At 39.8% G+C, this 71742-nt stretch overlaps 1 protein-coding gene and 8 non-coding genes across 11 annotated transcripts; 2 read left to right on the top strand and 7 right to left on the bottom strand.

The window, feature by feature from the left end:
• Positions 1-9024: 9024 nt before the first annotated feature.
• On the top strand, positions 9025-9098 carry TRNAI-AAU (transfer RNA isoleucine (anticodon AAU)). Its single transcript has one exon. It is a non-coding gene; the product is annotated as a tRNA-Ile (tRNA).
• Positions 9099-15213: 6115 nt separating this feature from the next.
• On the bottom strand, positions 15214-15286 carry TRNAA-AGC (transfer RNA alanine (anticodon AGC)). Its single transcript has one exon. It is a non-coding gene; the product is annotated as a tRNA-Ala (tRNA).
• Positions 15287-18690: 3404 nt separating this feature from the next.
• On the bottom strand, positions 18691-18763 carry TRNAA-AGC (transfer RNA alanine (anticodon AGC)). Its single transcript has one exon. It is a non-coding gene; the product is annotated as a tRNA-Ala (tRNA).
• Positions 18764-25782: 7019 nt separating this feature from the next.
• Positions 25783-25855, bottom strand: TRNAM-CAU (transfer RNA methionine (anticodon CAU)). Its single transcript has one exon. It is a non-coding gene; the product is annotated as a tRNA-Met (tRNA).
• Positions 25856-29911: 4056 nt separating this feature from the next.
• Positions 29912-29984, bottom strand: TRNAA-AGC (transfer RNA alanine (anticodon AGC)). Its single transcript has one exon. It is a non-coding gene; the product is annotated as a tRNA-Ala (tRNA).
• Positions 29985-38391: 8407 nt separating this feature from the next.
• TRNAV-AAC (transfer RNA valine (anticodon AAC)) lies at positions 38392-38464 on the bottom strand. The gene has a single exon. It is a non-coding gene; the product is annotated as a tRNA-Val (tRNA).
• A 1535-nt stretch (positions 38465-39999) lies between these two features.
• Positions 40000-40072, bottom strand: TRNAR-ACG (transfer RNA arginine (anticodon ACG)). The gene has a single exon. It is a non-coding gene; the product is annotated as a tRNA-Arg (tRNA).
• A 4094-nt stretch (positions 40073-44166) lies between these two features.
• LOC106782246 (transmembrane protein 225B) lies at positions 44167-46988 on the bottom strand. Of its 3 annotated transcripts, none has more exons than XR_001379182.3 (5): positions 46835-46988; positions 46042-46255; positions 45534-45759; positions 45146-45283; positions 44167-44703 (listed from the first exon to the last, which is right to left on the bottom strand). XR_001379182.3 is itself a non-coding variant. In XM_014734282.3 (5 exons), the coding sequence occupies exons 1-5, from the start codon at positions 46874-46876 to the stop codon at positions 44573-44575; spliced, it is 669 nt and encodes a 222-aa protein (XP_014589768.1). In that variant the 5' UTR covers positions 46877-46970; the 3' UTR covers positions 44167-44572. The 3 variants fall into 3 exon arrangements, 2 of the variants coding, with proteins under 2 accessions (XP_014589768.1, XP_070101155.1); XM_014734282.3 differs by having other exon boundaries at positions 45534-45677; positions 46835-46970; XM_070245054.1 differs by lacking the exon at positions 45146-45283 and having other exon boundaries at positions 44431-44703; positions 45534-45677; positions 46835-46970.
• Positions 46989-59912: 12924 nt separating this feature from the next.
• On the top strand, positions 59913-60006 carry TRNAI-UAU (transfer RNA isoleucine (anticodon UAU)). Its single transcript has 2 exons — positions 59913-59950; positions 59971-60006. It is a non-coding gene; the product is annotated as a tRNA-Ile (tRNA).
• Positions 60007-71742: the final 11736 nt, after the last annotated feature.

Here is a 71742-nt window from a genome sequence, read left to right on the forward strand (position 1 = left end):
CATAGGTGTTGTACAAAATTTGGAAGGAATTGGTAGTAATGTGAATTGACCCTTGATGGTTGATGAGCAAAATATATCGCGTTTCTCAGAGACTGACATTCACCTACAGTAAAGACAATTCTCAAAAAAAGTGTCATATGTTAAAATGGCCCAACATTTTTACAGGTACATTTTGGAGTGGGGGAAGATGTATAGTTCCATGCAGGTGGGTAGAAGAAAGTTGAGTCTCAGAAAGATGTAGGTCCCCGGGATTACAGTAAGAAACAAAAAATGGTTCCCGTGCCCTCTGCCTGCAGACCCTCCCACCCTCACTCCTTCTGCACCTGGAAGGAGCCACTGTCTTTCTCTCTTCCTCCCAGGACTTATCCGGCTTTCCCTTTCACAGCCATCACTGGGTCTTCATGTCCACAGGAGCCTGGTAAGGCCAGGAGCTCAGGATGCCTCATCCTCCCCATGGCCCGTCCAGTTCCCAGTAGCACCTCAGGCCAGACCCAGCATCAGGTCCCTAGAGGAGAGAGGCCCAGGCAGGACCCCTGCCAAGCCCTGTCTGAGGTGAGCCCAGATCTGCCCAGTCAGACGAGGGGCAGTCTGGGGCACAGGGTGTGTGAGGAAAGGAGCTTCGCAGCCAAGAGTAGACAGAACCCTGGATACTGACTGAAGAAAGTAATCCCAGACACTTAAACCTCAAAACAAAAGAGAAATAAAAATCAAATTGAAGAAACATGAATAAAGTAGAACTGACTTACTGTGTTCTTGGTGGCATGCTGTGAACTCTGTGAACACACTCTGCCCTATGGCCTTGGCCACAAGCCCACTGAGTCTAAGCCATGTAGTTGGAGGCCTCGGGCTTTCTTTCCTATCCCTTTTCCCTTAGAAGCTGAATCTTTGGCAGTAATAACTTGAAGGTGCACTTTGTTTTAATAAGAAAATAGAAAATGTTTGCTCCATTCCACCTCTTTTCAAGTCTACTCCCGAAATTGCATTTTTTTGGATGAGGAGCCAAGCAGCTAACTACGAAAAGGATATTTTAGGCCCATGCAAGGTCCCAGAGGAATGAAATCATCCAGAATGAAGGAGAACTAACAAGTGGTTAATTGCATAGAAGGGGCGGGGGGATAAAATTTCAGAGGATGAGGGGCTCTGAACACTTTCCTGTAGGGAAAAGGTCACCATTAAATGATTTTTCACTGGACTGTAACATGACCAAATTTGTGTTTTCAAAAGACAGCAGTGGTGCCTATGCAAAAGATGGTGTAGAAAGAGAGGAAAGTGAAGTTTAAAGGTCGGGAGAAGAGTTAGTGCATTACCTTAATGGAACTGGCAGAGAAGCTGAATGGATTTACAGAGCACTGGCAGTCAAGTTAGATTCATTCACCCCTTCAGCACACATTTAATGAGGGCCTCCTTTAGCTGTCAGCCTCTGGGGCCCTACATTATTAGTCTTGGAGATTCAGCTGCAATCAAGACAGGCATAAGCCTTACATTCTTGTATGGGGAGACAAAAGTAAAAATAAAATAATAAGCTAAATTATTTCGGATATGATGGAAGTAAAAGACTTGATATGATTCAGGGAAAGGTGCTCTGAGGAGAAGATTGTGAGGTGAGCCTAAATAATGTGAAAAGTCGGGTATGTGAAGACTCCTGAGTCTTTTAAACAGAAGGAATAGTTATGCAAAGGCCCTGAGCCAAAATTAGCTTGGATTATTGAAAGGGAAAAATTAAAAGAAGCTAGTATTTCTAATTTAGACAGAGAAGTAGAACTGACAGAATTTAGTGAAAAACTGAAAGCAGATGATGATAAAGGAAATAAAAGTACATAAGTCTCTCGCTTGGGCAATTGCATCGATGGTGGTACTTTTCTCCAAGACTGGGTATTCTAACTAAAGCAGATTTGAGGAGAGAAATTATTGGGTTCTTGCTATGTCCTATTAGTCCTGAAATACTCATAGGATGTGCAAGTGGAGATATCAGTGAGAGGTTATGGATGAAGATTGGAACTCAGAGAGATGGCCCTCCAGAATATAGATAATGCTTGTAATTGAAGTTAGGACAAATGAACTGTATAGGGCTGTACTACTCAATTCAGTAGCCACTGGTGACATGTGGCTATAAAGTGTTTGAAATATGGCTAGTATGAAATGAGATGTGCTGTAAGTGTAAAATACACATCATATTTCAAAAACTTAAAATGAGAAAAAGAATGTAAAATATCTCATTAATAATTTTTATATTGGTTATTTGTTGAATTGACAATATTTTGGATATATTGTGTTAAATAAAATATGGCATTAATTTCAGTTGTTTTTGTTTGCTTTTTAATGTGACTATTAGAACATTTAAAATTATATATGTGATACATGTTTTTATTGAATAACCATGTCATAAAGTAATTATTCTGAACTTCCTTATGGGAAGGGAGTCACATTTACAGAAATATTTACATACAGTGTTCGAGTGGTCACAGATCTCCTCAAATTAGCTTGAGATAAGAAATGACCTATGTATAGAACCTCAAAGAACATTCATACTCTAGAGAAAGAGAAAAAGTGGAGAGATGAAGGAGATTGAAGAGTTCAAGAAGAATTAACTAGTGTCATACAATCCAATTCACATAGACGGAAAAAAGAATAATATTTCAAAAACTGTAGCATTTAAGTAAGGGAAAAAAAGTTCCCATTGGATTTTACAATTTTAAGGAGATTGTAGTGGCCTTGATGAAAGCAGTTTAATTGAAATGCCACATGCAAGCCTACTGTAGTAGATTGTAGACTGAAAGGAAGGTTGGAAAGGAGAGAGATCCATGCATATTTCTCTTTATGGAACTTGGAGTTAGAGATAAGGATGAAAATATGCCAATTTCTTGAGAGTGGATTTAGGGAATTTTAGGATTAAGGAGAATGTTACATTTGTGTGTATATAGTGTTTGTTGTTAAATAATTAACAATCATGAATATGATATAATATCCACGTATTTTTTTATTGAATTTCTGATTGTTGCACACACACACAAATCTCTTTTAGGTGATTAAGTTATAAACTAAATAAAATCCACACTTTTTTATGTCTTTTAAGTCTCTTTTCATCTATAGAAGGTCTTCTCCCTTTCTTCTTCTTATTAATTAATTAATACACTTTATTTTTTAGATCAGTTTTAGGTTTAAGGAAAAATTGAACAGCAAGCACATAGTTCCTGATAAACAACATCACCCTTCCACCTGCACAGTTTACCCTGTTATTAACAGCTTGCATTAGTGTGGTACATTTATTACAATTGGTCAACCAATATTGATACATTTTTATTGACTGAAGTCCATAGTTTACATTAGGGTTCACTCTTTGTGTTATGCATTCTATGGGTTTTGACTAAGGTATAATAACATGTATTCACCCATGATATCATACGGAGTAGTAGTGTGTGCCAATTAATTGTTGAAGGAGCTGAATCTTTTATCCTATAGAATTTCCCACATTTTGGATTTATTTGATTGCATCTTCTTGGTGTCCCTTGACATATTTCTTGGTCTGCTCTATTTCTTGTAAATTAGTAAGAAACAGAGGCTCATTTAGCTTCAGGTACAAATCTTTTCACAGTAAAATTTGACAGATATTGTATTCTATTTCTATTGCATCATTTTATGAGGTACATAATGTCTGGATTTCCCTCTTTTAGTCATCAATATTAACATTGATATATGGGCTCAAATGTCGTGTGTATAATATATATAATATATAATCATGTATTGACATAAGATTGATACACAATAAAAGAAAATTAGAAAATATCATTGAAAGAATAAAAATAAAGGCAAACAAGAAAATATTAATTCTCAAATGCACACTTTAGAAGAAATCAAATGTGTACTTTCAGACTCCTTAGAAATAATGAAAATGGGGATTTATGATGACATATTTCTTAGGATTCTGCAGAAACTGCTCTCTAATTTAAAATTCTACCCTTAAATATTCTTTAATTAAAAACATTAAGACAAATAATCTGAGCATTTAACATAAGAAGTAAGAAAAAGAAAAAGAATATAAATAAAGCAAAAAAAGAAAAGGATGGTAAAGGAAAGGCAGGGATTAACTAGAAAATAGCAAAATATGGCTGGTCATTTGAAAAAAAAGAATAGAAAATGGAGAAAGCACAAAAAAGAAGTAAAATGAATCAGTAGCTGTTATTAAAATTTTGGAACTGAGACAGGATAATTTTTTGACGTAGTTGTATTTGATCTTCCCACACTACTCGCTAATCCCCACACCACCCGCTCCAAATGTTCAAAGCAATGGCCGTATTTTATAAAACCTTAACTATAGACACTGCTGATGCAGTAAGATTAAACAGTCCACAGATATGTCTGAGTGCTCTGGAAGCTCCCATTCTAGGAAAGAGAAAAACAAACCAATAGCTTAAAAACATACTTCTGGAGGAGATAATATTTGTGAAGAAGGTAGACTAGAGAATGAGAGACTGTGTGGGCAGCACTTTAGCTGTAGTACTTGTCTGAAGAAGGAAAGTTTGAGTTGAGACCTGAGTACCTAGTAGTGCCAAGCCTAGGGCAGGAGTGGAAAGGAAGAGATTTTTGGAAGCTGGAGCAAGGGTCTCTGTGAGGAACAGTAAAAATGGTATGAAGGAGGCAAAGTTTCTTGGATCTTTTCCCAGGCAAAGAAGCTCCAGACTAGCGGTTGGGGGCACGGACGACAAATCGGAGAATGGAGTCTTTGATCGTTACGGGAGTACTCTACCGCTTGAGCTAATTCATCATTACCAACCCACTGCCAGACAGACCACACCCCACTCACTTTCCTGGCTACTGAGGGCTGCTGGGAACTTTGGGCCTTTAACCCCAGCCAGGACCAGATTGAAGGTGGAGATTATCGGACACTGCCTTGGGCAAAGCTCTGTGAACCTATAGTATCAGGAACGGCAATTTCCTAAGAAGGTCACAGGGGGATGCCTCACTCTCACTTCCCAACTACCACCACAATTAAGATATAGAACAGTTGCATTGTGTTAAATTCCTAGGGCTGCTGTAACAGAATACCAAAAACTGGGTGGCTTAAAGCAACAAAAATTTATGGTCTTAGTTCTGGATGCTAGAAGTTTGAAATCAAAGTTTTGTTAGAGCCATGCTCTCTCTACCGGCTCTTGGGCAGAATCTTTCTTTGCCTCTTCTAGCTTCTGGTGTTTGCCAGCAATCCTTGGAATTCCTTCGCTTGTAGATGCGTCACTCCAGTCACGTGGCAGTCTTCCACCTGTGTGTTTTCACATTGTCTTCCCTCTTGGTCTTGTCTCTCTCTGTGTCCAAATTTCCCCTTTTTATAAGGACATTAGTCATATTATACTAAGGCTTACTTCAATGGCCTCATTTTAACTTGATTACTTCTGTAAAGACCTTATTTCCAAATAAAGTCACATTGTGAGATACTAGGTGTTAGGACTTCAACATATCTTTTTTGGAGGAATACAATTCAACCACAATCCTGCATCATCTCAAAGCGTTCCCTCAGGGCTTTTTGCATCATCTCCCACGCACACCTTCACCAGGGTTCCATGCAACCACTGAGCTTATTTCTGTCAAAATAGACAGGTTTTGTCTGTTCTTGAATTTCATATAGTTTGTAGTATTCACTGTCTGGTTTTTTTCACTCTGCATGTTTTGGAGACTCACCTGTGTTGTTGCATGTATCAGTTGTTTATTCTTTTATTGCTGACCACTATTCAATTGTGTGAGTATGCCAGAAAATTATTCACTTACCTGCTGATAGACATTTGGCTGGTATGAATAATGTTGGTATAAAAATTCACATAGAAGATTTTTGTGGGCATATGATTTTATTTCACTTGGGTGAACACGTAGGAGGAGAATTGTGAAGTCACATGGTAAGCATGTGTTTAACTTTACAATAAACTGCCAGACTGGGGAACTCATTTATGCTAATTAACCATATAAGGATGGAGTGAGAATACCTATTTATTTATAAATCCCCATAGGCAGGATCAGAATCAACATTTTGTAGAATCCCCCCCCCCCCCCAAGAAAAAGACCACCAGGGAAACAAGTTGATCCTACTAAGCTGGGAGCAAAGAAGAGCCGCAGCTTGACAGAGTCTTAGTGGTGCCTCAAAAAGAGGCAAGGTGTCAGAGAAGAGGATTTAAAGGGTTTGGGGATTGGAGTTAGTTATAAGATAGCTTAGGGTGAAAGTTAGTAAGGTCCTTCTCAGCCAGGACTGGACAGAATTTCTAAACTAGATGAATCACTGGTTCTGTCAGTGGGACTTCATCACTGGGACAGGAAGATCTAAACAATGCTGTTAGATGAGTTTGCCTTTGGTTTTATCTTGGAACAATGGGTCTGAATGAGTTAGAGTTAACATAATTTGAGCTTCGTTTGTGTTGTACAACATGGTCTGTAGACTTCTTCCCTGTTGTGACTTCACTGGGCTTTGGGAAATTCTCATTTTGTCCTCTTTCCTCACCAATGGGGCCACCCAGGAGACCAAGCTGCGGTACAAGGTACGTGGGACCTTGGCTCTGAAATGGTATTTACCAAGTCTAGAACAACTGTCTGCTTTTACAAATAATAAATCTGAGGGAAAAAACGACTTCTCTAACATTACACAAGCTAAAGAGAGATGGTATCTGAAACCAGGTTTGCTTTGTCAGTAACAGAACTAGGACGAATGTGGCCCTTTTTGCAATCATAGGGATTTGATGTCGTGAGAAGCGTGGGACCCAGCTGACCTCGGTGTTAAGTTGTGCGCGATTTTGGATTTGCGCCTTGACCTCGGGGGTGAGCAGAATCCTGGAGTTAACACACGCCGATCGCGTTAAGCCTTTTGCCCCAGCGGTCAGAATAAGGAGAGTTGAGAGACCGCACACGAACGGGTCTGTTACACTGGCGGGAAAAACAAGGAGTCAGGTGTAAACCCGGGCGTTTGGGGCGCTGACAGGCCTCCCTCCTGGCTGCCCATCTGCTTCTCAGGCCAGGCCCCTGTCGCGTTCAAAACACCAGCTCTCGCCGTTTCACAATTCCACAAACCGTGAGCGCCGCCCAGCATTCTCCAGGTTGTAAAAGGCTCAGGATCTCTTCCCGGATCCCTGAAACCGTCTCCTCCAAGACCTCCATGGTGATCCGAGAGAACGTGGGTGTGTCCTCTGACCGCGCAAGAATTTCCTGGGCGCCCCAGGCGGGCGGCTTGAGAGAGGGGCCCCCCAGCAGCCGTATAGTCTTTGCATTCGGGCTGGAGGTTCTTTCTTTTTTTGACAAATTAAAAATACCTGTTTCAAAATTTTCACGTTCTAAGGGGCTTGCCAGTGGGTAGGTAGGAAGATCGCTGCAATTGGTCACTAAGTTCAAAGTTCGGAGGCAAGGAGAGGAAGAGTTTCCCTCAGCGCCGTGTTCGTCCCTGGAGGAAATTAAGGGGGAAACAGATGATGAGGAGGAAACGCAGTAAAATGCAGCGTTCTCTGGAGTTTTGGGAACAGCCGTGGGAATCTGCCACATCGAAAATATGCTCATTCCACCCACCGAGTTCGTGTGAGTTTACATCCCTCATTATTAGGACTAAGGACTAAAGCAGCATGTCGCTCGCCGGTTTCTGGTGGCGCGGTGATCGCAGTGCTCTGCTTTATGGCCTAAACAACCTCAGAGATTTCCGGAGTTTTTTCTTTTCCGTCTTTTTCTTCTTTTCGGGCGCCGGCTTTCAGACCACGCAAAAGGCGTAAAGAGGATATGTGTTTCCTCAACCTATTTTTTAGCAGATTTCTTTCCTTTTTTTCTTTCTCCTCAAGGCTATGTCCATGCAAGCTCTGAGGAGGAGGACGCCTCCAGCTGCCTCATCCAAGGGCATTTCCTGCCTGTGCAACGCGCGGGAGAGGACAGCAACACTGCGCGAAGGAGGATTAACAAGGGTCAGGCTGTGGGGAGGGCCGGTGGACAGAATTTTAGGAGTGAAGCGGCAAGACAGGCCAGCCCCGTGAAAAATGGGTTGAAGAGAGATGAGAGTCGACTCCAAAAGCCAGGAGGAGAAACAGGACCTTAGCAAAGTGGCCCAGGCAGAGAAGCTGAACCTCTGTAATAAGGCAAGGCAGTGGGTTGAGACTCCTTTATTTAGTCAATAATTCAGTATGTAGCTACCGTGGGTGTCCCTGGGGATTCACCCTCTCCGTGGACTCTGCGTGCTGCGAACCCAGTTACCCGGGATCCGGGACAGTTCCAAAACTGCATCCTGAGGAACCGATGTTTTCCCTGCGAGAGAAATGGCCAGCCAGGCCGAAGCACGGCTCGCGGAGGGAAATTAGGTCTTCTCTTTGGAGCAGAATGTGTCAGCCTCGTCGGACAGCTGGATCCGCGGAGCTCCCAGAGAGTCTTTCAGTTTCAAGGTCATGAGTCAGAGCTTCAAAGTTGAGTCTTTCTGTGCTCAAGGTGTCAACCGCTTAACCTGTTTTAGGAAGAAGAAATGAAATGCAAAATGACTGCAAATGGAACGTATTTATCTAAAGTGTCTTTTTCAAATAGGAATATGGGAGTGGTTTCCCGAATTAGGTAAAAATGGAAAGGAGGGGGATGAATTCTCCCTTTAGGGAAAAATGGGTGGAGAACCCTTGGAATTGTGCTAGAAGCCACGTGCAGAGGAGCCTGGGTAGATGACTTATATCTGCCTTGACAGCAGGTGGAGAGCTAGTAGCGGTAATTGTCTTCCGTCAATTTCTCCGAGGGTGCCTAGGAGGCGATGGGCGCACAGTAGAAAGGAGGGAAAGAGACACGCCAGAGGGCGGGTGAGGTTGCATTTTTAAGTAAGGTGGTCATGAAAACCCAACGTCACGAAACACCCAAGCAGGTGACATTTGAACTTTCTTCCGCGGAATTTTATTTTGACTGAAATTTTAGGTTTAGAACAAATGAAGGATCTAACTTCTTCCAAGCTCTTGAGATGAACCCGAAAAACATCCTTCCTTTGGTTATTGGAATAATATTCGCCTTTAAATAAGTGAGCAGAGATAGGGAATTGTTGGGGCACCTGGCCGGTTAGCTCAGTTGGTTAGAGCGTGGTGCTAATAACGCCAAGGTCGCGGGTTCGATCCCCGTACGGGCCATGTGTACTTTTTTGTGCCTATGTTGTTAAACATGTTTTCATGATAGGAAAACTCTTGAGAAAAGGAGAACGTAAGTTCATGTGCGTCTGTTCATCTTTTGATGGGATAGAGAGCAGATAACTGTGATTTGTGTGCTTCCAGTGTTGTGTTCCGAGAAGATCATATGATGAAGGGAACGTAATAGCTCTGAGATTCCAGAAGAAAACGAATCAGGGAGCAACATGCAAAATAGAAATGAAAACACTAGCATAAGGACCTGGGCTTTTCATCTTTTTACCTTTACCAAGTGTCCAAATATTTCTCAGCCATGACTAGCTCCTGAGATGGATTTTCTAGTGATGCATCTGCTTACTTGCTGCAGGGCTGTCCTTGGCATGAGCAGGATGAGTAAAGCTTTTCAGAGCACCTCAGGCCCTTACCTCTGCCCCATTCTTCATTCCTATTTCCTCCCTTTTCTGTTCTCACACTTGACTCCAGAGATACCAGACTTTAGGAAATGTCCCATGCAGAACGCACAAACTTCACTACACTTTGCTTGTCCAACTGTGTATTAGACCCAAAACCATCTTCTGGGAGACATTTGCTCCCTGACATTTCTCCCAGTTTTCTGAGGTTGGGTGATGTTCCTCCCAGGACTCTCAGATAGCCAGGAACATATCTATTTTGTGGCATTTACCAAGTTGGGAATGTCTGTTGCTCAGCCATCTTCCCCATTAGATTGTAAGCGTCTTGGGGGCAGGATGCTTATTGCCTAGTGCTAGTATTTTTAAAAGTCTCCAAGAATGATGGAAGAGTGAAGAAATGTGTTCAGGCATGAAAGAAAGAGTATACTTTGTGCTTCAGATGGATCTCATGGGTCTGTGGGAGCCATGACATCTCAACACATAATAGGTATATGAGCATTAATTATAAATTGTTCTGATCATTTGAATTTTTAAAATCTCAAAACCAATCGTTTTATTGCTACAGAAAATATGGGTTTCAGGTACACTTGGCTCACTGTTTTATTCACTACAGATCAGTGGAGTGGTCCTCTCCCATCTCTCAGCCTCAGCTCAGTTCAACCTTCCAGACTTTCCCTGACTTTGGATCTACTGGGCATGTTCTGTCTTGATCCTGGCACCACCATCTTGATCCTGGGGGCATATGGAACCACTCTGAATGAGCCTCAGGGAATACATTGAGAGAACTGGGACCACTCACCATATATTGTAGTCTACCCTTCATTGGACCTAAATATCTGTGTTGAGATAGTATGGATCCCACAGACCTGTGAGGTCCAATTAAAGCACAATGTACACGCTTTTTTTGACGCCTGCACTCATTTCAGTAGCGCATACGAGGCCATAGCCAGTATTCCAGATCCAGCTATAATAGAAATAACTCAAACTAAAGCTCCAATTGAGTGACAGTGATAAAGATAACAATTACATTCGTGTTATATAATGATGTAATGGTTCTTAAACCAAAATGCCATGAATTTGGCTATTATTAAAAAAAAACACCAACTTTGTGTCCCCATAAGATTTGGTCCTATGCTTTATTCTTATAGTTTTATCTCTTCTGCTTCTCTTTGCTAAATTTTGAGTTAAGTTTTGTATATAGTGTGAGCAAAGAGTGAAACTACAGTCTTTTACATGTGGATATCCAGTTGTCTTAGCACCATTTGTTGAAAAGACAGTTCTTTCCCAACTGAATTGTCTTGGCATTTTTTCAAAATCAATGACTGTAAAGGTAAGGGTTTATTTCTGAACTCTTAATTCTGTTATATTGATCTATGTGTTTATTCTGATGCCAGTATCATATTGTCTTCATTATTGTTGCTTTACCATAAGTTTAAATTCAGATATTTGAATTCTCCAGTTATGGTCTTCCTTTCAAAGATTGTTTTGTCTACTGTGAGTACCAAGCTCTTCTGTATAAATTTTAGGATCAGCTTGTCATTTTCTGCCAAAAAAAAAAGCAGCCAGTTGGGATTTTGATAAAGATTGCATTGAATCTATGATTTACTCAGGGAGTAGTGCCATCTTAACAAGGGTAAGTCTTACTGTAAATGAACATGACGTGTTTTTCCAAATTTCTAGGTCTTTAATTTCTTTCAACAACGCTATGTAGTTGTAAGAGTATAAGTTCTGCATGCTTTTTAAAATGTATCCCAAAGTATTTTATCTTTTTGAATAAAAAATATTGTAAACTAAATTATTTTCTTAATTTTATTTTCAGATAGTTCATTGCTAGTGTATAGAAATACAATTGATATTTTTATATTGTTCTTGTATCCTGAGATTTGGTGAACTCATTTATTAGGTCTATTTTTTTTTTTTTTAGTGGATTCTTCAAGATTTTCTATGTAAAAGATCATGTCGTCTCCAAAATGAGTTTTACTTCTCCCATTCCAACCTGGACTTTTAAAATTTCATTTTATTGACCAACTGCCTTAGCTAGAACCTTTAGTACAATGTTGAATAGAAATACTATTTACCTGTGTTAATCTAGAGTCTAAAATAACAGGAAAAGGCTTTTCTCCATCCTGAAAGGAACATGTTTCCTTTCTTCTTTTCCTTCCTAAGGTCAATAGGCAAAAGTTCTGGTCCCTTCAAATTAGAGGTTTGAAACCAACACATTTGCATATTGTTTCTCTGTAGTATGGGCTTTCCATTATGGTCAAATTCGATGCTTGACCATCCTTATCTCCTGAGCACTCTCCTGTGTACTGAGCCCCTGCTAAACGCTCAGATTAAGCCTTTCCACAGCAGGGCTTCCTGCTTTTCCCAGAGAACACTCAATTTTTCAAGCCTATTTAGGACTCTTGTCTCACCCAGGGACTACAGGGAAACTTAGATGAAAGTCTGCTCCTTCCAAGAAGAGAAGCATGGTGGATTCTAACCTCAATCTGTAAATTCATTCTTTAAGCCCTTGATGAATATCTATTATAAAAGACCAATGTGAGAAGCCTGCATTCCATAGAGAAAAGGCGACCAGAACAGTAACTAATGCTTGCTAAATGGTTCCCATTGCTCTGATCCTGCTCCAGGTACTGCAAATCCACCTAGAGAATCCTACAGTCCTCATTTTCCATATAATGAAATTTGTGAAGGGTTTGTCACCCCAGTCCTCAAGTAACACCATTTATTCAACTACCTAAACCAGTCCCGTGTGTAAAAAGCTCTCATAACCTCCAGCTGTCATGATAGTTAAAAATTATTATAGTGACAGTGTTAGAAAACCTTTGGGCACAAGGATCTCCACAAGTGAGAAGGAAGGATAATATGAGGTATCTTCAAGATGAAAACTTTCCTGGCTCTTCCCCTGAGAGCTGAATGTGCTGCCTCCACACTCGTGACCCCCTTTACTGCCTAATGATTACTCCACAGTAAACATGACCACCTAGCTTAACATGCATTTTTTTATTTGCTTCTTGTCTGTTTCTCCCACTCCTCCTTGTGGATATAGCTCCATGAGGAAGGGAATATTTATGTTTTAATCACCCTTTAATTACCGCAACCGGAACAGTCCATTCGTAAGATACATCCTCAAGAAATATTTGTTGGGTTATTAAAAGCATCAATGATTTTACACTTCTCCACTGCTTAATTGTGATTGGGCTACTTACAAAGCACAAAGCTGGAAGAGAAATTTCCCCTGCTTCTTCCATCTGATGGAGAAGGAGACAAAAAAATATGATTTAGCTTGTAGTTTCTGAGTTAATGTAAATTTTCTCTGCTCATTTTAGTGAAAGCCCAGGGAAGCCCAACAAACTACAAAACTGATTTCACCATCCTCAGCAAATATCACATCAGTCTTCAAATCCTGACTTGGCAGCACTCGCTAATTTTACTTTGTGTTGTTTTTCTTAGTGCACCTGAAATATCCTTTGTTTTTATCTGGAAAATGTTGGTCCAGGCAGTGTGAAAACAGGAAAAAGACCTGCCCTCTCTGAGGCTTGAACTCAGGGCCTTCAAAATTATGAGACTGACACACTGCCAGCTGTACCAAGAAGACAGCTAGCAAATATGGCTAAAGTGAGACTTTTTATACGATTTTATAAAAACTAATGCTTAATTAGTTCCCAATTTTTACAGAATCCAATTAATACTTTTTGAAAAGTGCACCAGATAAGCCAATGCTGCACCCAAAGGATTTCACATCCCAAAGCGCAAGAGTTTACTCCTTTCCAGTATCCACCCAACTACAGGAACACCTGGGTTGCATGACTGGGGACAATAGTGCCTGGCTTTTGTTTCGCTTGTGTTTCAGTTATGTGGTTTTTCCTGTCCTCAGAGATCTCAGTTGATCTAACAGCTTCCATGGTCTCCTTCGTTGAAAAGAAACATAAGAAGCACTCAGTTAATATGTCTTAGCTCAGTGACTGACTGACTGACCAACTGAATGAATGAATGAATGAATGAGCAAACAAAGAGTCCAGAAATTTGTCTACAGTCCATACTTCTGTCTTAGTCTATACCTTACTTGCATCTACATGACTGGAGACATTTTCCGTACAAAAACCACAAACTGAACTTAATAAAAGTCTCCCTGGATTTCTTTAGCCTGATGTGACATTAATTATACTAAGAAACTTGTGGAGATTATCTCATATAGTCCAAATGAATTTTGAAAACAAAACTATGTATCATAATCTGCACTTTCCAGTATAATGGAGGGTCAGGTGGGTTAAATAATGTTCCTAAGGTCCTAGAGCTGTTAAGTGGCCAAGCCTGGGGTGAGAAGTAGATTTTCAGATTCAGACCATGGGCTCCTTCTCTGTTCCAGCTCATAATCTCTCTGCCTTTTCTTCTCCACAGTATACCACCTATCCAAACCACATATCTAACTCCTAACCTACTGTCTGCCGGCCTTTTGGGTTTAGACTTCCAAGTCAACTTTGACTGATTCTCTCCCTTCAAGCACCACATCCATGATTTGCTAAATACTGAACAGTGTTCTTGAGAACTCTTTTGAATCTATCACTTCTCTTCCATTCATTCAGTACATATTCATGGGAGAGCTGCTCTATTCTAGGCACCGTAGTGAGCTCAGAAGAAATCTGATGGCCCCAGACATCAAGAGATAGAAGGATAAATAAGGACAAGGGACAAACCACTTCCAGTTTCACCACTTCCAGTCTCTCTGCCATTGAAAGCTAAATACCTGTTTCTAAAATATCAGTTTGATTAATGTCACTCTTCTGCACTCTGATCATTCTTGATTTCTTAGTTTTGGTATGACCTTGCTTCATTCTCAATCTTTGGCTCTTCTTTCTAGCTACATTGTGATTTTGATCTATAAGGTCAATTAGATCCATGGGTGGATGATATTGTTTAGTTCTTCAACGTGTTTGCTGACTTATTTACTAGATCTGTCAATTAATGAGAGAGAAGTGTAGACATCTGACTAGAATTGTGGATTATTCTGTTTCTCTTTTCAGGTATATCAGCTTGTGTTTATGCATTTGAAGCTCTTAGTTTCAAGTACTGACCAGCCTTCTACATGCTGTGGTTTTAAATTCCATTCCATTTTCAAAGCACTTATGATGCTATTTGGAGATCTCTGTAGTGTGTGTAACTCAGTGGCCAATGTGGACTTTGGCAGTGGGCTATCACTTACTTCAGTTCTCAAAGTCTATGGTATGTTATTTAGGATTGGAGCCACTTCTTGACAATTCACAGGTACGTCCTGGAGTTCACAAACAACTTTATCTGTTTGTTTCCACAGTGTCTTTTCTGATATTTTCTGGTTGCCTGGGGTTCCCCATTTTACCACTGAAAAAGAAAGCTGAAACATTATTTACCCTGCTCTGTCTTGCACTTCTCAGGACTGTGCCGTATTTAGGGCCAAGCCGCAGGAAAAAGAGGGAGAAAAAGTGCAATTGGGTATGTTCCTAGAGATCACAGCTTCTCTGAAGGAACAGAAAATAAATTATAAATTGAGAATACATCTTCATCCTGAAGCCAGTAAGAGGCAGAGCAATCCTGTCATATTTGCCCACAGCTCACAAAAGAAGAGCATCCAAACTCCTAATGCATTCAGAGGATCTAATGTTTTATAGCTTCTTTCAATAGGTTTGAAGATTTGAGGTTGGCGCCTGGAAAGGTGAGGTGGAAATAGCAAAAGCTGGAGAATGTGGGTATCGATCCCACTACCTCTCACATGCTAAGCGAGCGCTCTACCACTTGAGCTAATCCCCCACCAGCATGACCTTCACTTTCCCTCCTCTCATTTTCCAGTGTACCAGTCTCCACTTCTTTATTCGTTCTTTTGGGCTGCCCAAAGTACACGAAATGTCAACACCATTAATGTGAAATTTAGACTCCACTAAGGGCGCATCTTCTGAAAGTTGACCCGGGACAGGAGTATGGTGGCTATCTATTCCGCTGTGAGGGAAAGGAGGAGAAGGTCGCCATGGGAAACTTCTACAGCCGCTGCCATTTCCCATTTCGAATTTTCGGAGATAGAAGAGAACACATGCCAGTTGGGAGGACCCACCTAGAAAGGTTCAGCTAATGAAGGACAGCTATCCTGGGATGATTATCCGCTTCTTAAAAACAAAACAAAACAAAACAAAATAAAATAACAACAAATAGTTTGCATTGCCCTGATCCTGCTCCAGGTACTGTAAATCCACCACAGAATCCTACGGTTGTCATTTTCCATATACAGAAATTTGTGAAGGATTTACTACCCGAGTCCTTAAGTAACACCATTTATCCAACTAAGTGAACTAGTCCCATGTGTAAAAAGCTTTCATAACCCCCGGTTGCCTTGATTGGTAAAAATTACTCTAGTGACAGTGTTAGAAAAACTTTGGGCACAAGGATCCCAGTAAGAGAGGAAGAAGGAGAGACTAAAGATCTTTAAGGTGACAATTTTCCTGAATATTCCCTTGAAAGTTAAATACGCCACTTCCACAATCCTGATCTACTTTACTACCTAATGATTACTCCACAGTAAACACTATCACCTAGCTTATTATGCATTTCTCTTGTTTGCTTTTTGTCTGTTTCCTCCCAGTTCCCCTAACTGGGATATACCTCCACAAGAGAGGGAATTATTGTGTTTTTTTCACTCTTGAAACACTGCACTTAGAACAGTCCCAAACAGCACATGTGTTCAAGAAAGTTTTGTTAGATGAATAAGTGAGTGAATGACTTTCACTTCCTTCACCTCACAACTGCAGATTAGGTGACAAAACATGAAATTGGAAGAGAAATTTTTTCTACTTCCTTCATCAGATGGAGAGGAAGATCAATAGTATAACATAGCTTGCAGTTTCCAGTGTAGTCTAAATTTGTTCACCACCCATTTTGTCAAACCTCTGAGAGTTGATTTAACCGTTCTCAGTGGGGATAAGGCCAAAATTACAAGTGGTTTACTGATGGTGGGGGCGGGGGGGGGGGGTTTGTTGGTTTGTTTTATTTTATTTTATTTTTTCTGCTTTTACTCGGTGATCCAGTTTCAATCTTTTTTTTTCAATGGGCTACATAACCAATGTTATGTTAGATATGAACCCTCTCCAAAATTGGAGCTCCGGACCTCCAGGTTATGAGACTAACGTGCCGGTAACTGCACTAAAAGAGGAATCCCTTCTGACTTGATCACATTCAAAGTAAAATATCAAATTTTATTCACCAAGAACAGCTGCCTTATCAATTTCAAGCCCTTAAAGAACACAATCAATGCTACTTGAAAATCACTCCATACAAGCCAATGCTGCACTGGAAGGATTTCACACCCGGGAAGGGTGGAGTCCACATCTCTCCAGTACTCACCCAGCAGTTCCACTCTGGCCTGCAGGACCAGGGACAATTGTGCCTGCCTTTTGCTGCTCTTTTCCCTCCCCTCTTGTGTTCCAATAATCTGGCTTTTCCCTCAGAGATCTCAGTCACTCTTACACTTTCCATGATACTGTGTGTTCAAAAGAAACATAGAAAGTACACAGTTCATGGACTGACTGATAGTCTTTAAATTTGTCTCTAGTCCATACTTTTCTGTCTTACTCTGTGTCTCTACTTGCATCTACGTGACTGGAGACATTTTCCCTAAAAAAACCAAAACTGAACTTATGATAAAATTCTCCCTGTTTTTTTCAGCTTTATGTGCCATTAATTATACAAGAGACTTATGGAGATTATTTTATACAGTCCAACTGAACTTAAGAAACAAAACTATGTCTCATAACCTACATTTTCCAGTATAATGGAGGCTCAGATACTTGAAGTAATAATCCTAAAGTCTCAGAGCTGCTAAGTAGCAAAGCCTAAATAGAGAAACAGACTTTCAAATTCAAAACATGATGTCTTTCTCTGCTCCAGCTAATGGTCTCTCTGCCCACCTATCTATATACCAAATATCTAATTCCCAACCTCCTCTGTGCTGGCCTTTTCAGCTTAGACTTCCAAGTCAAATTTGACTCATTCTCCTCCTTCAAACACTACACCCATAACTTGCCAAATACTGAACAATGTTCTCGTGCAACTCTTTGGAATCTATCACTTCGCTTCCATTCATTCAGTGCATGCTCATTGGAGAGCTGCTCTGTGCCAGGCACTGTATTAGTCTCACGTGATTCAGAAGGCCTTAGGCCTCAAGAGATGGCAGGATAAACATGGACAAGGGACCATCCACTTCCAGTTTCACCACTTTCACTGTCCCTGGCATTTACAGTGAAATACCTATTTCTAAAATATCAGTTTCATTTGTATCACTCTTCCACACTTTGACCATTCTTGGTTTCTTAGTTGTGACACGATCTTGATTTTCTCTCAACCTTTGGCCCTTCTTTTTACCTACATTGTGATTGACCATAAGGTCAATTAGATCCATGGGTGGGTGGTATTGTTTAGTTCCTCAATGTGTTTGCTAATTTGTTATCTACTAGATCTATCAATTAATGAGAAGTGTTGATGTTTGCAACTGAAATTGTGGATATTTCTATTTTTATTTTCAGGTTTATCTGCTTTTATTTATGAATTTTGAAGCTCTAAGTTCCAAGTTCCAGAGTCCAACCAGCCTTCTGTGTGTTGTAGTTTCAAAGTCCATTCCATTTTCAAAGCCTTTACCATACTATTTGGAGATCTTGGGAGTGTGTGCAACCCAGTGGCCAGTGTGGACTTGGATAATGTGTGGTCACTTAATTCAGTTCTCAAAGTCTATGGTATGTTGTTTAGTATCAGAATCACTTCTTCACAATTCACAGGTGTGTCCAGAAGTTCACAAACAACTTTATGTGTTTGCTTTTCATAGTGTCTTTAGCAATATTTTCTGGTTACCTAGGGCTCCTGGTTTCAGTCCACTGACAAGAAAGCTAGGGTGTTGTTTATCCCTCTCTGCCCTGCACTTCTCAGGCTGTGCCACATTTAGGGCCAACCTGCAGGAGAAAAAGGGTGAAAAACATCAACTGAGCATGTTCCTGGAGCTCACTGCTCCTCTGAAGAAACAGAAAACAAATTATGAATTGAGAGTAGAGCAACATACTGAATACTAGTAAGATCCAGAGCAACCATGTCTCTTCCTCACCTATAGGTGGTCATAAACAACAGAAGGGTCCAAATGCCATAGTATTTTGGAGATCCGAGGTCTCTATAATATAACCTGGAGAATGTGGGCATCGATCCCACCACCTCTCACATGCTAAGCGAGTGCTCTACCACCTGAGCTAATTCCCCACTGCCTGTTATGCACTTTCCCCTACTGTTTCCTAGCCATTTTTTGTTTCTTTCTCTCTCCTTCAGTTTTTCACTGTACCAGTCTCCACTTTTTTATTCACTCTTTGGGGAGGCCCAAAATACAGGAAATGTCAAGTCTCTTAATACAAATCCAGCACTCCACTAAGGGCTCATCTTCTCAAAGATGACCCGGGGCAAGAACACGGTGGCTACCTATTCCTCTGCCAGGGAAAGGAGTAGAAAGTCGCCTTGGGGAAACTCTAGCTCCAACACTATTGCCCATTTTATATTTTCCCGGACAGAAGAGAACACATCCCACTTGGGAGGACTTATCCAGAAGGGCCTTGCTAATGTAGCACAGCAATCTCCTAATAGTTATCTGCTTTTAAAAACAAAACCAAAAATAGATATGAGTGGGACTATCACTAGTTCTTTTGATGTGCAGCATCCTGGAAGAAGGAAGCGGGGTGATTTTTCCAGGATGACAAGCAAGCACTGTCTGTTTCCGCTTGATTTTGAACCAAGGACCTCTCACATGTTAGGCAAGCGTGATAACCGCTATACTACGGAAACTCATGCCTTGAACTGTCTCTGGAGATACATATGCCCTTCTTGGGAATGCATGTCATTTAGCAATTATATATCCATACCACATGAGAATGGCAAAAAATACAAAATATTGCAGACAAGAGCCATAGGAAATAAGAGGCGAGATCATATCAGACTGAAGGAATAAAAAATGGACATTGAGGGCTACAGATGAGAAGTGGACATGGGATGGAGTGAACATAGGATGTGAGAATTCCTGTTTTAAGAAATATACCTGTTCAGTTGGAGTGGTGTGTGCATATGTATGTGCCCGTGTGTGTGTGTGTGTGTGTGCGCGCGCGCATGGATGCCTATGTGTGCCTGTGTGTAAAATAGACATGGAGGGAAATAGTAAGTGAAAAGCCTGGACACATGGAGATTTGTGGGGGAGAATATTGTGGAGGCTTAAGAACCTTTGAAAAAGTTCCAGGTAAATGGTTTACATAATCAAACTAAAATTTTAGGAAAGGGTTTTAGTTTTACATGCCAAGAGTTTGTAAATGAGTAAACTAGAAATGGAGAGAAAAGGAAAGAAATTATAAAGATATTAAAGGGTTGAGTTGTATCCTGTTAGCGCCTGAGATCAGCAGTAGCATGAGTCTTTCTGCATCTCCAGCGCCCAGCACACTGCCCGGTACAGAATACATCTTCCATAAACATCATGGACTGGATAAAGGAATAGATGAATGAGAAGAAAGAGAAAGGTTCTGGAGAGATTGTTCAGGAAAGATCTAAGGCATTTGTCTAGAGACTGAATGTAGAGATTTGAGGGAGAAAAAGAAGTCCATGGCACTTAGGAATCTTGAACCAGGGTGGCAGACACAGAAGAGATTTTTGAATTAATATCTGATGAAAGGAAGGATAAATCCACTCATTTATATGTATATGCTATATGAATGAATGAGCGAATTAAGGAATAAACTGGTATGGAGAAAAACAGATGGTGAGACTATGAACCTGGTTAAAAGTAAAGCCCATATTTTTAGTTCAGAAAAAATCAGCCTTCTGTATCTGGTTTTATTCCTTACAGCCTTGTGTTTCAGTCCCTCTGAGCTTCGGTTTGATCTGTAAAATGGGAAGAATGATATTTAAGTTAACTGCAAGGCTAAATCAAACAACTTGCATAAAATTAGTAACCTCTTAGACAATTTCTAGCATATGGTGCTCAGAGTCTTTTTGTGTAGAATATTATTTGCCTTTCAGGAGACTGCTCTCAAGATCTGATAGAAAATTTAGTGAAAGTCTTTTGTCATCTGCTGATTGGCTCATTTAGTTTGTAGTAACAGGCTTCTGAAACACAAAAAGAAAAGTGGAGGAATAGAACATATTCATTGCAAACAAGATATGATTTTCCAGGCAAAATGGCTTGATCCAAGGATCCAAGTAGGGTATTTATGTCTGGATTCCTAGTTCATTCCTTTTTAATCTTTCTTAGATTGTACTCCAAGTCACCAGTTGTTGTCATCCTTCTCTCACAGGCTTAGAGAGATAGCAAATGAAAAGAAAGAATCTCCCATGAACCACTATAGGGCTTTCTTCAGCCTACAGATGGAACCTTTAAGGAGAATCAGTGGCAGAATGTGATCTTCAGGGAGCAAGCTCTGGACAAACTAATCTTCAGAAATCCATTTCTGGAAACATGTGAATAAGAAATGAAACAGTATATCGTCTCCTTTCCACTCCCTAAGAGAAAATCCAGGAGGCAAAGTTGGAATCCTACAACCCAGAATCAGATATGTCACCATTTTGTGGTCACTGGCACCACAAAGAATAGAGTGCTTTCAAGGATAATTTATCCTGAATAAGCTACTGCTCTGTCTACAGTGTCACCGTTCTGGATGTGTCTACTGTCTCTTCTTCCTCTCTCCATCTTCCAGCCTCACAGAATGTTAAAGATTTCTGCTCTATCCAATGTAAGGATCCTCACAAGCCCTTTAGTCAAATCCTCCAGCCCTCTGCATCCTGGTACTCTCCTGAAGAAGCAGAAGATAAGGGACCATTTTAGGGCTTCACTGTTAGAGAACAGAAAGAAACTGGAAATTAAGGATCCATGCAGAAGAAAATGGATAAAATAAAATGTATGCAAAAGGAACCCTGCTTTGAATTCTGTTCTACTTTTCACCCAACATTCAAATGACTATCAACTGTGACTGGGTTATAAGAGAAGTCCTAAACATTCGTGATCCTTACACCTTTATTTCTTATTCCCTAATTATAAAATAGAAAATTCTGTTTGGGAAAAAATAAAAATTATACATTATTGATAAATTGCAATTCATCAGTAAAATTCAAACATTGGATAAAGCACAAAGAAAGAGAGGAATACATTGGCCAATGCAGTGATTAATATTTTGCAGGTATGATAGGATGATTTATTTTTATTATCTTTTAATTGTAATTTAATTTAATTTTATTGATTTGCTGGAAAAGATTCGCTCTGGGCTCACATCTGTTGCCAATCTTCCTCTTTTTTTTTCCTCCTCAAAGCCCCCATATACACTTGTATATTTTAGTTGTAAGTTTTTCTAGTTCTTCTATGAGCTCTTACTACGGCACGGCTACTGACAGACGAGTGATGTGATTCCAGGCCTGGGAGCTGAACCCAGGCAGCTAAAGCGGAGTGCACTGATCTTTAACTGGTAGGGCATCAGGGCTGGCTCCATATGATGGTTTATTGAAATATTAATTTACATTTCATCTGCCTATCCCCTATCCTTACCTATTACCTGAATTTCAAGTTAAAACCCATATTTTGTGGCTTAACTCTATGCAGTTAGGATATAATGAGGTCAAAACAATGATTTGAGCATAAAGAATCTCATATTCTAGAGGAGAGACAGAATATTTAAAAAGAGAACCTTCATAAGACACTTTCTGTATCACAGTGTTTGTGAGGAGGATGGAATAAGTTGATGCGGTAGATACTGAGTATATGGCTTTAGCCAGGGAGGTGGTCTCTGTAGCACAGTGACATTTGATTTGGGGAACAAGTGCCAAGAATTAGACATCTTACTAAATCTAGGTCAAGATTAGAAGAGATGTTATTCAGGAGCTGGCAGCTGAAAAAGGGCCTCTGTAGACAGCTGGCAAACTAACCCACACAGAGCCCAGTTGCCCACAGTAGAACCAAAATGTAAGAAACTTTTTTATCTCATTTCCAGACCATGCACCAGTGGCCTAAGCATATGTTGGGGTTGCTGAAGGACCACCCATTCACAGACTCTCCAAGAGCATCATCCGTAGGACTCTTTGCATCTGAAAGAGTTTTAGCTCAGGTTGAAGGAAAGGAAATTCTTTGTGAAGAGTGAAATGCAAGGACTGTTCCACAGCTCAGCATGGCAGAAGCATAACCCTCTGTCTCTTCCTTCCATGTTTTTGGGCTTTATCAGGTTCTGCTCACAAATGGGGATGAAATACATATTCAAAATTATCTGGTGGGATTTTTTCCCAATATTTAGTCAGATTTTATTGGCCTCTTCAAAGAGGAAAAATTCTATCTTGGGTTCTATGTGTGGAAATTATGCACCACATGGTTGTTGCATAATTTTGCAGGCACCTCTGAAGGTTTTGATCAGCATTGTCATTGCAGGCACTGTGAAAGTTGGGTCCCAGCAGATGGATAAAGAATATCCTGAAGGAAGAACTTCGCAAAGATCTTACTTTTATTCTTCTTTCATGAGTTTTCTTTAAGAACTCCCCTTGTTTCACAATATTCCTTTTATGACAGTCTGGGTCTTTTTGATCTCCTTCTAGACTCCTGCTTCTCTGAGATGTCAGATTCACAAATTGTCTTGTACATCTTGTCTCTCTAGGTGTCTCCCACCAGCCTTCCTTGTTTATTCGCTGGCTCAATTACAAAGCAGTGGAGAGGGCTTTTTTTACACCAAAGTCTCTCTGTTCAGAAAACAGGGTGGGTGGTCCACCCTCCCACTAGCTATTAACTGTGAATCTTGAGTGAAAATGCCCAGCACAGTCCCATAGAGATGATGCTTACTCTCTCCACAGCATTTTCCAGGTCTTCCTTCCTTATCCATAGCCCACAGACAGAGAGTATTGGCCAAAGAGAGAGCCTGAGCTGACTTGTGTGTAAAATAAAAAAGAACCAGAAATATACAATTGCCATTTTTTAAAGAGGTCCAATATTTCCTCTGCTGAGTTCAGGAGAGAAGCTCTAAGAATTTCAGGTGCCTCTCAAGAAGAAATGAAGGAGCAAAACTGGAGAAAACAGGTGTCTTTTCCACTAGTTCGGATTGCAAAGAAGGCATCTTAACATTTGACCTAATTGCTAAGCTCTAACCCTCTTTTCGACCTGTGGTCATTCTAAACATGTATCCTAATCAATTGTGTGGGTCTAACCATGTGCCACAGGGTTACTTCACTGCTACGGAAGATAGCATCTTCTGATCTGACTGAGAGCAGAGTATGTTAAACATGAACTCAGCAAAATTACAGTGAAAACCTACTGTTTCTGTCAGGGTGTGGGGAAAGGTAGACGGATATGATATCATCCTGGGAAAGATCTAGCTCTGAGATGGTTTCACTATTTGAATTGCCAGGAGGCAAGTGAAAGTCCTAGCTGAGTAGGGTTCCAAGTTGGAATTTTGAGACTCTTCCACAGGTTGTGTATCTCACCATAAAAACAAGGTTGAGATTTTTACCTGATTTTGAAAATATGGGCACCTAGGATAACCAGGGTGGGCAGCTGTCTGGGCCTCACATCTGCACCATCATCCCCTCCCAGTGTGGCCCAGGTGCCTGGGTACAACTTGGTCTCTCCTCTAATTTTCCAGAGAAAGGAAGCATTGGCGTACGAAGGCACTAGGATCTTTGGACGAGAATAAGGTAGGGTTAGGAGGAGGAAGAATTTTTAAGAGAACATTGGAAAGTGGAAATCAGGGCTTTTACTCAGCATTTAATTTTAAAGAAATTAAGGAATGGTCAGGAAAGATCAACAACAAAAACACTGATGGTCTAGGGGTCAGAATCCCTTCTCAGTCTAACTATCTGACAAAAAATTTGAGATTCTGAGTCAGAAATAATGAGAGAAGGCTTTTGTCCATCATGAAAGACACAATAACTCTCTTTTCTTCCTTCTTTTTTGAGGTCAATAGACAACAACTCTGGTGCATTTGCCTTTCAAATCGTGGACATGAAACCAAGTTGTTTCTCTCTACAACGGACATTCTGGTCAGATTCACTGCTTAACCGTTTTGACCTCTTGAGCACTCCCCTGTGTGCCGAGACTCTGCTGTGTGCTCAGATTATGCTCTTCCGCAGGAGGGGTTCCTGCTTTCCCCAGAGAACTTTCAGTTTTTCAAGCTTGCTTAGGGTTCTTTTCTTACCCAGGTACTAAGTGAAAGCTTAGAGGGAAGCCTATTTCTTCCTAGAAGAGAACCCTGGTGGATTCTCCCCTCAATCTGTAAATCCATTCTTCATGCTTCTAATAAGCATCTATGAGACAAACTGGGTGTGAGGGGTCAGTATTCCACATGGAAAAGACAGCCAGAACAGTAGCTAAAGCTTACTACTCTGTTCCCGTTACTCTGACTCTGCTCTAGGTGCTGAGAATACACCTAGAGAATCCCTCCCTTCTCATTTTCCCCATGAAGATACATGTGAAGGATTTGTCAGGTATCACTGTTCATGCAACTAAGCCCACTTGCCTTATGTGCAGTTTCCTTGATGGGTAACCTCCAGTTTCCTCGATAGGAAAAATTTACTCTAGAGACAGTGTTAGAAATCGTCTGGGCACAAGGATCTCAGCAAGCGAAAAGGAAAGACTATTAGGTATCTTCAAGGCAACAACTTTCCTGAGTCCTCCCCTGAAAGCTGAACTTGCCACCTCCACAATCCAGATCCCCTTAACTGCCTAAGGATTACCCCACAGAAAACATTATCACCCACATTATTATGCATTTTTTCTTATTTGTTTCTCTCACTCCTTTCAACTGGGATGTAATTGCATGAGGAAGGGAATTTTGGTGTATTCTTCATGCTTGAATTACTGCACCCAGAACACTCCATTAATAAGATATATACACAAGGAATATTTGTTGGATGATCAAAGGAAACAATGATTTCACACTTCCTCCATCCCTTTACTGTGGCTGGGCAAGCTTCAGAGAACAAAGTTGGAAGAGAAATTTCTCCTGATTCTTCCATCTGATGGAGAGGAAGAGTAAAAATATGATATAGCTTGTAGTTTCTGACAAATGTAAATTTCTTTTCCATTCATTTCATTCAAAGCATCGGGAAGCCCAACAAAATACAAACCAGATTTCACCATCCTCAGCAAATATTGCATTCAAATTTTTATCTGGCACATTTATTAATTTACTTTGTGTTTCCTGTTTTAGTGCACTTCACCTACCCTTTCTTTTTACTAAGATAACACTATGCCAGGCCAATATGAAAACACGGAAGAAAAGAACTGCCCTCTCTGAGGCTTGAACTCAGGACCTTCAGATTATGAGACTGACGCGCTGCCTACTGCGCTAAGAGGGCAAGCAGTTGCCTTTTCACTCTTTAGAGGAACATGTGAAATATTATTTTCCAAGTACCCACACTTTATCAATTCTCAGCTTTTAAAGTAAACAATCAATACTACTTGAAAATAATTCCATATAAGCTGCGGATGCACATGAAGAATTTTATCCCCAAGTCCACGCCTTTTCTGTATCCACTCAAGGACAGGACCACCTGGGCTGCGGGACTAGGGACAATAATGCTTGCCCTTTTGGCTCTTGTGTTCTAACGATGTATTTTTTTCTCCTCGCAACAAAGATTTCAGTCGATCTTACAGTTTCCGTAGTCTCTTTTGTTAAAAAGAAACATGGGAAGCGACCAGTTAATATGTATTAGTTCACTGACTTACTGACCGCCTGAAGGAATGAATGAATGGGCGATTAAACAGTCCTCAAATTTGTCCACAGGCCATACTTCTGTCTTACTCTATATCTCTATTTGCATCTACAGGACTGGAGACATTTTCCCTACAAGATCACAAACTGGGGACTGCTGGTGGCACAGCGATTAAGTTCGCGGGCTCCAGTTGGGTGGCCCGGGGTAGCCCAGTTAGGATCACAGGCACCGACATCCACACCGCTTATCAAGGCATGCTGTGCCAGGCGTCCCACATATAAAGTAGAGGAAGATGGGCACAGATGTTAGCTCAGGGCTAATCTTCCTCAAAATTAAAAAAATAAAAACAAAAACCCACAAACTGAACTTAATAAAAGTCTCCGTAGATTTTTTTAGCCTTATGTGCCATTAATTATACGAAGTGAATTGTGGAATTATTTCATATACTCCAACCTTTGAATTTTGGCAACAAAACTATATATCATAATCTACACTTTCCAGTATAATGGAGAGTCAGATATGTTAAGTGATTTTCCTAAGGTCCCAGAGCTGCTGGGTAGCAAAGCCTGGATTGAGAACCAGATTTTTCGATTCCAAAACACGAGCTCTTTCCCTGCTCTAGCTCATGATCTCTCTGCCTTTTCTTCTCCATAGTAGCGCACTCGGCTGTATAGCAAATATCTAATTTCCAACCTCTTCTGTGTCCATCTTTTGAGCTTTGACTTCCAAGCCAGCCTTGACTTATTCTCCTTCAAACACCACATCCATGACTTGCCAAATACTGAACAAGGTTCTTGTGCAACTCTTGCAAATCTCTCATTTCCTTTCCCTTCATTTGATACGTACTCATTGGAGAGCTTCTCTGTGCCAGGCACTGCAGTAGGCTCAGGTGATTCAGAAGCAATCTGATGGCCCCAGACCTCAAGAGATGGAAGGATAAATATGGACAAGGGACCATCCCCTCCAGATACACCTCTTTCAGTCTCCCTGGCATTCACCCCTAAATACCTCCTTCTAAAACATCAGTTTCATCCATGTCGCTCTTCTGCACTTTAACCATTCTTGATTTCTTAGTTTTGATAGGATCTCCTTTTCTTGAAATCTTTGGCCCTTCTTTTTAACTACACCGTGATTTTGCTCCACAAGGTCAATTAGAGCCATGGATGCGTGGTGGTGTTTAGTTCTTCAATGTGTTTTCCCAGTTGTTATCTGCTAGATCTATCAATTAATGAGAGAAGTGTTAACATATGCACCCGTAATTGTGTATTTTTCTGTTTTTATTTTCAGACTCATCATCTTTTTAAAAAGAGTTTTGAGGCTCCACATCCAGAGACATACATATTTAGTACAGTTATTTCTTTGGTGAGCTGATACCTCATAATTAGATACCATCTCTCTTTGTACATGGAAGTTTTATTTGCTTTGAAATTTATTTTGTCTGATATTAATATGTCCACTTGAGCTTTTTTTCATTAACGCTTGTGTGGTGTATCTTTTCTCATTCTTTCATTTCAATTTTATGTAACTTTTAATCCCTCATATAACTATATTTGAAGTCAGTTATTTTTAATATATTCCGCCAATTTCTGATGATTAATTGATGTGTTTAGATTATTTACATTTAATATTATTATTGATAAGTTTGCATATAGATTTACTATCTAACAATTTATTAATAGTTTGTTCTCTTTAGTTTTCATTCCTCATTTTTCTCTTCCTATGTTTTTTGGCTTATTTAAACATTGTTAGTAGGTTGTCTGATGATTACTATATACATACTTAACCTTTCACAGCATACTTAGAATCAATAAATTACCATTCATGTTTAATATAGAAACCTCATCACCATTTAGTCCCTGTATGTTATGTGTACAGTACTTCTAGATACAATGAAATTCCATCAGACAATGTCACAACTTTCACTTTCAATCATCAAACATACTTTACAGAGAGAAGACCAGTAGTCCATCATATTCCCAGATATTGCCCATCTCTCCTATTGTTCCTTTGTTCATGGTATTCTAAATTTCCTTCTGGTATCATTTTTCCTGTCTAAACACCAGACTAACTCTTTTCTAGCACTTCTACTAGCAATGTATTCTCTCAGTTACCTTTAAATGAGAACGTATTTCTTTCACTCTTGTCTGAAGCATATTTTACTATACTTAGCATTCTGGGTTAACAGGTGTTTCTTTCAGCATTTAATAAATGTTGTAATTTCTTTATGGCTCCCGGGGATTCTGACGAGAAATTCACAATCATTCAGATTGTAGTTTTCCTTTCATTTTCCTTTGATTGTTTTCAAGAATTTTCTTTTTCTTTTGCTTCCAGCAATCGAATTGTGATATGCCTGAGTGTGGATTTATTTGGGTTTATCCTGCTTGAGGATTGCTGAGATTCTTGAATCTGGTTTATATCTTTGTCAAATTTGGAAAGGTTTCAGCCATTAATAATTCAAATGTTTGCTTTTTTTCTTTTTCAAGGGTCTCTTTCTCCTCTTCTTTGGGTCTCCAACGATGTGACTATAAGATGTTTGTTATTTTCATATTTGTCTCTGAGGCTCTGTCCATCTTTTAAAATACGCTTTCCCTCTATCATTTAGATTGGGTAGTTAGTATTGTTCTATCCTCACATTTACTAACTTTTGCTCAGTCATCTCTTTCTGCTATTGAGGCAATCCTGTGGTGTTGTTTATAATTTGGGTTAATACATTTTTCAGTTCTGAAGCTTCAATTTGGATTTGTAGCTTTCCATTATTTGCTAAGACTTTCTCACATTCCATTCATATAAAGAGTTCATGCCCCTAATCCTTGGAGCATTTAATGATTGCAGTTTTAAAGTATTTGTCAGATGATTACAACATCTGTGTCATCTCACTATTGGTATCTGTTGATTCTCTTTTCCAAGTGAATTAAGGTTTTCTCGGTATTTCACATGCTGAATAATTTTGGATAATACCCTGGCTGTCTTTGTTTTATGTTATAAGACTTTGTGTCATTCAAATCATATGGAGAATATTGCCATTTTTGTTTTTGCAGACACTTGACTGCCTTGTGTTCAAGTTTTAAATACTGACCAGCCTTCTTTCTATGGTTTCAAAGTCCCTTGCATTTTCAAAGCCTTTACAATATTTTTTGGGATCTCTAGAGTGTGTGCAATCCAGCGTTGAGTGTGGACTTGGGCAGTGGGCTAACACTTACTTCACTTTCCAAAGTCTATGGTATGTTGTTTAGTGTCAGAGCCACTTCTTCACAATTCGCAGGTCTTTGCAGGAGTTCACAAACAACCTTATATATTTGCTTTCCACAGTGTCTTTTCCAATATATTCTTGTTATCTGGGTCTCAGAGTTTCAACCCTTGAAACTGACAAGACAGCTGGGGCTTTATTTACCCTACTCTGTCCTGCACTTCTCAGGACTGTGTCACATTTCTGCCGAACTTCAGGAGAAAGAGAGAGAAAAAGAGCAATGGAGTATGTTCCTTGGAATCACATCTTCGCTGAAGAAACATAAAACAAGTTAAAAATTGAGAGTAGAGATCCATACTGAAGGCCAGTAAGTGCCAGAGCAACCCTAGGTCATAAAGCAGAGAAGCGTCCAATTTCCTACTGCGTTCAAACTATCTAATATTTTGTCGTTTCTTTCACTAGTTTGGAAGATTTGTCACCTGGAGATCCGAGATGAAGAAAATAACAGAGTTTGGAGAATGTGGGCATCGATCCCACCACCTCTCACATGCTAAGCGAGCGCTCTACCACCTGAGCTAATTCCCCAGGACCCGATAACAGTGCTCGTCCCTCCTCTTTTTCAGTACACTAGTCTCCACTTCTTTATTCACGCTTTTTGGCTGCCCAAAGTACAGGCAATGTCAAGGCCATTAACGGGAGACCGGGACTGTACTACTGGAGCACCTTCTCAAAGATGACTTGGGGTAAGAGCGGCTGCCTATTTCTCTGCGAGGGAAAGGGGGAGAAAGCCACCGTAGGAAAACTAGCGCCTCCACCATTTCCCATTTCAAATCTTCTGGGACAGAAGAGAACACAGCCCAGCTGGGAGGACTCATCCAGAACGGGCACTCTAAAGTAGTACAGCTATCTCCGGACGATTACGTGTTTTTGAAGACGAAAACCGAAAAACAACGACACAACTGGGATTATCACTTGTTCTTTTTACGTGGGGCCTCCTGGAAGAAAGCGGCGGGCGACTTCTCTTGAATTTCGGGAGGCCTAAGAAAACACTCCGTGTTTCTGCTCAGTTTCAAACCCGGCACCTCTCGGAGTTAGAGGAGTATGATGACCTCTGTCTACACTACTGAAACGCACGCTATGGCTCACCTCTGGAGATGAAGTCTCCATTCTTGCTAAGGAGCGTCCTTTAGCGATTCCGTATCAACACCATATAAGAACAGCAAAAAATACAAAATATTACAGACAAGAACCATAGGAAATAAGAGGCGAGATCGTATCAGTCTGAAGGAATAAAAAATGGACTTTGAGGGGTGCAGATGAGAACTGACCATGGGACGGAATGAACATAGGATCTAGGAATTCCTGTGTTAAGAAATATACCTGTTTAATTGGGGTGGGTGGAGGTGCGTGTGTGTGCACGTGCATACATGTGTGCGTGTGAAATAGACATAGAGGAAAATAGTAATTGAAAAGCCTGGACACGTGGAGATATGTTGGGGAGAATATTGTGGAGGATTAAAAAACCTTTGAAAAAATTTCAGCAAATGGCTTACATAATCAAAATACAATTTTAGGAAAGAGTTTTGATTTTGAATGCCAAAGAGTTTGGACATGAGTAAACTAGAATTGGAGAGAAAGGAAAAGAAGTTATAAAGATATCAAAGGATTGATGTTTATCCTGTTAGCTCCTGAGATCAGCAGTAGCATGATTCTTTCTGCATCTCCAGCGCCCAGTACACTGCCTGGCACAGGATACATCTTTCATAAACATCATAGGATGGATAAAGGAACAGGTGAATGAGAAGAGAGAGAAAGATTCTGGACAGGTTGTGCAAGAAAGATATACACATACATCAAGACACTGAGTGTAGAGATTTGAGGAGAAAAATGAGTGCAAGGCACTTAGAAGTCTTAAACCTGGGTCACAGACACAGAAGAGATTTTTGAATTAATATCTGATGTAGGGAAGAATAAATTCAGTCACTTATAAGTAGTTTTTATATGAATGAATGAGTGAATAAAGGAATAAACTGGCAAGGAGAAAAACAGATGGTGAGACTATGAACTTGGTTAAAGGAAAAGCTCATATTTTTAATTTAGAAAAAATTAACCTTTGTGTATCTGGTTTTGCTCCTTACAGCCTATGACCTGAGAAAAATGTCTCAGCTCCTCTGAGCTTCAGTTTCATCAGTAAAATGGGAAAGACGATGTTTAGGTTAGCTGCAAGCTCTGGACAAGCTAATCTTCAGAAATCCATTTCTGGGGGTCATTTTGTTAACATGTAAATAAGAAATGAAGTGGTACGTCATCTCCTTTCCACTCCCTAAGAGAAAATCAAAGAGGCAAAGTTGGAATCCTACAACCCAGAATCAGGTATGTCACCATTTTGTCACTGGTCTCACAAATAATAAACTGTTTTCAAGGATACTTTATCCTGAAAGGATTACTGCCTTGTCTACACTGTTACCATTCTGGATGTGACTACTGTCTCGTCTTCCTCTCTTTAGCTTCTGCGCTCAAAGAATTAGAGCTTTCTGCTCTGCCTAGTGTAAGAATCCTCACAAGCATCATTAGTCAAATCCTCCAGCCCTCTGCTTCCTGGCACTCTTCTGAAGAAGCAGAAGATAAGAGACCATTTTAGGGCTTCACCATTAAAAAACAGAAAGAAACTGGAAATTAAGGATCCATGCAGAAGAAAATGGTTAAAATAAAATGTATGCAAAAGGAACCAGTCTTTTAATTCTGTTCTACTTTCCACCCAATGTTCAAATGACTATCAGCTGTTCCTGGATTACAAAGGAAGTCTTAAACATTTGTGGCCCTTACAATTTTATTTCTCATTCTCTGATTATAAAATAGAAAATTTTGTTTGCGAAAAATAAAAATTCTGCATTATAAATAAATTGCTATTCATCAGTAAAAATCAAAACATTGGATGAGGCACAAAGAAAGTGAAAAATAAATTAGCAGATGAAGAGATTAATATTGTGCAAGTGTGAGAGAATGGTTTATAGAACTACTCATTTGGATTTGATCTGCCTATTCCTTATCCTAAACTATTACCTGCCTTTCAAGTTAGAAACCATATTTTATGGCTTAACGCTAGGCAGTGAAGATACAGTGAGGTCAAAAGAGTGATTTGAGCATAAAGAATCTCATATTCTAGAGGAGAGATAGAAAATTTAGAAGGAGAAACTCCATAAGACACTTTCTAAAGCACATAGTGTTTGTGAAGAGGATGGAATAAATTGATGTGATAGACACTGAGTATATGGCTTTAGCTAGGGAGGTGGTTTCTGTAGCTAAGCGATATTTGATTTGGGGACTAAATGCCAAGAATTAGACATCTTACTAAACGTGAGTCAAGATTAGAAGAAATATTATTCAGGTGCTGGCAGCTGAAAAAAGGGCCTCTGTAGACAGCTGGAAAACTAGCCAACACACAGCTCAGTTACCAGATATCCAATGCGAATCCAAAATGTAAGAAGTTTTTACATCTCATTTACAGACCATGTACTACTGGCCTAACCTAATGTTAAGTTTGCCCCTGAACAACCATCCATACACAGAGTCTCCAATAGCATCATCCACAGGACTCTGAGTTTTAGCTCAGGTTGAAGGAGAGCAAAATCTTTCAGTGAAGAGTGAAATGCAAGGATTGTTCCACAGCTCAGCATGGCAGACTCATGACCTCTTTCTCTTCCCTTCATGTTTTTAGGCCTCATCAGGTTCTGATTGCAAATGGGGATGAAATACCTTTCTAACATTAACTACTGGGATTTTTTCCAAAATTTTTTCAGATTTCAGCTGCCTCTGCAAAGAGGAAAAATTCTATCTTGGGGTCTATGTGTGGAAATTAAGCACCACATGGCTGTTTCATAATTTTGCAGACATCTCTGAAGGTTTTGATCAGCACTGTCATCACAGGCACTTTGATGATTGAGTACCAGCAAGGGGATGAAGAATCTCCTTAAGGAACATTGATGCAAAAATCCTCAACAAAATACTACCAAACAGAATTCACCAGCACGTTAAAAGGATTACACACCATGACCAAATGGGATTTATTCCTGAAATGCAAGAATGGTTCAACATATGAAAATTGATCAATGTAATATGCCACATCAACAGAAGAAGGAAAGAAAACATGATTATCTCAATTGATGCAGAAAAGAATTTGACAAAATTCAACACCCTTTCATGATAAAAAACACTCAATAAACTAGGAATAGAGGGAAGCTACCTCCACATAATAAAAGCCATATATGAAAAACCCACAGCATGCATCATACTCACTGGTGAAACACTGAAAGTATTTTCTCTAAGATCAGGGAACAAGGCAAGGATGCCTGTTTTCACTACTTCTATGCAACATACTACTGGAAGTTCCAGCCAGAGCAGTTAGGCAAGAACAAGAAATAAAAAGCAGTCAAATCAGAAAGGAAGAGGTAAAATTATCTCTATTTGCAGATGATACAATCTTATATGTAGAAAATCCTGAAGACTCCACAAAAACAAGGTGTTAGAACTAATAAATGAATTCAGTGAAGCAGCCGGATACAAAGTCAACAAGTAAAAATTAGTTGCATTTCTATATATCAACAATGAACAATCTGAAAACGAAATTACAAAACATTTTCATTCATAATAGCACCAAAAAAGTTAAAATATTTAGGAATTAACCAAGAAAGTGAAAGACTTGTACAATGAAAACTACGGAAAATTGTCAAAAGAAATTAAGGAAGACATAAATAAGTAGAAACACATCCCATGTTCATGGACTGTAATCTTAATACTATTAAAAATGTGGATACTATCCAAAGCAATCTACAGATTCAGTTCAATCCCTATCAAAATATCAATTTTTTTCAGAAATAGAAAAATCCATCCTAAAATTCATATGATATCTCAAGGGACTCTGAATAGTCAAACAATGTTGATAAAGAAGAACAAAACTGGAAGACACTTCCAAAACTTATCTCAAAGCTACCATAATCAAAATAGTGTGGTATTGGCATAAACGCAGACATAGACAAATGGAATAGAATAGACAGCCCAGAAATAAACCCTATAGCATATATGGTCAAATGACCTTTTGACAAGGATCCCAAGACCATTCAATAGGGAAAGGACAGTCTTTTCAACAAATGATGCTGGGAAAACTGGATATCCACATGCAAAAAAATAAATAAATAAAGTTAGAACCTTACCTAACACTGTATACAAAAATTAATTCAAAACAGATCAAGGACTTAAATGTAAGAACTAAGCAGTAAAACTCTTAGAAGAAAACACAGGACAAACTTCATGACATTTGATTTGGCAATGACTTCTTGGATATGACACCAAAGACACGGGTAACAAAAGAAAAGCTAGACAAACTGCACTTCATGAAAATTTAAAACTTTCTGTGCATCAAAAGATACTATCAACGCAGTAAAAAGGCAACCCACAGAATGGAAGAAAGTATTTGCAAATCATATATCTGATAAGGAATTAATATCCAGAATACATACATACATACATACATATATATATATACATATATATATAACTCCTGAAGCTCAACAATGAAAAAACCCAATTCAAATATAACAGAGGACTTGAATAGACAATTCTCCAGAGAAGACATACAAATGGCCACTAAGCCCACAAAAAGATGTTCAATGTCACTAACCATTAGGAAAATGCAAATCAACTCTACAATAAGATACTGCCTCACACCCACTAGGACGGCTACTATAAAAAAACACAAAATAGCAAGTGTTGACAAGGACGTATGGAAATGGAACCCTCTTGCAGTGTTGGTAGAAATGTAAAATGGTAGAGCTGGTGTGGAAAACAGCATAGCACTTTTTCAAAAAATTAAAAATAGAATTACTATATGATCCAGCAGTTCCACTTCTGGCTACATACCCAAAAGAAATGAAAGCAGAGTCTAAAGGAAATATTTGTACACCCATGTTCACAGTGGTGTTATTCACAATAGCAAAAACACGGAAGCATCCCAAGTGTCCATCAATGGATGAATGGATAAGCAAAATGTAGTACATACGTATGATGGAATATTATTCAGCCTTAAAAGGAAGGAAATTCTGCAATATGCTAGAACATGGATGAAACGTGAGGGCATTACACTAAATGAAATAAGCCAGTTACAAAAAGACAAATACTGGATGATCCCACTTATCTAAGTACTCCAGAAAGTATAATGGTGGTTGTCAAGGATCAGGGAGAGGGGAGAAAGGGCAGGTTATTGTTTAATGGGTATAGAGTTTCAGTTTTATAAGATGAAAAGAATTATGGAGTTGGATGATAGTCATGGTTGCACAACTATGTGATGTATTTAATACCACTAAAGTGTGCACTTAAACATAGTTAAGGTAGCAAATTTTATGTTAAGTGCATTTTATACCAATTAACAAAAAACAAGCAGAAGAAATCTGAGTCAGGCATTTGGGAGCTAAGGAAAGAATATCTGCGGACAGTTGGAAAAGGAGCTCAGTTACTGGAGAGTCACAACAGAATCAAAATGTGAGAAATTTTTCATCCTATTTCAAGTCCATGCACCACTGACCTAAGTATACATTGAGTTGCTGAAGGACTACCCCATTCTCACAGTCTCCAAGAGCATCATTCATAGGATCCTTGGTGACTGAGGGGTTTTAGCTCAAGTGGAAGGAGAAGAAAGACAGTCAGTGATGGGTAAAATGCAAGGATTGTCCCATTGCTCAGCACAGCTTAATCATGACCCTCCTTTTCTTCCTTTCACTGTTTTGAGCATTGTCTGGTTCTGATCAATGATGAAGATGGAATACGTCTCCAGCATTACCTGCTGTTCAGTCCTTCAATATCCTAGCTGATTTTTTTGTCTACTAGATTCATCAATTATTGAGACGGAACTGTGAAAATCTGTAGCTATAATTGTGAATTTGTCTATTTCTCTTTTCAATTTTATCAGCTTTTGCTTCATGAACTTTAAAGCTCTGTGGCCAGAGGCATACAACTTTTAGACTGATATGTCTTCTTGGTCAATTGACACTTTATAATTGCATAACATCTCTCATCACCTCTGGCAAATTTCTTTGCTTTGAAGTCTGCTTTGGCTGACACCAGTATACTCACTTAAGCTTGCTTTTGATAAGTAATTGCATGGTGTGTCTTTTCCTATTCTCTTATTTTTAACCTACTTATATCATTATATTTGAAGTGAGTTTCTTATGGTCAACATACAGTTGGTCATTGTTTATATTTAATTCATTCTGACAGTGTAACTTTTAATTGTTGTTTAGACTTTAAGGTAATTATTGATATTTTTGAGTGTAAGTCTACCATTTCATAATTTGTTTCCTATTTGTTTCCTCTATTTTCATTCTTCTATTCCCACTTCCTGACTTCTTTTGGCTTATTTAGATTTTTTTAGTATTCTACATTAATTTATGTATTGTGTTTTTTTTTTAAAGATTGGCATCTGAGTTAACAACTGTTGCCAATCTTCTTTTTGCTTTTTTTTTTTCCTCCTTCTCCCCAAAGCCCCCTAGTACATAGTTGTATATTCTAGTTGTGAGTGCCTCTGGTTGTGCTATGTGGGACTCCGCCTCAGCATGGCCTGATGAGTGGTGCCACATCCACGCTGGGGATCTGAACTGGTGAAATCTCGGGCCACCGAAGCGGAGCCCGTGAACTTAACCACTGGGCCACTGGGAGGCCCCTGTATTGTGTTTTTTTTATTATATTTATGTGTACAATTTTTATTAGTACTTGCTCTGAGATTTCCATAAAAATACTTAAATTTTCACAGTACATTTAGAATAAATATTTTATAATTCAAGTGGAATGTAGAAACCTAATCACCATTTAGGCCCCCTTTACTCTAATCCCTTTATTTTATGTATATAAAATTTCTACATACAATGAAAATCTATCAGACAATATTACCACTTCTGATTTCAATCATCAAACATAGTTTAAAGAAGTCGTGACAAGTAAGTCTATTTTATTTATCCAGATATTTATCATTTCTGTTGTTTTTTCATTCCTGACATTCCAAGTTTCCTTCTAGTATTACTTCCCTTCTGTGTAAATAATTTCCACTAGTCATTCTCACTTTACTTCAAATGGAAGTGTATTTATTTGAACTTCATGTCTAAAGCATATTTTTGCTGTAGATAGAATTCTGGGTTGACACTTCTTTTCTTTCAGCACTTAAAAATGTTATTCCATTTCTTCTGGTCTCCATGGTTTCTGATGAGAAACAAACATTCAAATCATTGTTCCCCTACTCTGGCTGTTTTCAACATTTTTTCTTTTTCTTTAATAGTTTGATTTTAGAATTTCACATGTGGACTTCTTTGAGTTTATTCTGCTTAAGTTTGCTGAAATTCTGGAATCTGTAGGATTCTGTCTTTTGCCAAATTTGGGAAGTTTATAGCTAAGTCTTCAAATAATTTTTTACCTTACTTTCCTCTCTTCTTCTGGTACTCCAAAGATGTGAATATTACATCTTTAACTCCTTTCATTTTGTTTCCTGAGGCTCTATTCACTTTTAAAAACACTTTTTCTTTCTATTGTTCTGATTGGGCTATTACTATAGTTTTCTCTTCAAGTTCACTGGCTATTTCCTCTGTCTTTTCTATTCTGGTATTGAGCCCATCCAGTGAGAATTTCATTGTTGATGTTTATGCAATAAATGCTGGTCACCTATTCCCCTGCGAGAGAAAGGAGGAGAAAAGGTAACGGGGGAGAAATTCTCCAGGAGAAAGCTCTGGTGCCGCCAAAACTTCATGTTGCACATTTCTGAAGAAAAGAGAGCATTTCCCAGCTGGGAAGCATTCACTCGGAACGTCCCGGCTAATAATGTGGCATAGCGATACCAGGATGATTATCTTGCTCTTAAGAGAGGTGGGACTATCTCTTGCTCCTTGCAGGTTCGCTCACTTAGAGCAGGCGATGGGAACAGTCATCTGGGTTGTGGAGGGCAAAAGTTATCCGCTGTTTCCGCTTGGTTTCGAACCAAGGACCTCTTGCGTGTTAGGCAAGCATGATGACCACTACACTACGGAAACCGTTTGACCCACACTCTTTTTCTGATTTCTAAGATACACGTTCAATCCCTGTTAATGTGTGTCATGTAGCGGTCATAACCCACACTATATGAGAGAACAGCAAAAAACACAAATGTCTTTTACAAAAAGGGGGTTAAGGTTCAAGACTATATCAGAGAGAAGGAAGAAAAAATGAAACTTGAGGAATGAAGAGGAGGAGAGAATACAGTGTGAACAGAGCAGGCATGGTTGTAGGAATTCCTTTTGGGCGGAGGGATACCTGTTTAATGTATTTGAATTAAAAATGAAAGGGCACGCGAAACTGTCAGGAGCTGTTTAGGTGATATGGCAGAGAGGACACACTTTGACCAAGAGAGGCAGCGAGAGCTAAGTCAGCGTTCTCTCCTCTTTCGTGCTATCCTTTCCCTTACTTGTGGTAGCAATCTCCGCTTTCCAGATGGCAACCACAGAGCTTTTCACCCAGGACAGCAAGTTCAGATCTAAACAACAGACACTGAATCTTTTTGTTTTCTCTTTATGGGTACACACGGGGCGAAGATGGAATCGACTTTACTTAACACCCCACACTAAGGGCCACATTATCCTACAAGGCCACAACACAGCCGGGATGAAAGGAGCCGCTCTTTCCTGCTCCTTCTTTTCTCTTTTCTGTCGCCAAAATTCTCTCAGCCGCCTCCCGCGATCTTTCAGCGTCAGTCTCAGTTGACTAGGATAGAAAAACTCTCCCATTTACTCCTCCAGGATTCCGCCCTCTTTTCTTCTGCTGCCAGCAGACCCGCCCGGTTCTGCGTCCGCGTCCATCACGAGGAGTCTCTCCCTCCGTGAGGACGAGCGCTCAGGGCAGTAACCGCAGGGACTTGTCCCCTTTGAGCCGCGGACCCAGGGTGTGGGGAGGTTTGCGCAGCGGTGGGTTGAACTTCTGCGGATACCTGCAGGGACGACCCAGCCAGTTAAATTCTGTGCTGCTACCTCCTACCAGCTGATCTCAACCCCATCCACTGGTAACTTGATAGAAGATCCGGATCGTCCCCTTTACTCTGTGAAGGTCTCATCGCTTACGAGTTGCTTCTCCTCACTCGTGGCTGTTTTTTACACCTGACTGGTGATCCCCGTGCGTTCTGCCCTCCCCACTTAAGCTTCTCTCTCCTTTGGTTATGAAACAGCTGTAGCTTGTTTCGGTGTGAATTTGGACAGCTCAACATTGGGGGAAATTAAGCAGGATTCTCTGATGATTATGTTAATTCGAGAGAGAGCATTAACAAAGAGTCGAGTGTTCTCAGACGGGAGACTTTTTCATGCAAAATGGGCTAGTATAGAAGATATTGTCAGACTTGTGCCAGGTTCTTGTCTTATTCTTTTGTAAATCTTTTCCAGCCTCTCTCAACTTCCCTCAATCCTTCTCAGATGTGTCGTGATTGAACAAGTTTTATGAGGATCTCCTTAAAATAAAAGCTTCTGAAGAATTTTTTTGATACATGTGGATTTTAAACAGCACAGCACACGACCTCATCTCCTCAGAAAACTAAAAGTGACCTCGAGCCAGCCAGGAGTCGAACCTGGAATCTTCTGATCCGTAGTCAGACGCGTTATCCATTGCGCCACTGGCCCCACTCATGTTAGCATTTTTTGAACCATTGTTAATTAGCCTTTGTGAGATTCTTGCATTTTTATACCATAGAATTTCTGGATGTTGTTGACGTGCCCTCGACATCTTTCCCATTTGTCCGCTCTCCAGTTTCCCAGTTGAGAGAATGTAAAGATTCGAGGTCTACCCTGAAGCCTCCTTAGTTCAATATCCTGCTGGCCTCAGATCCTCGACCTTGTGGGGAGGGACCTGGAAGCAGCAAATGATGGAGTTTTTAGGGCATCGCTGTTGCAGAATGGAAGGCAACCGAGAATCAGGGACCAGGATGAACAAACGGAATAACAGAAACACATGCAAACCCAATTGCACTATTAATTCTTCCTCAGTTTGGGTTGTGTTCTTTCTTGTACTCTTAGAGTGCGGAGCACATCCCTCAATTGTGGCATTTATCACACTGTGTTATAAACAGCTGTTTGCTCAGCGGCATTTCCCACTCAATTGTATCTTTCTTGAGGGGTGCACCCTCAGTGTCTACAATAAATAATTTCGCATTAAAAGTCTGCATACATGAATGAAGTGAGAAAAATGCCTGCAAGCATCAGGAAAAAAGTTTAACTTGTGGTATAGGTAGGCATCACGAGTCTGTGATTCCATGCTATCCCAATTCAGATGTTTGAGTGGGAGGTGAGTGGAGTGCTATATACAGCAGTGGTATTCTAGCTTCCTGAATATACCTTTTAGGCTCACAGTAGTTTATGTGCTCAGGGTTTAGGGCTGGGCATGTGCGCATTAATTCTAAAGCTAGTGACAGTCAGACAGTAGGGCTGGGCTGGAATAGTGGCTGAGAAGTAGGCCTCCTAAATGAAGAGAATGTCTAGGCTGCTGAGATTAAAAAAAAAAAGATTAATGAACCAAGTGCACACTAGACATTTTCATTATTTGTTTTTCATAATGGTCGTGATCAGGAGGATTTAGAACACAATGCTTACAAAACTTGTAAGATATCTAGCCCAAAGATCCCTCCCCAGTAACAGGAAACTTTCAGCAATAGCTCCACAACAATTGAAACAACAACACTCAACTGGCTTAAACAAAGTTAATTTATTATCACACATAAGAAGTGCAGATGGTAGGGAGGCAACATGCCTGGTTAATTCAGTAGCTCCATGATGTCATCAGGACCCAGATATTTTGAATCTTGGCACTCTGTCATTCTCAGCATATGGATGTCATACTCCAGCTGTTTCCCCTGTAGAACCTAAAACTCTCACAATCTCAAGATAAAGCCCAGAAGGAAAACAAACAGACCTTTTTCTTGTATCTCTTGTTGAGGATGACTTCTATATGCTCTCCAGTAGATTTCCCCTCACAATGGCTAGAATTGTATCACATACTATCACTTAATCCAACTACTGCCAAGAGAGGGACCACTTTGATTAATTAGATCAATCAGAATTCTGCCTCTGGAGCTGAGAAGGGGGTCCACCTCTTCCAAATCCCAAGACAGTATAGAGAAGGTTATGTGAATGCAATCATTTTTTCTGTTGAAAAGGAGGAATGGGGGCAGTGGTGTTGGTGACTAGTGCTGGGACAGACAAATAGTACTGGCTGCAACACCCTACTCCATCCCCATATTTGAAATAAAATGAAATAAGTATGTTTATTAGCATTTTTGAGAGCTGAGAGCTCTATTACTTACATTAACCCACATTAGACCATAGCTAGATTTCCAGATCTAGCCATCATAGATGTAATTTGACTACAGTTTGTATTCAGTACTTGTATACAAGCACACTACTTGTACATCACATTAATTGTACACGATTACATATTGACTTAGAATTCAGAATTTTATGTATTTGGCCATTAATAACGCCATACACCAGAGATCTTTATGACTGTATAGTAAAGTGACACTACAGTTTCTGAGTCTGAAGTGTCAGAAGTTGACATGTGCATCACAGTGCAGAGATCTGAAGCTCAACCTGAAATAGCTGCCTCCATCTACCTCTCCAGGACAGGAGAGGAGTTAAATTCCTAACTCTGGAGATCAGCAATTTATGCTACCTAAATTTGCCTATGAAATATATAAGTCTCATTGATTCCCAGTCTTATATTTGTAGTTTCTTTAATAAGAGCTATTTTTAATTTGTTTCATCATCATGATCTGTTCATCTCCAGCATCACTACAGTTTAACACTTTGTCTTAACTTTTACTCTCTATTGTTATCATTGTTCATGTAGAAGAAACTTGAAATGGAAAGAAAGAGCAGGCTTAGAGAGCAACCCACGTTAAAAACTTGACTCTGCCTTTTACTAGCTATGTGAATTTAGACAAATCATTTAATTTCAATCACTCCATTACCTTATCTGCAAAATGGGGATGATACTTATGCTGCAGGTTCGTTGTGAGATTAAATGGCATAATGCAGGTAGAATCTTGGCAGATATTTAGACAGTCATTGAAGCATAGCCATCATTGACAACAGTGTCCAACTCCTTCCCAATCTTCTAAAGCTTAACTCCAATAACTCAAAAGGCATTTATTGAATATCCATTTACCAAGTAAAATGTGAAATCTTAAGGATTCCAAGATAAAGCTGAATCCTCATTCCTCAAGGAACTAATATCCAGTCAGAAAGACAAATATAAACTCATAATTACAATAAAACAGGAGAAGTGCTATCCCAGAAATAAAGAAGAAAATGCACTAGCAACACAGAAGTAGAGCAATAAACTCTGGAGGGGAAGTCAGGGGAAGTTCTCCATGACATCACATTTGAACTTAATCTTTTTTATTTTCCCTGAGGAAGATTAGCCCTGAGCTAACATCTGCCAATCCTCCTCTTTTTTCTGAGGAAGACTGGTCCTTAGCTAACATCCGTGCCCATCTTCCTCTACTGAGCTTAATCTTTAAGGAAAAACAAATTTGCCCTAGTGAATAAGAAAATAAAGGGCCAGAGGGTTCAGGATATTCAAGACTAAAGTTACAAAAGATGCATGCTGGGCCGGCCAAGTGATGCAGCAGTTAAGTGCCCATGTTCCCGCTTCGGTGGCCTGGGGTTCACCGGTTTGGATCCCGGGTGTGGACATGGCACCACTTGGCAAGCCATGCTGTGGTAGGTATCCCACATATAAACTACAGGAAGGTGGGCATGGATGTTAGCTTAGGGCCAGTCTTCCTCAGAAAAAAGAGGAGGATTGGCAGCAGATGTTAACTCAGGGCTAATCTTCCTCAAAAAAAAAAAAAAAAGATGCAAGGCGTATTTTAAGGAAAGCAATTCTATATGGCAGAGCTACAGCTTCAACTGGCATGGAGAAGACGAACTGGAGGAGCAGGAAAAGTGGCTAGAAAGGCAGGTTGAAGGGGCACACCACGGGCTTCTAATACTGGCAATATTATTTTTTTCTATATCTGGTGATTCCCTTCTTATCCTTCCAACTGTATATATACATTTTAATACTTTTTTGCATGTATGACATGCATCACAATAAAAAAATTAAAACATTTTGAAAGATAGGTTGTGCCAACTTGTAAATAACTTTATTTCTCAAGATAAGGGACTTATCCTGTAGGCAAGAAAAAGGGAAAATAGGTTTTTAAGAAGAACATTCTCAGTTCTGTGTTTTAGGAAGATTGAATCTAGCCGGGCAGCACTGTAGAGCTAGACTGCAGTGGGGGAGAAGCCACATTTAGAGACCGCATAGTCTGGGCAGGGATGGCAAAGGCCTGGTCTGGCCCAAGGCGGGTGAGGAGGGCTCAGAGAGCGGAACAGAGGTCTGGCTAAGGTGGAAAGGACAGGCTTTGATGATTCATTGGAAGTGATGAGCAAGGGGAATTTGGGACGGTGATTACATTTATGAATCAGGAAATTCCATTAACTTTCATTGAGTAGTAAAAAAATAGTAAGCTGAAGGAAATGAGCTCCATGTCTACTCCCCAAAGTTTTTTTGTCCTGATTCTACCAGAATTTCCTTTGAGTCTATGAGCTACGCCTGCATCTTCTTGATAAATTCACCCTTTTGTTGATGTTTAAGGTAGTTTGGATAAGGTTTTGTTACCTTATGTTACCAATAAAGAGTCCTGAATAATACAGTAGTGATACCACACATGAAATTCCCAGAGGACAGTGAATTTTTATCAAAACTCAGGCTTGGTAGGTAGAGAAAGAGCTTTGCTACTGTTTGAAAGCTACTGCCAGGTGACCAGGAATACCAGTGAGAGGGTGGAGTGGGCCTAGGGAATCTTCAAGGTGAGAAGATTTTCATTCCAAGTCCCAAGAGCCAAAGCACACTCATGCCTCCCCACGCCCCAACTGTGTCTTCTCTTTGTGAAAAACCTAAGTTCCTGGAATCCTAATCCACGTCTGATGAATGATTAGTAACAGGCCAACTCTTTCCAATCTTACACAGTAATTAAACAAGATTGTGTGTGTAGCCGTGAAGTCTTGAATTATGGGCTAGACATGATGTCTCTATTAAAGTTAGTCTTCTCACCACCAGTGAGGTTAGGCTAGCCATCTCTATCTGGTTTCCTCTATGTGACTGTCACTGTTTCCACTGGTCACTGATACTTGCGTAGGTTTCACACGGATTGGTTGCAGTAAAACACACCGAAGCCAACAATGATGGGAGCTGAAGAAGCAGAGAATTCCTGAGGAAAGAATGATGTTGTTGAAGATGAAAATGATTACAGCACTTGATATTTGTTAAGAAATTCACAGTTTTTAAACAGGCTTAACAAACAAGAATATGGTCTAGGAACGTAGAGTGCAGATTACTCTGTCAATTCCATTTCTTTACTCCACCCAGCCCTCACCCTACTACAATCTATCTTACAAATTCTCTCTTATCTCTAAGACATGGTTCTTACAGAATGTACAGGAGAAATGTATTCTATGTCTTCTTTGAAGGCAAAATTCTAACATTGTAGAGTAGAAGCAGCTGCAATGAGCAAATGAGACGTCATTGCACCACATCCATGCCCAGAAACTAGAAACTAACAGTACTCAAAGGAAATAGTTGAAACTCATAGATATGGTTGTTCTGGATTCAGGACCTATCCTAAGAACTCACAAGGCTCCAAGAACACTCACCAGATATGAAAAATAGTGTGGCGCTGAATAAAAGGATGAAAGTTGGGTAGAGAAAGGTGATTTTCGCTTCCTTGTCTAAGTTAGTTAGTTTCAAAATATCCAGAGAGTGCAGCAGTAATGCAAGGCACACGCAGATACCTGTTACTCAGGAAAAAAAGGGCAACAACCCATCTTGTTAGCTCAGTCTATGGCCTTAGGGCTAATTCCTAAGAACTTAAACTGTCATTTTAGCTCCCCCTACTCTATTCTTTTCCTTTTATTTTCATTGGATTATCTTTTTTTTTCCTTAGCAGTCCCTGAATAGTTTCTAACAGGCTATGCCCAAAGGAACATCACCCCAGCCCAGAACCAGAACAATTGAGGGAATCCTCTTTCTCCCATCTCTTACCTATGATCAAGAAGGTGATTGTGAAGACAAAGTACTGTTCCCAGGAATCCGGAAGGGAATGAGGGAAGGCCAGGAGTATAAAGCTCAGGAAGAAGGAGAGAAGAAGGGCGCTGATCATGAAAATTTGGCCAAATATGAAGTAGTCTGAATTAGGGAGGGAGAGGGGAGAAAGGCCAGCAGCTCCCTCTAGGGCCCCCTTCCTTCCTGGGGCTGAATCCCTAGAATACTAAAGAAGCAGTGCAGAGACTTTAAGGTAGGAACCAATGGCAGCTGGTGGGAAGTTAGGGTTAGAGGGAAAAGCAAGTTGCAGAAAGATCTAGAATAGTGATTCTAGCTGGGCTGGTATCCCTAGGGAAGCCTGATCCCCTGGCTTATTCTGAAATGAGTCTCTGTTACTGGCAGGAGTGTTATTGCCTCCTTCAGGTGTGCTGGGGCAGAACAAAGGGCTGACAATTCCTAGAAGGGACAGGGTTGGAGTAGGGCCCTCCCTTTCAAGGTCAGGACTTACTTGATCTTGATAGAGGCGTCCAACATGTGACCTCACCTTTGCAGATTGCGAAGAGAGCACTGAACAGGACTTTGGAACTGCCTGGGATTTCTATCTTTACCCAGGTGGAAAGGCTGAAGGCCCACCATAGAAGGGCAGAACCGGTGAAAGTGCAGATGAGGATAAGAATGCGATATAGTCTAAATATCCCACATTTTCTACAAAAGGGTGTTGACTGCAGAAAAAAAAAAAAGAAGGTAAATGAGTTAGATTTCCTCAGTTCCTTTGGGATGTCTCCCCATTCTTAAATACCCAGACAAGTCCAAACTCCTTGCCTTTTCTCATACTCAGCTTGCAAGGGTCTCCCTCCTCCTCCTCCCCTAACCAAATCCTCTCCAGGCCACAGACTAACCCTGTGTCCCTCACCCACAAGGACTGAGATCTTTCTCCTTGATCTTTACATTTTATCTGAACCACTTGCACACAATCATCCACATCCTTGTACTGTTATTATGCTTTTCCTGGAAGTCTGGGCATATTGTCTCACTACCTAGATTAGAAGTCCCTGGAGGAAAATAGCCCTGACATAATCTCCTATCACTTTTAGCATAGTGCTTTATATGTAGGAGGATTTCATTGACTGTTAACAGAAAGGAAAAAAAACATAGCATATACCAAATACATTCCTTGGTGATGTCAAGAGAAGTGAAAGTTTTTTCTGACGCTCTGTAGTGTCAACATTCCCTCTCATCGTCACTCCCCTGGAATCACAGCCCTTTTTTTCCTTCTCTTACTGTTAATGATCCCCATTTACCTTTTCTCTTATTTCTTTTAACTCTTCTGTTTCAGCTTTCATCTCCTGATTACACTCTGTTTTCTATAGCGCCTTTTTACATTGAGGTCCATTCTAGCCTTCTCCTCAAGAGTAGAATCTTGTAGTCTCCTCCTGTGTCCTCATTGGCTGGAACATTTAGTGATATCATAAGTGTGAGAACTCTAGCTCCCAACAAAAACATGAGATCCTACCTTACTACCCCTACTTTTTAAAAACATGACATCTCCCATACCCTTTCACCCAGCAAAGTTTTTGTTTTCCTTGGCACATGTGTGCCTCAAAGTTATGGCTTATGCCCTTAGCTCTGAATTCTAATACTAAATAGATAGGAGTACTGTATTCCTGTACAAGATTGAAGGACACTTGAGAGAGAATACAGGATAATCAGGGAAATAACTGGGAAGATGTAAGTGGAAACCAGTTTTGTGTTAAGGGTATAGTGGATCATACTACAGATCCTTCAACAGAATGATGTTAATACATGTAATGCCTTCTGACCCCAACCTTATTGTCTATCACACTGCTTGGCCAATGGTGGATATTCTGCATGTTTGTTAATGGAGAATTAACAAATAAATAAATAAATGAAAATAATGAGATGAAAAAGCAGGGGGTTGCTAAGGACCTCTATTTAGAAGTTTCTTAAATGTAAGCTCTGGAATGCAGGGATTATCTTTGTCTATTGTATTCACTTACATATTCTGAGCACCTAAAATATTGTCTGACACAAGGCAGGTACCAAACAAATATTTGTGGAGTAAATGACTGACTGATCCAGGAAGAAAAGGCTCATCCTTAGGACGGAGGGTTGACAAATCTGTCAGTTTCCCTCAAGTGACCATTTCTGTATGCTATGTACTATACCAACATATTTCTAGGACTAACTAGGATGTTAGAGTGTGCAACAATAATACATTTCCAGCTTAGCATTATAGGTTTATGTGTCAATCAGTTGTACTTTTAAAAGAGGGCAGTATGATAATGTCATTGGCTAGCATAAATAGCACTGAGGGAAGGGGCACCTGGGATGTGTATGCAAGAAGAAGGAAGGATTAAAGTTTGAAAAAGGAAAATCATGACTCATTCACTTAGTAAATCATGTTTACTGTCATTGTTCTATTTCTTCTACAATGCTGTGAGATAATTTTTTATCAAGATTGAGCAAAAACAAGACACTAATCATCTTAGATCTTTCCAGTACTTTTTCAGAATCTATTGATTATGTGAGCTTTCTTCTTTAGTTTATTAGTATGATGGATTATATTAAGTGATTTTTGAATATTGGACCAGCCTTGCATACCTGGAATAAACTCCATTTGATCACAGTGTATAATTCTTTCTATACACTGTTAGATTCAATTTTCTAATATTTTTCTTCAAGACTTTTGCATCTATGTACATGAGAGATATCAGTCTGTAGTTTTCCTTTCTTGTAATATTTGTTTCTGGTTCTGGTGTTAGGGTAATGCTGGCCATATAGAATGAGTTAGAAAGTATGCCTTCTGCTTCTATTTTCTGGAAGAGATTGCAGATAATCGGTATAATTTCTTCCTTAAATGTTTGGCAGAACTCACCAGTGAACTCATCTGGGCATGGTGTTTCTGTTTTGGCAAGTTATTAATTGTTGACTTAATTTCTTTAATAGATATAGGCTTATTCAGATTGTATTTTTCTCCTTGTGTAAGTTTTTCTGGATTACATCTTTCAAGGAATTAGTCCATTTCATCTAGGTTATATCATATTTGTGAGCATAAAGTTGCCTAAAATAATCCTTTATACTATTCCTTTATTATCCATAATATTCTTTTCTTCCATTATTATTTTAATATCTATAAGATCAAGAATGATGTCCCTACTTTCATGTCTGATATTAGTAATTTCTGTCTTCTCTCTTTTTTTGTTAGTTAAACTGGCTAGAGTTTTATCAATTTTATTGATCTTTCCAAAGAACCAGCTTTTGGTTTTGTTGATTTTTCTCTATTGATTTCTTCTTTTCCATTTCATTGGTTTATGTTCTAATTTTCATTTTTTTCCTTCTGCTTACATTAGGTTTAATTTATTCTTCTCCTAGTTTCCTTAAGAGGAAGCTTAGATGATTGAGTTTAGATCTTTCTTCTTTCTAACATGTGTATTCACTGCTATAAATTTCCCTCTAAGCACCACTTTCACTTCATTCCACAAATTTTGGTAAGTTGTGCTTTTATTTTCATTTAGTTCAAAATATTTTAAAATTTCCATTGAGATTTCTTCTTTCATCCATGTATTATTTAGAAGCGTGCTGTTTAATCTTCAAATGTTTTGGAGTTTTCCAGCTATCTTTCTGTTATTGATTTATAGTTTAATTCCACTGTGGTCTAGACCATTGTATGATTTCAATTCTTTTAAATTAGTTAAAGTTTGCGCTATGGCTCGCAATGTGGTCTATCTTGGTGAATGTTCCATATGAGCTTGAGAAGAATGTATATTCTCCTGATGTTGGATGAAGTAATCTACAGATGTATATCTAGTTAACTGATGGTGCTGTTGAGCTCAACTACGCTCTTACTGATTTTCTGGCTGCTGGATCTGTCCATTTCTAATAGACGGGTGTTGAAATCTCCAACTATGATAATGGATTCATATATTTCTCTTTGCAATTCTATCAGTTTTTCCTCATGTATTTTGACATCCTATTGTTAGGTGCATACACATTAAGGATCATTGTGTCTTCTTGGAGAGTTGACCACTTTATCATTACGTAATGCCCTTCTTTATCCCCGATAATTTTCCTTGCTTTGAGGTTTGCTGTATCTGAAATTAATATAGCTACTCCTGCTTCTTTTGATTAGTGTTAGTATGGTGTATTTTCTTCCATCCATTTACTTTTGGTCTACATGTTGGATTAATATCTGCCGTATTTGCTACTGTTTTCTATTTATTGCCATTGTTCTTTGTTTCTTTGTTTGTTTCTTTTTTTTTTTTTCGGTCTTCCACTCTTTTTCTGCCTTCCTGGTTTTAATTATTTCATATGATTCTAACTTTATCCTCTTCAGCATATATCAATTATACTTTTTTTTACTTCTTTTTTAGTTGTTGCCCCTGTTTTTGCAAGATATATTTACAAATAAATCCAATTCCATTTTTAAATAATAGTATACCACTACACAAGTAATACAATGAAATTACTCTGTTTAATCCAAGCAGAAATCAGTCAGAAATAACCTTCCCTGGAGGCCAACAGGAACTCTGGATGCTCACACACTCCGAGAGAGCCTGCAATGGGGAGATTAGGAATATTTTCTAAGATTATACTATAATCTTTTTCTGGGACAATCCTGATCTCAAATATTTTCACCTACTATCTCCATAAAACATTTAAATGGCAGAGAATTAGTATATCTCGGCATCCAAATTTCACTTCCCTGATGCTGTTTAATGCCTTTTAGGTGATTTTTAGGCAGGTCTTAAAGGGCACTGGGTTACCAGAGAGTCAGTCAGTCACTTGATTTTTATTTTATTCTTTTTACTTATCTAAAACGTGAATTAACACATATTACTTTTTTTTTTAAGATTTTACTTTTTTTCCCTTTTTCTCCCCAAAGCCCCCAGTACATAGTTGTATATTCTTCGTTGTGGGTCCTTCTGGTTGTGGCATGTGGGACGCTGCCTCAGCGTGGCCTGGTGAGCAGTGCCATATCCGCGCCCAGGATTCGAACCAATGGAACACTGGGCCGCCTGCAGCGCAGCACGCGAACTTAACCGCTCGGCCACGGGGCCAGCCCCAACGCATATTACTTTTTAATAAGAAAAAATAAAATATTTTTTATTAAGAAGAAATTTCATCATAGAAGGGACTAAGGAGATGGGAACCAGAGCAAAAATAAAAAAAAATAGAAATAAGTTTCAGAAAAATGTGATATAACTACTGAAGGTACATATCCTTCCTGGATGGTATAATTTACCATTTTCACAGGTCCTTTTCCAAAAGACACTTCTCTCACTGATATTTTATAGAGGGCAAGATCCCAAAAAGTCCAGTGATGGTTGAGTTTCTACTGACCAAAGCTGGATGCTTACTGCTTCCTTTGTCATACTCACTGGTGTTCTCCTCTGGGCATTTCCCTTTGAATCGCACAAATGACAACCTAGAGGCCATCAGGGACAGATAGTTTAGTGAGACAACTGACATAAGAAGTAGCTTAGGATCACAAAGAGAGAGAACTGAATTTTGTTAAGTTCTCTTAGTTAACATAGGTCTGAGCAGAGTGTCTCAATAAGATAAAACTCCAAGAAAATCTAGTGGTAACAGGCCCAGAAACTGTCCTTTCAGAACCAGACTGGAGACATCTCACTCTAACCTCAAGGAGTGAAAATACGCAACCCAATACCAGATAGAATACTTTGATGCAACCTACAAAAAGAAATGTGTTTTACATTGTGACGTAGTGGATGTATGTATGTGTATTTGTGTCTGTGTGTATGTATATAGTACAAGTGGATTTCATACTTTATTCTTTTTTTATCAAACAAAAATACTATTAGAAGATCCCAAAGTGTCACTTTAGATTTACTTATTAGTTACAAAGGGCATTACGTTTGCAATTGAAAGATCTGGCCGGTATGACCTTTGCAAGGATCAGCCTTAGCATGACCACAAATTAGCAGTATCTAGCTTGTGATGTGATGCAGTGAGAAACATACACCATCAGCTGTAGTGTGTTCTTATCAAAAACATTTAATCTTAGTCTATTGAGGAAACAACCAGATGAATGCATCCTATGGAGCATTCTTTGAGATACCTGGCTTGGACTCTTCAAAAATATCAGGACTAAAAAGGACAAGAGAATAATAGGAGGACGTTCTAGATCAAATAATTAAAATGTGTGATTAAAAAAATGCAATGTGTCATCCCTGATTGGTTCTTGACCAAAAAGAAAAAAAATTAAAGGGCATTTTAGAGACAATCTTGAAATACAAATATAAACTGTGTATTAGATGATATTGTTGTATATACTAAATTTAGTGGGTAAGATTACTGAAGTACTTAGGGGTGAAGTAGGATGAGATATGCATCTTACTTTTAATAGCTCTGTTTTGTCAATGTTAACTTTGAGATGTCTACTAGACATGTAAGTGAAGATATTAAGTAGAGAGCTGGAGATATTAGCCAGGAGTTCATAGGGGAATACAGTTTTGAGACATGTAAATGGATGATATCCCCTAGGGAAAAGACTTAGAGAAGAGGGTCAAGAACAGAGCTGTGATTTGCTCCATCATTTAAAGGTCCAGCAGAGGAATGGTTCCTTATAGCAACAAATTCCAAAGAAACAAGTGATAGACAGAAAATTTGTTTGGTTAGTTAGAGCATCACTTGGGAATCATGCCCCTGAGAAAGGAAAGACGAAGAAAAATGGGATGTATATAGGAGCAGTTCTGATATAAAGCCAGTTTTCAATACCAGTTAGTACACAAGCCATTCTACCAATGGACTCTTATGCTTACACTTAACCATTGATATAAGGGTAACCATAAGTATAAGGCTGAGATTTTAATAGTGTTACATAGTGTTGTGGCCAGGGGCCCCAGAAATGAAAGACACTTGTCCAGAAAGGAAGTACACACAGGAAACACTACTTTTCTATCTAAGGAAAGCAAAGCATTACTTTTTTTAATCTAAGTTTGAGGCCTAACTAAACCCATCAAGTGCTATTTCTTGTGTAAACTGGGCTGGGGCATGTAGCTGCAGCACAACCCCAAATCTCAGGGTTATGCCTTCCTCCAGCAGACCTCACGGGAGGAAAGACCAGAGAACTAAGAAGGTCACTTAGCGTGTGTATGGTAGTGTTGCCTACCTAGTCATCTCAGTCAACTAGTAAACGTGGCCCACTCATATCATTGAGTAGTATCAGTAGGAATAGTCTTCTCTACTCTTGGGGAGGAATGATAACAGAAGTGGAGAGGTGGGTAAGAGAACTTGAGGACCTCCTCTCTCCTGTAGAATTTACTATTAGAATAATATGACTTTCAGATGTGATCGATTATCAAAATTACCTAAAACGCATTTATATTAGTCAGTTTGGGCTGATATAACAAAACACCGTGGACTGGGTGGCTTAAATAATAGAAATTTATTTTCTGACAGTTCTGAAGGCTGTAAGTCCAAGATCAAGGTTCCTGCCAATTTGGTTTCTGATGAGAGCTCTTTTCCTGGGGCTCCTTTATTCTCACATGGCCTTCCTCTAAGTGGGGAGAGAGTGCTCTGGTGTCTCTTTTTATAAAGACACTAATCCTATTGGATCATGGCCTTACCCTTATAGCTTCATTTAATCTTAGTTACTTCTTTAGAGGGCTCATCTTCATATACTGCTATATTAGGGGTTTGGGCTTCAACATACGAATTTTGGGGGATGCCAACATCCAGTTCATAACAGTATACAAAAATAGACCTGGGCCCAAGCCTTATTAAATCACATGTGGACAGCTGGATGCTGAGCCATGGATCAAAGTTTGAAAACCAATGGCAAAGTATACATCATTTCTAAAACAAAGAGCATTTAGGTAATGAAATAAAGCAAAAGATAGTTTACCATTCATTTTTTCTGAATCTTCCATCAGCTCTCAAAGAGCAAGAAGCCATCCCACAGATTGGAAGATGGTCTTAAAGAGGGCAGAAATGGGAAAATACAGCTCTCGTGTAACGCTCAAGGATTTGAAAAGCCTCTGAGAATATAAGGAAAGTGAACAGATACATCAGAGAAGCAGGTGATTGGTATAAACTCTGGTATTTTAAAAAATCACTTACCTAGCACCTAATATATCAAACGCATTCCAGGAAATATGAAGATACAGATTAAGCTCTGTCCTCATGGTGCTTACAGTCTTGTAAAGGAGATGACTGAAGTAAACAATTACAACACCTAACACAGTACCTTGCACAGAGTAGGCTCTCAAAAGTTCCAGTTAAAGGAACGAATAGATAAATTAAGGATAAATGATAAAATAAATGGAATAAAGAATGTGATAAAATACAGGTTCAATGTACTATGGGAGGTTGAGAGAGAGAGAAACTATTTCTAGTTTAGGAAGTAGAGGAGGGAGTGAGAAAACTTCGCACATGAGTTGGGGATTTGTTCTGGGTCTCTAGGCCTGAAAAACATTCAAATGGGAATTGATGGAGGAGAAACATATTCGACATAAACATTATGGAAGAAAAAGTAGGGTGGCAGGAGAGCATGTGAGCTTTTCAGGAAAGAGCAAATAGCACCAAATGGACATGGAACACATTAAAAGAGGTTAAAACAGAAAGAAGATATTTTTTAGTGAGACAGGTTGGAGACAGATCATAGAGGTGATTCAAGAATGATAGGGAAGGTACAACCTATGAAACTAAGGAAATTTGGGAACAAGAACAACGGTTCTTAAAGATTATTCTGATGACTATGTATTAGGCAGATTACAAGGTGAATCAAGTTGAGGCAGGGAGACATTTAAATTATGAAATAATCCATAAGATAGGCAATGACAAGTGGAAATAAATTAGAGGGATGGATGTGAGTCATGAAAAAGCACACCTGGCTGAGTTAACATCTTTTTATATGTTGAGGGCCAGAAAGGAAAAAAAAAATTACCTATATGTGAAAAAATAACTAAGCTTTACAACTCAGGAGACTTGGATTTCTGATCCCAGCTCCAGATATCAGTGGTGGCCTCAGTTTCCTCATCCGTAAAATGAGAATAGAGGAGAGGTACTGGATCAATGGTTCCCAATCCTGGATGTATATTAAAATCACTTGGGCACAACCAGAAGAACCTGCAACTAGAATATACAACTATGTACTGGGGGGCTTTGCCTACAACTAGAATATACAACTATGTACTGGGGGGCTTTGGGGAGAAGAAGAAGAAGAAAAAATAAGATTGGAAACAGAAGTTAGCTCAGGTGCTAATCTTTAAAAAAAATAAAAAAAATAAAATAGAGTAAAATCACTTGGAGGAGTAAAAACAAACAAAAAAACTACAAAAAAATCACCCTATCAGAAACTAAAAGGGAACAGTCCCCAAGACATTGAAAGGATAATAAGATAATACTAAAAACGACACTGCCCATTAATATGACAATCTAAATTAAATGGACCAATTTCTTCAAAGACACAAACCAGCACAACTCAAGAAGGATTTGATAATCTGAATAGTCCTTTATCTATTAAGTCAATTACCTTTGTAGGTTAAGAACTCCCTACAAAGAAAATTACAGGACCAGATGGTTTTATTGGTAAATTCCAACAAGTATTTTAAAAAGAAGCAATTATCATTCATATAATCTCCCACAGAAAATAGATATAACACTACCCAACCCATTTTATGATGCCCAAATTAGCCAGTTGGCAGTGCCAGATAAAGAGAGTACAAAAAAAGAAAATAAAGACCAACATCAACCAGGAACATAGACATAAAGATCCTCAACAAAATATGAAGAAATAAAATCCAGCAACATATAAAAAATAATCATACACCGTGACTAAATAAGGTTCACGTGAAGAAGTTGGGAAGCTGGTTTAATGATAGAAAATCAATCAATACAATCCATTGTATTAACAAATTAAGGAAAAAAAAAACCCATAACAATTTCAGTAGGTGTGGAAAAAATAATTTTACAAAATTCAACATCCTTTCATGATAAAAACTCTCACTAAACTAGAATAGAAGGGAATTCCCTTAATCTGATAAAGAATATTTACAAAATCATATAGTTATCATACTTAATAGTGAAAAACTGAATGTTTTCCCCCTAAGATTGTTAGTAGGCTATAATATCCTCTCTCACTACTCCTGTTCTACAACTTACTTGTAGTCTACATTTGTTCAATAGGCAATAAAAGTTATAAAAGTCATAGGTTGGAAAGGAAGAAATCATACTGTATTCAAAAATACTATGGGAGGCTACATTGAAAATCCCAAAAAGTCTACACTAGAACTCAGCAATGTGTTTAGCAAAGTGGCATAAAACCAGGTCAAAAAATAAAATTATTCATATTTATATGCACTTAAACCTAAAATTATTCCATATTTTACCTTTGAGATATCTTCCAGTGTTCTGACTATATGGAGATTTTGTTTTGGAATTTGTGATATGACAAGCAAAACAACTTTCATCCCAAGAAAATAATAAGCCTCTTGAAAAAATCTTGAGCATTATATTTTTTCCAAGTGTTAATAATTTCATCTATTTTAGAAATTTTAGAAACTCAGGCATCTTAATCTTTCACTTTTTAGAATACATAAATCTTGCATTTGTAAATATTCATCACTCTTAGTTTAAGTAACTTCATAACCAAAAAATAGTATTTTTCCTTAGTAGCAGTTAACAACCATAATGGTGGCTAAATCAGAATTAGTTTGAAAACTGTCGTTTAACCTGCTTCAGGAAGTAGTAAAAATAATACTTTTTGATACCTTTCTACAATTAAGATATGTCACTTGAGTGAATATAAATAGGATTTACCTATTGTCTAACGTATTTCCTAAGCATATCAATCACCAGAATTATGTTCAAATGACGCCACACATCCAATACATCAAACTGATTTTACTCAGATTCAGGAGTCTATACACCCAGATGGTTCACTAAAATGTTGATAGAATTGGTATATTTCATATTGGAGAGGGCACTCAGCTGATTACGTTTGTGTGCATATTATATGCAGTAAGAATAATACCATCAGTAAATATAAAATGATGCTCCTAAGAACAATTGATAGTTGTTTTTTTTAAATAGAATGTTCCTAGTTTCAAGATCTACTCAATAGTTCAAAAACTCAAGTTCATAAGATGAAATGATTAAGGAAATTTAAAGTAAGGTACAGTTATTTCTCAAATAGGTATGTTTTTTTCCCTACTGACAAGAAATTTTAAGTAGTCTTTCAAATAATGTCTGCCTTTAAGCCGGATAAATGAAGTAGCATGCTGGGACCATAAATTCCTCTATTCTGTCCTCAAAGTACATTTTATTGAACAAACAAACAAAATTGAAGACTACTCAAGTGATTCTTCTACTATTCCAAACGTGTAGGAATATTCCAGGGATGATTGCATGATTTTATGTATCATAGACTTGAGGTTGTTTTGCCCTTCCAGTCCAGAACATACTTTGATCCTTTCTTACACAATGAAATGGAAATTTCAGAATACCAGATCACAGTGACTATTGCAAAGGTTTTGCATTATGTGTACTTCTTAAACTATACATTGCCTAAACGAGAAATGGATAAATCTACATTACTTGTGGATTGCTGATTGAAAGTGAATGTCATTAACAGCCTGAATTGACCCAAGTTCAAATCTGAGCTTGCTCATTGAAATTGGGGCAAGTTTAGGAAAAGGGTGAGAGTGCTTTCTCCATATCCTTTGGCAGAGTCACTCTGCTGAAGTAATATGTATTATTGTTTATTAATTTCCTAGCTAAAACGGTCACATCGTGATAAAATGTAATTATAGCTTGAAAAGAAAATCACCCGCCTCTGACCAATTAAGTCAGAATCATTGGAGGTGGATTCCAGGCATTGCCTTTAAAAAAAATTATTACTGTTTTTAAACACTCTCCAGGTTATTCCAATGTGCAGGCAGCGATGAGAAAAACTGAACTAAAAGATCTCTAAGGGGCTTACTTGTTGGATACTCATGACACAAACACGATTTTTACTGTTGACTGGAAGACTACAAGAATGAGATTTAAACTTAAAAAAAAGAAAAGGAAAGGAAAAGGAAGTGGGGCAGGTTTGGCATTGGACTCCTGTGAGTGTGGACAGTGGCCAACCGGCAGAAGGAAGTCCCTGCCCAGAACAGGATTTGCTGCCCCTAGTAGCGAGAAGTCGTGGTTAATCCCTCGTCCGAGCCTCCAGGACCCCCGACTTTGGCCCGGGTACGAGGGGAGTACGGTGCTTCCCGCCGCTGGGGACAGGCTTGAGGAGATCCTGCATATTTTACTACGAGTCCCCTCGCCTCTACGCTGTACTTCGTCGCGGATGCAGGATCAGAAATCACAACCAGAACCCCCTAGAACACAAAACTTTCCAACTCCCACAGGAGAAAAAGTGAATCCGGCCGGGAAAAGCACAAGTGCGTCGCCAGCTTTCGGTCCTGTGAACCATTAGAGCCAGCAGACGAAAACTTCCACCACCAGCTGCAGGGCGGACGCTCTAGGAAATCGGGAGGGTTTGTAATCTCAGTGGTTTCCTTTTGCCATCAGGCAACTTCCCCGACGGTTTGGCATTCCCTGGCGGTCCGGTCTGGACCGAATGCCCTTCACTTGTAGTCAGAGCAGTCTAGCCCAGTGGTTTTCTAACTTTAGCGTGCATCGGAATCACTTGGAGGGCTTGTTAAATCACATTGCCCGTCCCAGCCCAGATCCTGCTGATGTCTGGCGACTACCCTTTGAGAACTATTTTAGCCTCTCTTATCTTGATCGCCCCAGAAAGCGTGATTCTTGGGTGTAGTTCGGTACACATCGGCTGGAAACCGCAAGATAGATTCCAAACCTTTCTCAACCAAGGATCCACAGCTGAGCTACAGAAAATAGATTACGACGTGAGTCACTATTTTCTCAATGGATGGCACATGACTAGTTCCATTCTAAGAGAGAAGTTAATTCATTACATACAGTGGACACCTTAGGGCATTAGGGCTTAATTCTATCAGGAACCTGGGTTACGTTTGAGGAAAGATGGACCAAGGCTGTGTCCCCTACACATTTCACACATCGGAAGAATCTTAGGATTTTCTCAAGGTCTGTGTCCTCACAGAAGACAATTCTTTGAGTTAGTAACTTCAGTACACTTTTCCTCGTGTGCCACAATCCCCTTTATCAGTCTTGTTGAAGATAGTGAGATATCTACTTAGTGCTCTTTAGTTAGGTGGTAATCTTCTTCTCCCTGAGCTGGAAGACAGTCTTCCTCCAAGGGCAAATACCACAGGCTTCAAGAAGACTTCAGAGCCTTTGAACTTTATGTACTTTGAACTTTATATACAGAGTACTTTTCATATATGACTCAACGTTTTTCTATCTTATAAGGGTTTTTAAAAAATATATGATATATGCACATATATATGGCAAATAGTAATCCAAAAAAAAAGAAGGAAGAAAGAAAGAAAAACTCTTTGGGATAGAAAAGCTAGCTAATTGTACATAATCTCTAGCCCACACCGCCCACCCATAAGAAAGACCCTGACACTCCGGGTAAACACACACACAAACACACACAAAGCCACTTCTAGAGATAGCTCCTTCCCCTACCCTGCCGTCTCAAAACTCTCCGAAGCATGACGTCTTTAACCCAATTAGGTATTTTTTAAAACCAAGTTTAATCTAGCATAGAGACATTCAGAATTTCAGAGACCCAGTCTCTGGCCTGTTTTAGTTGTCGCGTTCTCCTGGATAGTGTCGACTCTTAGGTCCCAGGGAGGGATGCCCGAGGAAAAACACCAAGCTGCTGATCCCATTCCATCGACTGTTTCTCAGAGCACTTCGCGGAAAATATAGCCCAGCACTACTTCCTCTCAATAACCTTTTGCATCCTTTGGTGTCTAACTTATTTGTCAAGCGAGAACGGGAAAGAGGAAAAGGGAACGGCTTTGGTAAATCCCACTCGAAAGGGCTTCGTGGTCCTTCCACCCTTCCCGCGCGCAGACAGCCAGCTTCCTCCGACGCTCGAGGGAGAAGCATCTTGGAGAGAGGCAAAACGAAAGGTTCCGGAACCCACGCAGCAGGAGGCTGGCCCGCCCACTCGGCCCAATGAAGGACCTCCTGGAAATGCCTCAGGCAGTCGGAGTCTCCCAAACCTCTGCTTTTTTCCCAGTCGCCTTGGAAACATCCACCTTCGTTTCTGCTAGCAGAACTCCCTCCGCGCTTTCAGGACTGGTGGCCTGGGACGGTCTACAGCTGAACCCAGTCTGCCTTTGTACGCCAGAAGCAGCTCCGGGACTGCGAGAGAGAGGAAGGCACGTAGGTGGCCGCGACCAGAGCAAAGACGTTGCACATTCCTTTGTAGGCCGTGTCATAAGTGACCGGAAGCTGTGAGCGAGTGCTCCAGTGGCGCAATCGGTTAGCGCGCGGTACTTATATGGCAGTATGTGTGCGAGTAATGCCGAGGTTGTGAGTTCGATCCTCACCTGGAGCATTGTTTTCCAATTTGAAGTCGCCTCCCTTGAAGACCTTTTCCACCTGACTTCCCTCTCTGACTCACGACCTTACTCCACCGTGTTTGATGTGCTTGAATTTCTCCTATAGCACTTATTCTTACCAGTCTCCTTACCGTTTTTGGAACCTAGCAACGCCAAGCAATTACCGGCTGAATCTGTTGTGCTGCAGTGGGTTAGCTTCTGTAACTCTTTATTCCCACCTTGTCCTGCAAGCTGATCTCAAATAAAGAACATCTCCTGAAACTCCCCTTCACACTGTGCTTTTATGATCATCGTTCTTTGGGAAGCCCCTGACACATACTTAGAAAGTGCTAAGTAACTTCCCTGAGATGGTAAGTGTTGACCACCATTAGAGGGAACTCAAAAGTGGGAACTCGTACATACCGGGCTCCTGTCTAATTAAAGCTCCAGCTTGGGGGAAAAATAAAATACTGATTTCTGAAACCAGCGTCGCTTCTTGTGTTTTTCCCTCACTTAATTTTACCCTGATGAACCAATGTTGACGAAATAATCGATAACCAATCTATAAATGAAAATTGGGGTGAGTGTATTCTGAGCCAGATCTGAGGACTAGCTTAGCCAGAGGCCTTCCTTCCCCAAGGAAGGAAGGGCACCAAAGAAGTGGGGTGTACAGAGTGGTTATATACCCTCAAAGAGCATGTTTCACGTGTGATTGAAATGTCACTTTTATAATAGTCATGAGACTGCAGGCACAGCGATGGACACAGCAGGTAGAAGGTCTGTTGTCTCAGTAGACACAGCAGGGTGGCAGGTCGGTTGTCTTGAGCTGGGTGGTCACAGGCAAGCACAGCAATCAGTTCCCAGCCTAGGGAGAAATGCTTATCCTTAAGGAAATGCCAATGTGAGGGAAGTTGCATCTTTATCTCAAGGGCATTTGTTCTTGCCTATGGGACATAGCAAATGCTTAAAGCAGATATACAATGCATCCTCAAAGGCCATGTCAGGCATTTTTAGAAAAACAAGGTCAGGCCAAATTAGGTTTACACCAAATGGCTTCCTTATATACTCCAATATATCCTATTGCTTGCCATTTGTTTGTCACCAACAACCACGGAAGATCTATAGCTTTCATCAACTAAGAAACAGAGCCTGACATCCTCAGATGATCCAACTGCCTGGGCCTGGAAAAGGATGAGTGAAAATGAGACCCAGAACCTGGAATCTGTAGAACAACATTACAGGAAAAGCATATTGTTGTATGTGAGGTAGGTAGGAAGCGGGTACTGATTTTGACTTAAAAACATGCTTCTCCCTCTCCACAATGACACAAGGAGTCTGCCTGGTCATAGATCTTATCACATGCCTCCCCACTCTGCCCTAAGAGGGTGAATTGAATTAGGTAATTTGGAGTACTTTTCCTAGCTGTTAAGATTATCTCAAACTTGAGAGTACATATGTCCCACCTGTGACAGGTCATAGAAGGTGCATGGAATGAAACTGGGCCCAGAGAATTCTCTTGAGGTCTAGATTCCTAAATCTGTCCTGTGTCTGTCTGGACATTGTCCACTCACAGAGTGGTCTCCCTGGGAAGGGCAGGGAGGTCCCATCCAGGAAAGCAGCAGGTAATAATAAAAGTGGGCACTTTCTCACTTATAGATCTTGCTAAGCCAGCAGAGTATCTTGGAAGCTCTCAAAGTATAATCTTCAAATATGTATAGCGATTAACTGTCAAAGATTTATTTGTCATTAATGAGGAAACCAACAGTATGGTAAACTAGTTCAAATGACAATAGAAGAGACTGGTAAATGTATAGTCAACGGGAAAAAAAAGAATGCTCAAATAGATTGCAAATCTAAGTAAAAAACTAGCTAATGTCTTACAGGGCAATAAAAACTATAATCTTTGGGGGGGGGGTTCCTAAAAGACAGAAACTAGTTGCATTTTTACTGGGCAAAAGTCATTTGAAACTTATCAATCTTCTACAGAATAGCATTTAACTTTGCAGAGTCTGTGCCCTAATCAATAGTAAATAGTGACAAAAATAAAAAGTTGCATTGACCAGAGACTCGGTTGCCCCTTAAGTGAGCTTGTTAAACAATGCTTTAGTATGATTTTGAAAGGTTTTTCTGTAATCTTTTTGCCTTATTTTAAGAGTAGGATAATTTTTCTTAACATAGCTAGCATCTTCATTATTTTATCTCTGCCCCCATTCAAATGAGAGTATTACTGAGTATCTGCTCAATAATTTTGTTTTAAAATGTAGATCGTGTTTTAAAATGGTAAGTGACCTTTTCCATAGGAACTCTTTTGAACTTGTTTAAACCAATTTCGTGATACACAACTTGGGAGCTCTCTTAAATATTTAATTCACAATTCTTGAGCACAACTAATTTATCCAGTGAGACTACATTTCTAATATTCTAATTAACTAATTAAAAAGGACAGATGTCACTAAAGAAAATCAATTTCTAATATTCCATTATGCTAATTAGCAGAGCCTCTGGTGTTTATCAAAGGTAAAGAAAATCTAAGTACTTTTAGTGGCCACTTCTGTACTGTTGCTTTCTACTTATGATGCCAGCTGACCATCCTCCAGCCTGTGATACCGTGGCAATGGCCTGACCCTAGAATCATTTTAATATACACATTTATATTACACTGTGCAGTTGGTTGAATTATTGGTCCCTCCGTGTATCTCATACTCTTACTGAGGGTGGAGTGTATGTCCTCATCTATAGTAAATTACATTTCTGAAATAGCTCTCATTCTCCTCTGCAATGGGACCTTAGAACTTCCTCAACTATAATAGGAAGCTATTTCTCTTTCCCTTGAATTTGGACTTGCCTTGTAACTTCTTTGAGCAATGCAATGAAGTGAAAGTTACATTCTGGGGCTTGTGAGCCCAGGCATTAAGAAAGTATGACAGCTTCCAATTTTGCCTTCAGGGAGAAGCCTGAGTCTACATAAGAAGTCCAAATACCTAGAGAGTGTGATGCTGTGAGAAGGCTCAGGCTAACCCCATGAAAAGACTACATCGAGAGATTACTGGCCAATCCCCAGCTGTTCTAACCATTCCAGCTGAGACATCAAATGTATGAACCAAAAAGCCATCACAGATATTCCAACCCTAGCAGACACCACATGAAGTAGAGAGAAACAATCTCTGTCAATCCCTGCACAAATTGTAAAATCATAAACAAATAAATATTATTGTATTAAACCACTACATGTGGGTGTAGTATTTCAAGCCACTACATTTGAGGTGGTTTGCTATGCAGCAAGGATGACCAAAAAGCATGGTCCCTTGACTTTGGTTTTGGCTACTTAACTTGCTTTGGCTGATGGAATGGGGTAGAAGTGACAGTGTGCTTATTCAAAGCCTGGACTTTAAGAGGTGTTGCCTATTTCCACTTGCCTTCTTATACCTCTGGGCCATCATAAAAAGAACAAGCTCCAGTTAGCCCACTGGTCTGAGGGGGAGGATGAACAATATAAAGAGAAAAGCTCTTTGACTTCTCTTGCTGTCTACAGATTAAAGCAGAACCACCCAGCTGAACCTGGCCCAGATCATCTGACTTCTCCAACCAGCCTGTATGAAATAAATGCTTATTGTTGCATGCCACTGAGCTTTGAAGGTAGTTTATTAGGCAGTAATTTATGACTCTTTCACTTTGTCTTTGCTGAAGGATTACAGACATCTTAAGAGGAGTTCACAATTCATTTCTTGAGGCATGATCACAAAGTCATTAGGAAAAGAACAGAGAATATATAAAACTTCATATCACTCTGTCCATATTTTCCCACCAATTTTTACCCCTAGAGCATACACTCTGTACGTGACGTAGAGGATCAAAAGGAAGCAAGGTTAATTTCATACCCTTTGCAAATTTGTGCTCTATAACCTCAAATCCTATTGGCAATCTTAGGCCTGATAACTCCTATCCACCCAGAGCAACTTTTGCAGTTTCCCCAATCCGTTTAGTACCTAACTCCACAATATTGCCATCATGCTCAGCAGGTGATCTTATCTTCTATTTCACAGAGAAATTATAACCTCCTCTGATTCATACATCTGCCTCCTCTCTCTATAAATTTATAATTCATCTGTGTCAGTTCCCAGTTTTCACTATTTGCCTGACCTTTCTAGGGAAGATGTCTCTCTCTCTTTTAAAGATTGAACTCTTCATCTGCACCTCCAAATTTCAACTCCCCATTGATGACTTAATCTTAAAATATGTCATCTTTAAACGGACACACACACTAACACTCTGCTTGATTAAGATCCACACTGCCACTCTCAATATAATGTCATTTTTTCCTCTTTTCCTTTAAAGCTTACTTCCAGAAAGAGAAATATGAATTAAGGTCTCTCTATTCCTTCCAGTTTTCAACCCACTGCAGACTGGCATCCACCCACCATTTTACTAAAAGTGCTTTGAGTTCTCAGGTGACTTCCTCACAGAAATCCCATCAACACTTTCAGATATTTTCTAACTTGATCTCAACAATATTTGACCTTTGACTAATCTTTTGTTGGTGATTTTTTTCTATTCCCTCGGCTTCTCCAACTCTCCTATCCCTTTCAGTTTTCCCATTTCCTCTCTAAATACGAGTTTTCCATCCAAGATTCAGTTCTTGATCTATTTCTTAGGCTAACTTGTGTCTGCACTGATGAATTTCAAAGATCTGCAATCTGTTGAAATTTTGTGTAATTTTTTCTGTGTATGTTACCGCTGAAAAAAGGTTAAGAACCATGAACCAGTACTGTACAATGTTCACGGCCTAAATATGTCCTCTGTCAATATTCAGGAGGGCCATCTTCCTGTGCTCCAGATTCTTAACTCTGACTCACTTCTTGATAGCTCTCCTTGCACATTCCATATTGTGTTATTCAGGGTTCTCCAGAGAAACAGAGCCAATAGGATATCTATATCTATATCTATATCTATAGCTAAGCTATAGCTTATCCATCTGGCTGGCAGTCTGGAGACCAAGGGAAGAGTTTGCATTATATTATACTATATACTATTCCCTTATGATGTTTTTAATTTCTGTGAGATCAGTAGTGATGTCCTCTGTTTCCTTCCAGATTTTACCAACTTGTGTCTTCTTTTTTTTTCTTATTCATTCTAGCTAAAATTTTATCAGTTTTGTTGGATTTTCAGAAGAAACATCTTTTCATTTCATTGACTTTCATTATTGTATTTCTGTTTTCCATTTCATTGATTCTGCTCTAATGTTTATTATTTCCTTTCTTATATTGGTTTTGGGTTTAGTTTGCTCATGTTTTTCTAGTTCTTGAGATGAAAGCTTAAGTTATTTATTTGAGGACTTTCTTCTTCTCTAATATAGGTATTTAAAGATATATTTCTAAGTACTGCTTTAATGGAATGCCATAAATTTTTATATATTGGGTTTTATTCATTAAGTTCAAAATATATTTTAATTTCTCCTATCATTTCTTATTATACCTAGGGATTATTTACAACTGTCTTGTTTAATTTCCAAATAGTTGTCAATTCCCCGAATTTCCTTCTGTTATTGATTTCTAATTTAATTTTATTGTGGTCAGAGAATGTACTTTGTTTAATTTCTGTTTGCACAAGGACTAACATTCAGCTAGCATTCAATAGACAGCAAGGGCCCTCTATAATCTTTCCTGAGCATGTGGCCTACCAGACCACCCAGGACATGTGGGAGATTATCGAGGATCACTATGACTGGCTTTTTCCTGGTATCTCCTTGTTAAAATCTGACTATTCTTCTGTTCTTTGCTCACCTCAAGCAGTATTGTGATCTCATACTAGCTTCAATGTTGGCCTTCTCTGATTTTTGGCTACCTAAATTGGTACTGTTCTCAATAATACCCTTGGTCATGGATTTTTCTGTGTTACATTCATAATCAAGTCGGCCCTCTCCCTTCCCTGGTAAAATTACTGAATCATGAAGCCTGGACTGGGTGGGAGCATTCCCAGACCAAAATGCCATAGGTTCCTACTTTTCTTATTGAGGCTGCATGTTTCCTTGAATAAAGGTTTCTCAATTTGTTATATGCACTGTACCCTCTCTGCACACTATCCTTGGTTACTTTTCCCTTATACCATCTTTGTTCGTTTTTCCAAGTTCTTATCCATACCTGAAATGCCATTCTGTAAGGCAACTATATCCTTCTCATTCCTTAAGTGAAGGTGGAAAGAGAACTGGGAAAGGAAGTTGTAAGAAAATGAACAAGGGAGACTCATATCTTCTCGTCTGAGAGCAGCCCCTGGAGAGGATGAAAGAGAGGCAGAAGAACGCTTCTCTTTCAATTTTAAGATTGCATCAAGGCAGAAATTCTAACTTTCAGTCTCAGATTCAGTTTCCAAAAGAGGCCACCAGGAACACAAAGGTTTCACAGGATCTTTGGTTGCAAAGTAAAAGAAAAGGAAGAAAAAGAGGCTCAAAACCCATTCACCAACCTGTTTGTGGTAGCTCTAACTCAAGCAGAGTTTCCTATGACTATGACTCAGAGCATTACCTAAAAGTCACTATCAGTGGATCGTTCTTTGTTCATTAGCTTAATCTAATTTACTCAGATGTTGCTCAGAAAGCATCTAGGACAAAAACATTGCAGAAGCTTTCCCTCTCCTAAATTTCTATGGTTCTCTCTGCTGTCAGCTGTGAAACTACTCTTCACTTCAGTGCTGAATACCTTTTGCTCATTCATCTCTTGTCTTGTTTTTTTCCTGCAGACAAACTGAAAAGAGAGAACATTTCACCTGTTTACAATCATCACCTCCAGGTCCTTCCAAGACTCCACAACCAAGACAGCAGCCTGTCAGGGCCTCACTGTTCCCTGCACACTTATTCTCTTCCCGAGCCACCCCCACTTTCTGCTCCCCAACCTCTAATCAGGCAGATCAGTGCCCAACTCAAACGGGATCTACCTTGGGTGCAGTCAGAAGTTCTGGAGACCAACTCCTTTCTCTGAGAAATCGACTTTCTGTCTGGCTTGAGACAAACCCGAGTCAAGTAAGCTAAACGGTCAGAGAAGAAAATCAGTGACCTAGCCCTTATCAGGTTTCTGAAGACACAAAGGTGCTGTGAAGGGCAAATTGGGTCCCAAGATCTGCCAGGAGGGCCCAGGAGGTGGCCAAAAAGACGTGGCCCAGACTAGCAAAAGCACAGTAAGCGCAAGAGGGGCCTCGGCTGGTATGGGGAGGAGAGGGCCCGGCTACGGGAGGCCGCTGATTACACACTTTCTGTCAGTGTACGTTTTCCAGTACATCAACTTCCTTCCACCTTCAAATTAATTGGGATGATAGTGTTCCATGTCAGAGTGACAAAAATTTAATCTTCCACACAAATTCAAATCGCAGTTTCTTTAAAAATTTGCAAGGGATCAAAAACGTTCATGTCAACATTCTCTGGGGTGGAAAACAGAGTATGAACTACAAATTTGTCTTTAAGTTTCCCTCGAAGGGTGGAAAATTCCCATTGCCGCCTCAGAAATCCTAGAGAGCCCCGGAGTTACCATACGTCCTGAGCATCCTTTTGTTTCCTCCGATTTTCGCCTGATGAAAGACACAGCTGAGTCAAGCCAGAAGAATATTCTTCCTTTCCTTCTTTCGAACTTCTGAGTTGGCTAATGGAGTCCAGCGATGACGCCCGCCCTTGACCGAGTCGGAGAAGACATGAAAGCACAACAGTTGGAGATATATAATTTTAAGTCGGCAAAGAGAAGACAAAGTTCCGGCTGGAATCATGAAACACAGCAGCGTAGAGGGACCCCTTATTCCAGGTCGCCCGCCTGGGTCGCCGGTAGAATTCATCGCCTGGAGGGTCCCAGATTGTCAGACGGGTCTCCCTTCTCTCTGCACTCTGTAGCAGCCCTAACGGCGGCTGGGAGACGGTTTTCGGATTCATAAGCGCCTGAGACACTGAGTATTTCCTTAGGGCGCCAAAAGCAGAGAGCAAGTGCCCCGCAGGCTGTAAAAGTCTTGGAAATTGGGGGCCGCACCAGTTTTATGCCCATGAAAGCGGGGCCTGGTTCCACGTGGGCAGTACTTGCCCGCTTAAACACAGAGGAATCGGCGGCCAGAGAGCGAGGCCTCAGAGCTCCCGTAGCTTTTAGAAAGACTACACTTACGTTAATTTTGTGGTAAGTTCCAAGATCTACGGCTGAACAGTTCAGCACCACAGGCTGGACTCAAAGGAGAATATATATTGCAAATCTCAAGTCCTGATGGTGCAATGGGAATTACAGAGCCTAGTATATAGTACACGGCACATGAGAAATTTTACTTTTGTTTATGTCCACATTTGTGGGAAGGGGTGAAGGAAGCAAAGCAAAATAACAAGACAGAAACGTAAGAGGATGCAAAAAGTTTGCTCAGTGTTGTTTGTGATCCTTGTATTCATGGGCCTTAGAGTAAATTTCTCCTCCCACAGTCCAGCAATATCCCAGGACATTTATAATCCCAAAATGCAGGTGGGGAGGGAGATCCAGAGAACTCACTGGCCTGAGGCTACAATGGAAGATACACTTTCTGCCGCATTCATCCACATGATGCCACTGCTAGGAGAGGGAGCTATCCTGAGACAGCTCAAGACCCCTGAGCAGGTAAATGACACCTAATTTCATGAAAAATATATTCAGAGACTTAAGAGTGCAAAACTGCCATTTATTCTCCCCCTACCCCACCCATTCACAACCTCCCACAAGGTAAAGCTAACCAATTCCACATTTGATCCCATTGGAAGATACTGAGAGAGAGGAAAGAGAAAAGATAGGCATGGATTTAAGACTGACTAGTTTGAACGGGGGAAGCCAAATTGTATGACATTGCTGTCTCAGTTACACTGCCTCTAATAAGGTGGACAGGCTTTACACTAATTCAGTCTATCATGCTTCTAATAATTAACAAGCAGGCAGGATAGCTCAGCAACCCTACTCCCAACCCATACACCTTATGCTAAGCATCAAATTGATGAGTGAGTTTTTTTAGGGGGTCCACTTAATAGTAAGAATAGAACTGTGCACATGAATTAAACAAGAACAGGGAATAAGACTAAGAAAGTCTCTACAGCATAATTATAAAGAATTATTTAGGTTATATGCAGTATTTTGAATCATACTAGACATTTTGTTTTATTTAATATGATATTAACTCCTTAGATTTAAAAACTTACCCATTGGATCTGATGAAAGATAAAGAGGCACATTAAAATTTACAAGAGTTTATTTGAGCAAGCATCCATTTAGATCAGGAGTGCCAAACCAAAAGTGCTTAGGAGATTCCACAGGCAGAAGCTATGGGAATGGTTTTTATAGGGAAGATGTCAGAAGCAAAGCAAAGAAATAATCTGATTGATTGTAGCTTAAGGTTGTTTTATGTAGGAAAGCCTAATTGTCTCTCTTTGATCAGTTGTTCCTAAATTTTGTTTTCTCAGATTCTGGTGCATTGACCTTGGCTTAGGTTTTGGTTTGCTCCCCTAGGCTACCAAGGCATTTAGAGCCATCTCAGTCTAACGGCCTCCTTGTTTAATGACTTTAACAAATCTCTAACAAATTATGCTTTCCTTTTACAGAATAATATAAACAACCTATAGTAAATGTGTATTGTAAACTTAGCAAGATAAGATTAAGCTTTATAAAGTTAGAAACTAACATCAAAAGAAAATATATAGTGTCTCGGTTGATTTGTGCCGCTATAATAGAAATACCATAGACTGGGTGGTCTTTAACAACAAACACTTATTTCTCACAGTTCTGGAGGCTGAGAACTGCCAAGGACATGGTGCCAGCCCATCAGGTGTCTGGTAAGAGTCCTCTTCTGGGTTGCAGACTGCTGACATCTCACATGGTGGAAGGGCAAGCAAGATCCCTGGTGCCTCTTTTATAAAGGTGCTAATCACATTCATGAAAGCTCTGCCTTTACTACCTAATCACCTCTCAAAGGCCCCATCTCCTAATACCACCATCTTGGCCGTTAGGTTTTCAACACATAAATTTTAGGGGGACGCAAATATTTGGACCATAGTATATAGAAAACAAAGTATATCTACCAATATACGTTTTCAAGTGCATTTTTAAAGAAAAAATGAAAAATCTAATCAGAGCATTCAGAAAATAATGAAAATGAGACATCTTAAATTTTGGATGAATCTTTCAGGGCTCAATTCTAATTCTTAAATGCTTTTATAATTACAGAGAATAAAATAATTGTAAATACCACTGCCTTCTTTCTTTCTCATTAAGTATAATCACTTGCTCTGTTCTGCACCACTGTGCCCTTGTCTTGGATGGCGCAGCATCGTTAAGCATCCGCATAGAAAAAACAGGAACACCTTAGCTCCCTCCCTTTAAGATGTGCAGTTATTCCTGATTTTGAATCTGCCTTTTACTGGAGAGAAGCTCTGGTTTGACAGACATATCATGGCAGAAATTGGCAGTCCAAAATACTGGAGAATGTGGGCATCGATCCCACTACCCCTCACATGCAAAGCGAGTGCTCTACCACTTGAGCTAATTCCCCTCTGATGAAACTCCCTTCATGAATATTATCTCTATATCTATTTTTTCAGGCCCACCTGGACCCACTGGGAACTCCATGCCCACCGATTTCAAACTGTACAAAATAGAGGGTGAGACAACTCATAAACAGCCTCGAGCAGGAACCTCAGACTGCTGAGCGGAAGAAAGTGGAGAACAGCTACACCTGGAAGTTTGAGGTAGGAAAACTCTAGCCTTGCCCTCATTTGACTTCCTGGATCTTACCGCGGAGGAGGAGGAGGCCGGCTTACAATATAGTTCTCTCCAAATGCTCTCTGCTTCTCTTTTGTAATAGGACCTGGGCCATCATTAGCTCATGATGTCTTGGCTGCTTGAGGAGGACAGTCTGTACCGGCCTCTTGTCCCCTGAGGAAGCTACAGGTTCTGCTGACCTTGTTCCCACCCACAGCCCAAAGTGTCAACAGCCCTAAGTGTCTTAGGCCCAGAGCTGTAGGTTATAGTAGGAAGGCCCTAAGATCCCAGGGAGAGGGGAGGGGCTGAGAGAGGGCAGGAACTTGTAAGAGGCCTTCATGATTTTGGGGGTGATGATGGGGGAAGAACAGCTTTTCTAAGTTGGACTATACACATGAATACAAAGAATATTTTTAAGGAAGATCAATTGTCTCCTCCCCTCTTCTCTCTGGCCTCACTGACTGAAGGCTCATCCTTAGCCTGAGCCTCCGAGTAAGCTCAGGCCGGTCCCCTGCATGTTGGGGCTCCCCAGGATCTCATAAAACACTTGCTTCCCCATGCAGTCTGGCAGGATGTGGACCCCTGACTGGAGGATCTGACATTTCATGGTCCCCAAAGTAGGTCAGTCAGTGTGCTACATCCTCTAGAAATCCACTCATCAAGCCCTTCCCAAGCTGTTCCTGGCACAGCTCCGGAGACCAGGGATTCCAGGAAAACAGTTGAGGGAGGAGCCAGCAGATGTTCCCTGAGCAGTTATTGCTTGCACCAACCCATGACCCCACAGCATTACTATGGCTGGCAGCAGTGCCATTGCAGTCCCCACTTTCCGTGTAAGGAAACTTAAGAAAGAATCATTGTCCTGGCCAAAAGGGGAGAAACACCTGGAAACAGAGCTCTGCAGAGCAGCCCCAGTGCCTGGGATCCCGAGAGCTCTGTTTTCCTGGCCCCTCTTTCCACGGCCCGAGTTAATTTCTTCCACAGTCGCTACCTTGTGATCCTTATCGTAATGTAGCTCATTTTGTTTTT

Source organism: Equus caballus, chromosome 20, assembly GCF_041296265.1.
Source record: "Equus caballus isolate H_3958 breed thoroughbred chromosome 20, TB-T2T, whole genome shotgun sequence".
NCBI classification, from domain to species: Eukaryota; Metazoa; Chordata; class Mammalia; order Perissodactyla; family Equidae; genus Equus; species Equus caballus.

Bases quoted from the DNA above. Each gene is read 5' to 3' on its own strand.
- LOC106782246 (XM_014734282.3), bottom strand. From the start codon at position 46,876: ATGAAAGCTGAAACAGAAGAGTTAAAAGAAATAAGAGAAAAG. The intron at 46,256-46,834 runs GTAAATGGGGAT...TTTTTTCTGCAG, and splicing joins TAAAAGAAATAAGAGAAAAG to TCAACACCCTTTTGTAGAAA. The intron at 45,678-46,041 runs GTAAGTCCTGAC...TCCCTAATTCAG, and splicing joins GACGCCTCTATCAAGATCAA to ACTACTTCATATTTGGCCAA.